The sequence below is a fragment of the Myxocyprinus asiaticus genome, chromosome 6, assembly GCF_019703515.2.
Source record: "Myxocyprinus asiaticus isolate MX2 ecotype Aquarium Trade chromosome 6, UBuf_Myxa_2, whole genome shotgun sequence".
NCBI classification, from domain to species: domain Eukaryota; kingdom Metazoa; phylum Chordata; class Actinopteri; order Cypriniformes; family Catostomidae; genus Myxocyprinus; species Myxocyprinus asiaticus.
Window position 1 is genome coordinate 48,841,092 of NC_059349.1, and position 72,089 is coordinate 48,913,180.

General features: G+C 37.7%; 2 protein-coding genes across 3 annotated transcripts in view; both read right to left on the reverse strand.

Moving 5' to 3' along the window:
• Positions 1–2,016: 2,016 nt before the first annotated feature.
• LOC127443154 (G protein-activated inward rectifier potassium channel 3-like) lies at positions 2,017–30,055 on the reverse strand. Of its 2 annotated transcripts, XM_051701705.1 has the most exons (9): positions 29,656–30,055; positions 18,078–18,529; positions 17,539–17,752; positions 14,315–14,516; positions 13,225–13,417; positions 11,377–11,574; positions 11,151–11,281; positions 8,310–8,602; positions 2,017–7,044 (listed from the first exon to the last, which is right to left on the reverse strand). In XM_051701705.1, exons 2-8 carry the CDS (start codon positions 18,370–18,372, stop codon positions 8,327–8,329), a joined length of 1,509 nt encoding a protein of 502 aa, XP_051557665.1. In that variant the 5' UTR covers positions 18,373–18,529; positions 29,656–30,055; the 3' UTR covers positions 2,017–7,044; positions 8,310–8,326. The 2 variants fall into 2 exon arrangements, with proteins under 2 accessions (XP_051557665.1, XP_051557664.1); XM_051701704.1 differs by having other exon boundaries at positions 2,042–8,602.
• A 13,869-nt stretch (positions 30,056–43,924) lies between these two features.
• LOC127443178 (ubiquitin-conjugating enzyme E2 R2-like) overlaps positions 43,925–72,089 on the reverse strand; it is a 28,601-nt gene continuing 436 nt past the window's right edge. The window contains exons 1-5 of the mRNA XM_051701759.1: positions 71,821–72,089; positions 67,434–67,520; positions 65,144–65,241; positions 59,037–59,171; positions 43,925–45,709 (exon numbers count right to left, since the gene is read on the reverse strand). The exon at positions 71,821–72,089 is cut by the window's right edge and continues 436 nt beyond it. Coding sequence (XP_051557719.1) covers positions 45,490–45,709; positions 59,037–59,171; positions 65,144–65,241; positions 67,434–67,520; positions 71,821–72,006 — 726 coding nt within the window. The 5' untranslated portion in view covers positions 72,007–72,089 and the 3' untranslated portion in view covers positions 43,925–45,489. The remainder of the gene's footprint in view (positions 45,710–59,036; positions 59,172–65,143; positions 65,242–67,433; positions 67,521–71,820) is intronic.

Here is a 72,089-nt window from a genome sequence, read left to right on the forward strand (position 1 = left end):
TGTCGATATAGGACTCGTTTTACTGTGGATATAGATACTTGTCTACCTGTTTCCTCCAGCATCTTCACAAGGTCCTTTGCTCTGGTTCTGGGATTGATTTGCTCTTTTTGCACCAAACCACATTCATCTCTAGGACACAGAATGCATCTCTTTCCTGAGCGGTATGATGGCTGCATGGTCCCATGGTGTTTATACTTGCGTACTATTGTTTGTACAGATGAACGTGGTACCTTTAGGCATTTGGAAATTGCTCCCAAGGATGAACCAGACTTGTGGAGGTCCACATTTTTGTTTTCTGAGGTCTTGGCTGATTTCTTTTGATTTTCCCATGATGTCAAGCAAAGAGGCACTGAGTTTAAAGGTAGGCCTTAAAATACATCCACCTCCAATTCAGCACACCTCCTATCAGAAGCTAATTGGCTAATTGTCTAAAGCATTGACATAATTTTCTGGAATTTTCTAAGCTGCTTAAAGGCACAGTTAACTTAGTGTTCGTAAACTTCTGACCCATTGAAATTGTGATATAGTCAATTAAAAGTGAAACAATCTGTTTGTAAACAATTGTTGGAAAAATTACTCGTGTCATGCACAAAGTAGATGTCCAAAATGACTTGCCAAAACTATAGTTTACTAATATTAAATCTGTGGAGTGGTTCAATAATGAGTTTTAACGACTTCAACCTAAGTGTGTAAACTTCTGACTTCAACTGTAAATAAAAGCAGCAAACAGTAAAAAGAAAAGTATGAGAGTAGCACTGCAGTTTGCATAATTTATTCATGTTGCAGTGCATGCTGGTAATCAGAATACGTGAGTGTGATGTGCGAAGTTCTCTTGATAATACTGATTTCAGATGAAGAGTTTTCCTAAGCTCAATAACTTGTCAAGGTCAGCCAACAAAAACATGGTTAATTGAGTTATCTCAACGAAATCATTCCAGGGCAGTTATTCAACAGTTCAGGCAGTTACTCTACATTTTAAGTTTTGATAACTAAAAGGCAAAATAACTTTTTACAGTGTTAAAACAAATATATAAATATAAAACGAAAAATATAAATATAAAAAATATTTTTTATGATATATTTTAATTATTATATTGATAAATGAAAAAAATAATAAATAGAAAACTATAGAAAATATACAAATAAAAAGGAATTTTTTATATTTATCTGGTTTGAATCTACCTGGCTGTACTGATTTTGGGGGTAATTCTATGTAATTCTCTGGAAACTTGGTACTCTTTAAACATGGTACAATTTGTAAAATGGAGCAGACAGCTACTACACTTACTGATAGATGAAAGCAGAAAAGCACAATAAAAATAGCAAAATATGTAATAAATCAACATATAAGAGGTGAGGTATTTGTAGAACTGTATTTTTGTCTTATTTTCCAGAAGCAAAATGACATATTTAGTTGTGTTTTCAGAGAAATCGAACATATTTAGTAATTTTTAGGCTTATAACAAGAACATTTTATAACTGTATACATTTTAAATATTGTCCAATGGAGTAAGGGGGAAAAAAACTTGATTAAAAATAAAAAAATATATATTTTTCTTGCCCCATCAACAAATAGTTTGTGTATGTGTGTGTTTTAGGCATAAATCTCACTTCATTTTGTTAGATTCCTCTGAAAATAAGACTAAATATCTTATGTCATTCTGCTTCTCGAGTAATTTTTCTTGTTTTAAGGATGTTTCGATATTTTTACCAGGAAAAAAGGACAAAAATACTCTGTATGAAAATTATTTTTTTGCAGTGCACAGTTCTAATGAGCTTTCTGTTCGAGTTCTCCATGCACAGATTCAGTGTGGGCCTTGTTGTAAGCCTTTCAAAGACAACCTTTCTGAGCTCTGGGGCTTAAAACAGATCTGTAGGTCTGTTACTATGTAGAATAGTGAAATGTTGGCTCTATGCACTCAGCCACACTATTATCACTGCCCTCTAGTGGCAATGCCAGGCGTTGCAAGTCGACTTAACTGGTTTGCAGAGCTGAACATACATGGATGCTTAATAACAGCACATCTAAACATAACACTTCTTTAGTTGGTTTTAAATAGGCAGTGTATTATATAATGACAGGAAAAACAAACTGACAGGGTGAAACACTGAAGCTAAAAGTACCAAATTCAGCTGTACAGAGTGAGTTAACAGAGAGAAATGACTAAAGAGTCAAGAAGGACAAAGAGTCAGAAGGGTCAGAGAAAAGTCAATACCTTAACATTTACCCATAATCCCACTGGGTTAAGAAGAGGACACATTAGTGCATGTGAAGTATCCGTGATTCCCATGACTTGGACACAGAAAGTGATAGGGTTTGTGAATTGTGAATATGAATATACAGTAGATTCAATCAACCCATTGTATGGAGATACACAATAAGACTCAGAGGTTGCATCTGAATTTGCATACAATCCATTTCATATAGTATGCACAGTTAGAATTAGAGCATCCCAAATCATAGTGCTTAGAAATAGTACGCATTTCCAGTGAAAGTATGCATGCATTTGGCGGTAATATTACTTATATTTTCCATAAATGAAAGAAATCTATTTGTTGTTGATCCTTTTTATTACAGTAACTTGGATTGAACAGCTTAAGAATTAAGAATACAATACAAAACAAGGTTGAGTGCAAAAAATGGGACACCGCTAAACATTTTGTTTTTGGAAATTAAAATAAGTTATTAATATGAACTTAAACATTACATAATAATTTTTGCATTTTAAGGTAATGAATTAGCTAGATGTTACCGCTTACATGCAAAATACAAATAAAATGTGACAAAGGGGTCTGTGCAATCAAGACGTAATTTAACGTTGTAGTAGTATGCCACTATCTCTCTACATACTCAAAAGTATGTACTTTCCCCTTCACAAGCATGTAGTAGAAGTATGCGAATTGGGATGCAGCCAGAATCAAACAAATTACATCGGAATACAGAATTAGAACAGAAGAGTTTTAAGATTTTTGTTGAGCAACTCTTACGATACTTATTTCACAATTTATCCAAAAGTGGTAAACATAATATACTAAAATATAATAGAATATATACTATATACAGTATTTATACTATACTACAGTCAATAAGCTACTGTCACTTTTCACTCGAAACATCAGAAAAACACATCGATACCGATGTTTACAATTGCAAGGAAAGTGAGCTCTTTTAAAAAGAACAAATAACTGCAATAAACATTCAACTGTACACAATTTCCATCGTATCCAGAATTACCAGACATTAGGTTATATATAGTTTTATTATTACTTATTATACAGGAAATAATAAAGCTTAAAAACACAGATTTTATAAATGTCAACAGCAGCAAAAGCAATAGGAGAAGACCTGCATGGATCCAGGTTTGTGCTTATCATGTGCTAAAGACATTAAAGTGAGCTACAAATCACATACAAGTCAGCACAAATTAGAACATTTCGGGAAAAACACAGAACTTTCTCAGTGCCTTTATAATTACTGTCGGAGCCAATTCAGTTGCAACTCACCCTGATGTAATCAAAGCTTTTGTTAATAAAATGTCACAAAAGTGCCCAGACTGACTGTTATAGGTTACCACACATAAATTACTCTACTTACGTAAGTCAACATAAACACACATTCGTTTGTTACCATTAAGGTGTTTCCTACATTAAATTCCGTAAGTGCAAATATGGTATTTTCAGCTGTTTTCAGCATAAGTTTATGTTAATACAACATGTACCATGTAACAGGCCCAAGATAAGTCTGATTTCTTCGACACATGATGAATAAGTGTTGATATGGGGATTACTGTTCCAGATTGTCCCAGAGGAAATCATAGTGTCTAAATTAAAAACTAAAAACTATATATATATATATATATATATATATATATATATATATATATATATACAGTATATATGTGAATCTTATCTACACCTTTGTGTTCAGCTCTTTTGGCATTAAACAGACGGCATCATATGACCAAAAATTCTCTCAAATTTCAAAACTAATCTATTCCTCTTTAAAACTATGCAAATTAAAACCGCAAAATGTTAAGTGAATTGTAGTGTTGTTTTATTGGACAAAAACGTGTATACACCCATGAGTTCAAGATGAGGAAACAATATTGTTCGTCTGTTTTCCAGGAAGAGAAAGGCTTTACATCAGGGACTAAAAACGGTTCAAGAAATGAAAATGGAAAACGAATGACATTTTTAGCAGAAAGTAACCAAAACCATAACAAAGTGATGTTCAATTGTTCCAGAGTGAAAACTTTATTTTTAAATGCTGGAAACCAGTTATAACCGGTTAATTTTGTTCCGATAATTTTTTCATGAAACTAAAGGCCAAAGGCTTTATCACGGTATATTTTTGGAAATACACAACTTCATGTTGCCTGAAAAAATGAAACGTGCTTTGAGCCTGAAGGAAAATGCTGCATCACACATTTCTTTGCCTTATTGTCCGTTGTGGATGTTGTATTCTGTGAAAGAAGACCTTTTTAACAACTATGTATAATTACTACATATACATGCACGGCTAATTCAGATACAAGGAAAACATTATTAGAGGTAAAAAGTACTTTTCTCAGTTGTTTCCAAGTCTTCACTGAATTATTGATAGATATGATGTATTAATACAGATTTGATGCTGCCGAGCTGTGACTCAGAAGCAGATCTTTAATTAAAATTGTACTTAACTCTATTGTGATAAATCGCTAACTTTTTGTTTATTTTGAGGCAAGTGGCTTATTTTGAGCTTGATTTTCCAGACCAGATTTCTTGCTTCTCTTGTGAGATATGGCAACGCTGCCATTGGTACTTCCCCCACGCCTTAGTGCAGAATACTGTCACGTTATGAACCATTCTTTGTTCTAACCGGTAACCATTTCAAAGGAGGCTGCGGAACTTTTGAACCGGAATGGAAAAAAATACAGTTTTTGCTCAGAATGAACTGAAATGAAAAACATTTCGTTTTTAGTCCCTGCTTTACATTTTAAATTTGTATCTGCTAAAACACCTGAAATTTGTATCTGCTAAAAGTTAATTTGGTCGACCTTTAGGAGTACACTAGCATAAAGATGGCCTCAAATCTAAAAGATATGGAGTAAAAGTTACAAATCTCACGTTTTAATTTCATGGGGTCTTGAATGTACACTTTACAATTTCTCTATCTCTCTCATTCTTTCCTGCTTTCTGACTTGGCATGTTATGCTTTTTTTTTTCTGAAAGTGAATGGCACTTTGCTCTGCTGCAACAATATGTGAGCAATTAGTTATTGTATTGTTGCTATGGACACATTATAATCAAATAAAACAAGAGGAAGGAAGAATAATAATGTGTCCTGTGTATTGAATAATTTATTTTGGCAACAGTTGATCAATCACTGGATTGTGTAAAATCTCCCTTATTTTAATTTTAATTCATTTGTTGTCTAATCATGTCTAGTGACATGCCACTTAAACTCTGAATATAAAGTGAATGACTTTCCCAGGCAAAACTCTGGACGGCGGTCAAATGAGCGTTCTAATTTTAACATTGCCTCGCTCTCAGCTAACGCTACACTCTGCTGTGATGTTGCTAACTGGAATGTAATGTCGCCATAGTAACACTTTCCACATCTTTTTCAGGTACATGTGAATCTAACCAATGGTACAGTAAACAACTTGCACAGACATGTTCTAAGCGATTATTTTAAAAATAGTACTGGTTTGTACCTCAGAACCGCACTGGCTGAACACTTATGAAAGAAAGGCAGTTGAAACGTTTAAAAGGATAGTTCACCCAAAATGTAAAATTCTCATCATTTACTCACTCTCATGTTGTTCCAAACCTGCATGACTTGTGCACAAGCTTCTCTCATAGCGCTCATGGACGCGCAACATACAAGATTTTCGCTGAAAATGACTTCAATTTTTGGGTTTATCACCAAAACATATTGCATGCCATCAGAAGATTATGACGCAAGAGTCGCATAGACCAACCCTTTATGGATATGTTAGAGAAAGCATATCCTTTGGCTAGTAAATCTTTGTTTTTACTTGCCAGACTTTTGACGACATGTGAGCGAAATGGAAATGAAACCTGAAAAAGACATTAAGCAAATCAAAAAGGGGCCTATTCACATATCTTTAGTATTCATATATATGACTTCACACAATATAGTATGCGGGATTGTACATTTTATTTTATATTTCACTTTTCATCATTTTAATCACATTCACATTCTATCAATTCATATGTCATGAAATTGCATTTCAATTGCATGATACCAGCTTTTTTCACAATTTGATTATTTCATACACATTTTTCAACAAAATATTCACAAGGTTGGAACCTAATAGTGAACATAGAATTACAAATATAATAATTATTTAATAATTATTTTACAAAAATAATAATTTAAGTGCTACTATATCAAAATGACTATGCAAAAAACACACACAAAAAAACGAAAAAAAAGACAGTTTTACCAAAACCCCTGCATAGATACTGCAAGAGACTATTTGTTAAATTCTTTAATATTTACAGTGTTTTCTGAAGTTAAAATACTTCATAATGTATGATTGTGCCTTTAAATAATTATGTATATACACATTTATTACACTTGCTACATAACACATTTTTTATTGTATTTTTTTTTTATGCACCTGTGCGATTTACATTGAGTTTACATTGATACTGTTGCCTATGTATAACAAGCGCTAAAATGGTACTGTCTCTTTAAGAGAACCAGCAGCTCCGCTAGCAAATGTTCTTAGTTGTTTTTCTCTCATCCGTGCAGTGTATGAATAGAACTAATGTTTATTTTTTACTTTTTGATCACCAACTGACTGTAATTAACAGAAAGGATAGACTATTAAAAGCATGAAATGAAAATGGGGTGCCTGCATCTCGTCTTTGGACACAAAATACACGGCATGAAGCAAAAGAAAACTTTTACTTGCATAATGTGAGCTGACTTGCTGGCACAAATATTTATTGTACAAGTTTTCAAATTCAAATCTACAAGCTCTTGAAAATGTTTTTACCTTCTAACAGGCGCATTACTGGTCTGTATCCATGCTGTAAAACAAAGCATGTTGTGAAAACAGTCAGTGGAAAGTTGAAAAGTTTAACCAAAATCAGATTTGACGTGGTTACATGCAATGTAAATGTAGATATGGCATACCATGGCTCAACTAACATGATGGTGACACCGCGATCCATGACACCTCAGGTACCACTGCAGCCAAATAAGGTACATTTCCTTCAGAGTGCGCGCTCACGAGACACAACATGCAGTAAAAGACGAGACTGAATCCAGCTTCTTAATCGCCAGCTATTTATTCAGTAAAAGGAATCTTGGTGCTTTGCCACTACACAGCTCAATTGGCGAGTTAAATCTGAGGGCTGATAGACTACTTTAATGATACTTTTGGGTCATTTTTTTTTTTTTTTTGCCTTAAAGTATGGCATTATCGACTAATATTTATTGAAAAGCTAGGACTTGATACATTAAATATCTAATGATTTTAATTCATTAAAATATCTAATTTTGTGTTTCATTGAAGAAAGTAAGTTGGGTTTGGAACAACATGAGGGTGAGTAAATGATAACAGAATTGTCATTTTTTGGTGAACTATCCCTTTAAGATTGATAGTTCACTTCTTTGATTGATACAAATACAAATCAGACATTGGCTCTGTTCCGAAACCTAATGAAATTATATACTGTATGCGTTCCCAAAGCAAAGCCTGTTCATAAAGTTAGGCAGATATATTATTCAGCCTACTAAGTGGACGTTTTCCATTTAGAGTACTAGGAAGTATTTTTGAAAGACTTATGATCGAAAATGTATTAGTGTGGACGTGGCTTAAGGTATTTTGTTATGGCCAGATTCTAAAGAGCATTACTTATAAGAGTTATTTTTAAGCTTAATATAGTATAGCAACACGCAAACATCAAATTTGTATTTGTGCGCTTCGTATGAGGAATGTTTTTTGTGTGGCGTGCAGAGTTGCTGCCTTCCAAATCAGTCATTTATGATGGTCCATTTCAGTTAGGATGATGCCTTAGTACTATACTGTAGAGTAACTGCCTATGTAGACAGCAGACAGCAAGGCAGCTCACTAAAGTTTGAAACAGAGCTTATGTTTGAATTCAAAGGCAGTGTTGTATGAAACATCTGAAGTTTAAATCTGACTGAAAACACAGCATGGTGACACAAGGAATTCCCCGTTGGGGAAAGTATTCTTTGCTAGGAATTAGCGACTATACACTGAAAAATCGCATGTTAAATCTAAGTTAAATTTACATGAATAGTGGACTCCTTCGAACATTTTCCGTACCTTTTCCTTGCATCCTTTCAAGCCTCAGACTCTGATTGGTCAGTTGTGACACTGCCGTTCTGCTCCCCTACAACCGATTGGTCCTGGGTATTTGTAACTCCGCCCACAATAAATGTTGGCCCGTCTCCCTCCCTTACAGATTCCAAATCAGTGGTCTTTTCCGTTTGCTCAGTCAGATTAGGCCCCTCCCATTTCTCTTCATCAAGGCGACTGGAGATTGACCAATAGAGATGAGCATCCAAACGAGCAGCAGCTAATTCCAGCTCTCTTGCAGAGCAGGAGGGCGTGTTCACCTTTAAAGGAAATGAATACTGATGACCTTATTATGCTCTGAATGATACTGTAGCAAAAATAAATAAATCCTGCAAAACATGATTGCATCTGTGCATTTACATACATTTAAGTATTTTTTGCATTTACACATGCATTTACTTCACAAAAAAATATTCCAAAAATGTAAATACTAAGTGTAAACTAGCATTGATTCTGTTCACCACCCCCGAACAACACCCTGATGTCATCAACACAAGATACAGGAAGTTTTCTCTTCCCACTTTGAATTGAAAACCCTATTTATTTATTTGACCCCATTATATTTCCTAATTTCAAACATAATTCAAAGTTTGAATTTCAAACAGAACATACACTGATGAGCCAAAACATTATGACGACTTGCCTAATATGCTTTTTGTCCTTTGCGTGCAAACAAAACAGCACCAAACTGCCAAAGCATGGACTCTACAAGACCCCTGAAGGTGTCCTGTGGTATCTGGCACCAAGACATTAGCAGCAGATCCTTCAAGTCATGTATGTTGCGAGGTGGAGCCGCCATGTTGGTCCAGCACATCCCACAGATGCTCAATTGGATTGAGATCTTGGGAATTTGGAGGCCAGGGCAACACCTTCATCATGTTCCTCAAACCATTCCCGAACAATGTGTGCAGTGTGGCAGGGTGCATTATCCTGCAGAAAGAGGCCACTGCCATCAGGGAATACCATCGCCATGTGGGTGTACCTAGTCTGAAACGATATTTAGGTAGGTGGCACGTGTCAAATTGACATCCACATGAACCACGGACCCAGGGTTTCCCAGCAGAACATTGCCCAGAGCATCACACTCCCTCCACCGGCTTGTCGTCTTCTCACAGTGCATCCTGGTGCCATCACTTCCCCAGGTAAATGGCGTACACATACACAGCCGTCCATGTTATGTAAAATAAAATGGGACTAATTTCTCCCATAACCATCAATAAAATGTCCTGTGACTTGAGCCACAGTAGACCTTCTGTCACTTCGGTCAAGACGGGATAGCCTTCGTTGCCCTCGCTGAGCATTGGGCGCACAACACCCTGTCGCCGGTTTGTGGTTTGTCCCTCCTCGGACTGCTGTTGGTAGATACTCATCACTGCTGATGAGCACCCCACAAGCCTTGACGTTTCAGAGATGCTCTGACCTAGTCATCTGGCCATAACAATTTGGCCCTCTTCAAAGTCGCTCAGGACTTTACTCCTGCCCATTTCTCCTACATTCAACACGTTGACTACGAGAACTGATTGTTCGCTTATCTAATCTACCCAGAACTTGACATGAGGCATTGTTAGGAGATGATCAATGTTATTAGCTTCACCTGTGAGTGGTCTCAGTTTTGGCTCACCAGTATATATATATATATATATATATATATATATATATATATATATATATATATATATATATATAAAGCAAGCACAACATCACTTCACAAATGATTTATAATGTATATGTAAATACAAACAAAACTAACTGAAAAATGGTTGAATGTACTGTACAGTAATGCTGCTTGGCTGGAGTATAAAAAACAGAAATATGACTGCACAAGTTTTACTCCAATTATGTACACTCATGACTCATCCAAAATCTACAAAAAATGCCGTGAGCAGCAAGAATCAGAGTCTTTGGTCGATCTAGCTCAAAGAATCCCCAGCAGTAAAGAGAGAAATCTATGATCTTGGTGAATAATAAAATCAACATTGGGCAGAACTTTATTAATGAATAAAAGCAACTGATCGTATTTATGTAAAAGTTTCAACCCAAATAATTCTCTTTTTAAATCTTTCGGCTAAACCTACAGTATATATGCTTATCGGTAGTGGCTCTTATTAATTTGGGTCAGTAAGCAACCAACTAGCAACCACAGGGCAACGCTCAGGTAACCATCCACAACACTGTTGCATTGAGGCATTTGAGTTTTGCACAGGCAATCACCAGTCATGTTTTCTTTTTTCTTTTGGGGAGGGGGGGGGAATTTTTCCCCTTTTTCACCCAATTTGGAATGCCCAATTCCCAGTGCGCTTTTAAGTCCTCGTGGTGGCGTAGTGATTCGCCTCATCTGGGTGGCGGAGGATGAATCCCAGTTGCCTCCGCGTCTGAGACCATCAACCCGTGCATCTTATCACGTGGCTTGTTGAGCACATTGCCACGGAGACGTAGCGCATGTGGAGGCTTCACACCATCAACCGCGGCATCCGTGCTCAACTCACCACGCGCCCCACCGAGAACGAACCACATTATAGAGACCACGAGGAGGTTATGCCATGTGACTCTACCCTCCCTAGCAACCGGGCCAATTTGGTTGCTTAGGAGACCTAGCTGGAGTCACTCAGCACGCCTTGGGATTCGAACTAGCGAGCTAGCTAACTCCAGGGGTGGTAGCCAGCATCTTTTACCACTGAGCTACCCGGGCCCCCCCAGTCATGTTTTCTTCTATCTTTGTCCCTCTCACACATCTGTTTATCATCTGCACCACTGCTTACCATAATCTTACATCTAATCTACCATAAATTCCCACTGTATGCCACAAACCTCAAATGTGTGGTGAAAAGCCCCATAGTCCACATCAAAGAATCCCTCGGCCAGTGACATCATCGGACTAAACCTGTGACCCCATAACAGCTCTTCAGCCAGGTACGAGCTCCTCGCCTGACAGGTCATACCTGCCCATCAAATACACCTGTTTATTATTAAATACTCAACAATGCATCACTCTTGGATGTTGCATGATATATTTTGAGTGTTTTTGTGTGTGTACCTGTAGCTTCCACCATCCCCTCCAGGATGACGACAACCTCAAAGTCCTCTTTCTCCAGCTGGGATTGGGACATGTCCCAGAATGGAGAGCGGACATCGATCTCATGAGAGATCACCAGTGGAGACACCAGGAACAAACGATCGTCCCCCGTCTCAAAGCCCACGCTGATATCTGTCTGATCCAGAGGAATAAACTCACCTATAAACAAAGAAAGAGACATAATGAGAGTGTAAGGAAGGTGAAACGTAAAATATAAACTAATCTTTAAGTTTATATCAGTTGTAAATAATTAAATATGGTATATATAAGAGTCAACATGAAATCAACATTTACCCCACTTACTTTAATTCATTAACTCTTATTTTTCTTACTAATGCTCCTAGTTGAATTGTGTACAACTCATCAGTGCATATTTTTCCAAAGAAAAAGGGGGTTTGTCTTCATAATCTTACATCAAAATCAAATAACTTGCTCCACCTCTGAAACTTTCTTTTTTATTTTTAAGTTTCTACAAATTGGTGCCATAGTCTGGCTCCATTTCTTGTATAGAATGCTCACTGTTCACGATTAAATCAATTCGGAAATATGTCATATTGGATTTTGAATACTGTTTCATGTTCACTTTTAACCTCATGCCACCCCACGTACATGTGTGGACGTTGTATTTTGGCTTCGCTATATTCAGTTCATAATCTTAATTCATTTAAACTGACTTAGTTCAGGAGACTCTGTGTTGTCAGTAAAGGGTTAAAATTTCAATGTATGGAGTCATGTGACAAAACAACATGGCGAAGATCACAGTGGAGTTTGTCTTTGGGAGAAACGCTAACAAAACTACATCGGGTAAGAATTCTAATCAAGTTTTTACACTGAGTCTCTAGTTTCATCTGATATGCCACTGTGGTGATGTGGGCATTGCCGAGAATGGGTTCATCCAAAAGTTGAAAAATATTGCTTTCAGAGGCATTATGTGGAGATAAAATAAATATATGGTGCATTTCAAACTGTTCTGAGACCAGTGCAGACAGACAGCACACTGGAGGTTAAGTCATTCACTAAATAGGGAGCAAGGGAGCATCCTATAGCTCTCTAAGCAGCTAAGTGCATTCACTCCTAAAATTCGACCAAAAGTTCAGTTTCAGGCTGCAGATGATGTTTGGATCACTCAACATGGGACAATGGTAATCAGTACATATATTCAGAATTTATAATGTATAATTGTATTTTAACATGGTTGGCAGTGATTGGACGATGCTGGCCATAACTTTGAATCGGAATTATTTATGCTCATTTCTGATGTAACGTCTCAACACGAATAACCAACATTCCTGGAAACATAATAAACAATTTTATTTAAATAAATCTGAATCTCTTTAACTTGGTATTATTTAAAATTTTACGACTTAGTTCCGTTGTTAACATATGTTGCCATCAATTTTTAAGAAAACTATTTGCTCTAGAATTATTAGTTTTTTTGCATGTTAATTAGGTGCTACCAGTTACAAATCAAAAAGGGAAATGGAAAATGCACACAGCAGTCAAGCTTGGATCTCAGGAGGTTAAAGAAGCAGAGAAGGTAACTGTTTTACCTAACAACTAATTGGAACTATCTGAAATAATGAATTGTGAACCAGTACTCTCTAGCACTGGATCATCAGGTTTGTTTCAATTCAATGGATAACAAAATGATTCACTGATTCGTTTGAAGCCTCACTCAAAAAACACATTGTCATCACAAGATGTAACCACCAGGTGGCGCCACATAGTCTATTACTAAGACCAGAAGGTGCTGATGTTGCAGATGAGACGGTTCAAGTATTTTATTGCCTGTGGTGCATGCTGTCTTACCCTCTTGCGTCTGTTTGGATTTGATAAGTTTGGCTCGCATGTTGGCGCCCACAATGTGGGAGGATCTCAGATCCCCGACGCGGAACATTAGACAGAGCTTGTCATCCCGCAGTGAGATAACAGCGTTACGAGAGAACACCAACGTCTCTGCACGCTTATTCGGCTGCGAGATCTTCACAAACATACATCCAACCTAGTAAGAGACAAAAAGAAAGAAACAAACTAGAATGTTACATTGTGGACTTTTTCACCTGTTTTATCATCCACCAGGTGAAAACAGTAAGTCCAATCTCTTACAAGAGTAATAGCATACAAGCCACCCGAGCAACTGGATTTGAGGTATCATTCATATCCATAGCACCGAAGTTTAATAGTTAAGGTTTGGGGTTTGTTCAAATCAGTAACCCAACTCAACTAATGTACTGTAAACCCAGAGGACATGGAACTTAGTGAGAGTGTGTTTTGAGTATTGAGTATTCTATTTGAGTATGTGACACAGACCCAGGGGGGCAACATTTAAACCAGGACAGAGATATAAATGAGCTCATCATTAACACAAAAACACATGAAAATAGGCCACACAAAAAATGAGAGATTGATAGGGGGGAATTAAATTACTAAATGTCACAGAATTAGCAAAGGAGAGAAAGAGACAGACACAGAGAAAGAGAGAGGGCACACATCTGTGGTCCAAATCGTATGACTCATTTGCTCTGGGTTATGGATGATATAACGCAACACTCAGCAGTTTGGAGCATAGATAAACGAACGAAAGCCATGCGTTATAAAAAACATTCCTTTTCCAAAACACATCATGCATGGAAGACATGCATATGTGCATGTGTATGTATGTGTATGCACTTAATCTATAGTTTAGGACAAAAATTGTCCCCAAAAGTGAGCTAAATCTAACAGAACATTCAGGGACATCCTTGTTTTGAAAAAAACTTTTCATAGATAAAGCAGCACATTTTTTAAAACAATAAAAAGGCACAAAACATTTCTTTTAGCTGTAGGGTTGGGGTTAGGGTTAGGTAAGTCAAAAAACAATAGAAGAATGATAGAAAAACACATGTGTGTGTGCACTAACCATGAAAGCATTGACCATAGATCCCAGTATAGCCTGCAGCAGAAGTAACATGGTTCCCACTGGACACTGGTCAGTGATGACACGGTGACCATAGCCAATGGTCGTCTCTGTTTCGATGGAGAAAAGGAACGCAGAGATAAATCCATTAACATTATTCACACATGGAGTCCACGTCTTATCTTCTAAATGATCCAGATCGCCCCTGCAATGAAAGAATTACAGAACGAAAGAGAGAGAGAGAGAGAGAGAGAGAGAAAGACAGAGTTAGAGAACATGCAACAGAGACAAACTTTTGTTTCATTTGCAGACTTGTCCTTGTCTTTTTATAAAACAGGTCCTATATTATATTGGCTCTGGCATCTTACTGTGCTAAAAACGTTTGTTCTCTAGTGTCCACCCACACAGATCAACTGTGGTTTCTATTTAGCGTGGACAAAATCTTTAGTGTTTCAACAACACTGCATGTAGATCTATGAATTTCTGTAGATGGGCATGTGGAAATTTCAGGGATGCACCGATATACATTTGGTTAGTGCCCATAACAGATAATTATTTGTATTTTTTGGCTCATGAACAATTATAATGGCCAATATAAAAAAAATATATATATATCTTTTTTGGGTGTTGTTTTAAAAACAGTGTCTACTATAAAACATAGTGTAATTTTCAGAACTCAATTTCAGAACTTAATTCCCAATGCAATAAAGGCATTTATTGAAACCAAGCTGCAAAAAGGGCTCGTTCTCTACTTTCGCGACAACACTATGTCACTAGGGGTACATTAATTCATGACCGTCGTTACAGTGAAAAAACACCCTTGGCTCCGCCCACTGGCGCTCAGTTTGTACTCCGTTCGAGCAAAGGACAAACAAAGCCTACTATGGCCTAACTATTCCTGAACACCAAAGGGGACCCATCTGGACTACTTTAAATTATTTTTGTTTATATTCATGCTCTAGACAGACATCTCTGACCGCTTGATACACTGTATATCTCGGGCCGCTTTAAAAAGACGCTGTGTCAAGTATCAACTCTGAGGAGGAGAAACCGTTATCTTTCATTCCTCTGCTCTGCCTTTTGTTGTTTTGAGCACAAACACATCATGGACGTGTTCTTTCGCCCATCTGTGCCATTTTTAATTGTTGGTGTTATGTAAGCATGCGCTAGATGAACATCTTTGATGGTTTTTATATGTTTCCAGCGATGTGATGCTGTATGTGTGTGCGTCTAGTTCACACCGTGCTTTGGACTATGTGTGTGCGTCATGTGGATGTATCTTCATTGTATTTCAGTGTGGATTTAATGTTTTTTTTTTATCATATCAGCATGGATTGCTTGTGAACCAGTCATAATACGATTCAAGCTTTGCAAAGCAACTATTATTGAAGGATGGGACAGTTAAAAACACTTGGACCTGATGCAAAACAGTAAGTAAACAGTTTCATTCATGAATATTTCAAATGCCATGGCTGTTTGTTATTTTATGGTGCTGAGTGTTAACTGTTGTGCTTGAGATGAACAGTTTAGTATATTAGGATGCAATATGTTGGATATGTGTTATGTGTAAACCCCGAAATGGAGTTTTATAATATGCTGATTTAGATTGAAATATGGCTGATTTTAAGGGGCTGCATGTTGTTAGCCAATCAGAACAGTGACCGTTTATATTGACGTTTTAAGGAGGCGCTTAGGCCAAAACCGAGCTTTTCAGTCCGAGGGCCAGAGAGGAAAATGATCATATATCATTCAATTATGACTGTTTTGGTGCAAAAAGGGTATGATAATAAAGGGTAAGATAATAAAACTATAAAAAAAAGAGCATTTCATGACCTCTTAATTTGTGAGTGATATATTATACGTCAAGTGAAATCAGGACTCAAAACAGTAGAGTGTACAGCCAATAACCGTTATGATGGCCTATATTAAAAGTCTATACTGCTTAGTTAGTGTGTTATTTTACAAACAGAATTTTACATGCTTGAAATTCAATCAGGCATCAAAAAAGTACATTGTACAGCATATAACCGATATGATGGCCAATATTTATTCCTCCGTGTTCCTTAATCTTTCATCCATGTTTTATCCTCGTTTCAATGCATATTTTGATAAAATAATCAAGTATCTAAATTGAGGCAAGGACATGGAGTGAAAAATGCGACTATATAGAAACGTATTTTGGTTGAACAATAATCTACATCTGAGATTTTATTTATTTTGGACTCTTATAGGCTCTGCGCCTTTGCCCGTCCCAGAAAGGAAAAATTAAGACTAAATCATTCCATTAATCTATTTTAAAAACTATCGGCCGATTAATCGGTTATCGGCCCTTTTCACCACCTTACGGGTATCGGCAAAATCCATTATCGGTCGACCTCTAGTTTAGTAAGCGTGTTATTTCTAAAACAACTGATAACCGATATGATGGCCAATGTCAAAATACCATACTGTTTATAAGCGTGTTATTTCTAAAACAGAGTCTCCAATTAAGCTTCAAACTAGAACTGTACATGATTCAAATTAAATCAGGCATCAAAACAGTATAATGTACAACCGATTACTGATATGATTGCCAATATTACAAGTCTGTACTGTTAATATAATATTTTAAGAACAGTGTCCACAATTAAGCTTCAAACTAGAAATGTACTTGCTTAAAATTAAATCAGGCATCACACATTATAATGTACAGTAGAAAAGATATATAACTGTTTAATACTTTCATAACCTGACAGAATAATATCTGGAAACCTAAGCCCTGATATTATCTCCTTCCAATTTCAGCCAAAACTGACCCTTAATTTAATACAAATTTCAAAAAGCACTAATATTGACCAAAACCAATATGGTCACCGATATATCATGAATTCTGCATTTTTAACATCTGTAGTGAAAAATTCTACACAGTTTGCATTATGTATTTTTTTAGGCTTTGAAAGTTTAAAGTGTAGGCTTATTTTGCTACAGTTTGTCCCCAGAAGTTAACTAAATCAGAGCTAAACAAGTGAGCCATCTCCCTTGAGGGACACCTGGGGAAGTGTTTATTTGGAAAAATAACATATACTAGAATTTCTTATTCTTAAAATGGGGTAGTTTAGGGTTTGGCGAGGGTTAGTCTGAAGACATTATAATTAGTGTTATATAAAAGCAATAGTAGTCTATAAAAGACAAACAGTATGTCCTCATTTAGACTGCCAAGTAAACATAAGTGTCTGCATTATTCGTACCTGCAGTATGCAATGAGGTACCATATTGCTCCAAAGAACAGCCAGGTCACCGCATATGCCATGACAAAGACGAAGAGAGAGCAGCGCCAGTTTAGATCCACCAGGGTGGTAAAAATATCCGTCAGGTAACGATATGTCTTACGCATGTTACCATGCTGCACGTTACAACGTCCGTTTTTCTCCACATAACGCTGCCTCTTACGCTTGTTGCGTGCTGGAGAGAGACATTGAGAAAATTTAGAGCAGTACGACTAAAAATGGCCACCAAAAGCGTGGACACACTTTTTTAATTTCATACATACAGACACACAAATGAAGATAAAAACCAAACACTGTCACCAAGCAGCTAACTGCAATCCATATAATTATTATTTTTTAAATGAAAAAATTAAAAGTCTAAATTAACAAGTTGCAGAACACTGACATCTTGTTCCAGTCTGAAAAGGCTTTAGATTATGATTGTGAATGTGATGAGGACACTATCTTTAACAACTACCAATTGCACTTTGACAGCAAGATCTAGAATGATGGATTCTTACCCCATCCAAATCTGCCCCTCTCTTGCCCCGCCCCCTGAACTTTCTTCCGGGGCTGATTAGCTTGTGCCTCCCTTGCAGCCAATTTGTCTTGGAAAGACATGTTGTTATTGGTTGTCGACTTTGGAGGTGGAGCCGTCTCTGTGGTTACCATGTTCCCCAGCTCCTCGGATGTGTTCTGTGCTGTTGGAGCTGGAGCATCTTTTTGAGCCTCCTCCACTTGCTCCTCCCCTTTCTCTGGGACCGGGACAGACAGGGATTCGGGACATGTGGAGAAGCCAGTGTTGTCCAGTGCCATCTGTGAGTATATTTGTCTGTGAGTGTGTGTGTGTTAGTGTGTGTGTGTGTTAGGAAGGAGTTATAAGTGTATCTGTACGTGTGTGTGTGAGTGTTTAAATTGTCTCACAGTGCCGTATTCTCAGTTGCAGAGTTTCATCTGCGCATTTGTAAGATTTCTGCAAGAAAAGAGACACAGGAGACAATCTATAACACTGATAAAACCAAGAACAACCAATTAATTACTTTTCCAAAGGGCTGAAAGTTTTATAACATTCTTTCATAACATTTTCAAGGATTTCTAAGTAATTTACTGCAGAACCCTGCAGAGCTTTGCACTGCATCCACCAAGCAGGAAACAACTTTATTCCACTGTTGATTTTTGCTTCGCATTCATTTGACATTGGCTCAACCTGGGCTTTTCGTCTTTATGCATTAAGCATCTAATTAACTGCCTGAAATGTACTTAAGTAGATTATACTGATGACATTCAATTCTATGTATTAAAAAAAAAAAAAAAAAATCCATTGATTGACATTGAAAAACATTGAAGGTCTGTTTAATACGCACCCAAATATCCATTCTTTATCAGAGGGGCTCTTACCAAAACAGAAAACCAAACAACATGCTATTATATACACTTGTGGCCAAAAGTTTGGAATAATGTACAGATTTTGCTCTTATGGAAAGAAATTGGTACTTTTATTTACCAAAGTGGCATTCAGCTGATCACAATGTATAGTCAGGACATTAATAACGTGAAAAATTACTATTACAATTTGAAAACATTTTTTAGACTTAAACTACTTCAGAGAGTTCTCATCAAAAAATCCTCCACGTGCAGCAATGACAGCTTTGCTGATCCTTGGCATTCTAGCTGTCAGTTTGTCCAGATACTCAGGTGACATTTCACCCCACGCTTCCTGTAGCACTTGCCATAGATGTGGCTGCCTTGTCAGGCACTTCTCACGCACCTTACAGTCTAGCTGATCCCACAAAAGCTCAATGGGGTTAAGATCCATAACACTCTTTTCCAATTATCTGTTGTACAATGTCTGTGTTTCTTTGCCCACTCTAACATTTTCTTTTTGTTTTTCTGTTTCAAAAGTGGCTTTTTCTTTGCAATTCTTCCCATAAGGCCTGCACCCCTGAGTCTTCTCTTTACTGTTGTACATGAAACTGGTTTCTAGAGAAGCTGTTTCTTTTTTTTTTTTTTGCCATTTTTGACCTAATATTGACCTTAAGACATGCCAGTCTATTGCATACTAAGGCAACTCAAAAACAAACACAAAGACAATGTTAAGCTTCATTTAACGAACCAAATAGCTTTCAGCTGTGTTTGATATAATGGCAAGTGATTTTCTAGTTCCAAATTAGCTATTTAGCATGATTACTCAAGGATAAAGTGTTGGAGTGATGGCTGCTAGAAATGGGGCCTGTCTAGATTTGATCAAAAATGACTTTTTTCAAATAGTGATGGTGCTGTTTTTTTACATCAGTAATTGTCTTGACTATACTTTGTGATCAGTTGAATGCAACTTTGGTGAATTAAAGTACCAACTTCCTTCCGAAACAGCAAAATCTGTACATTATTCCAAACTTTTGGCCGCCAGTGTATGTATAGCTGAATTGACTTGCAGTTAACAAATTTCTGGGCTTAATAGCTACATTGAAAACCCTAATAAGTTGACTTTACTCGACTGAGTAAACTCGTTCCCTCAACTGAATTGACTAATGACATCTCCAAAACTTGTGTAAATAAGTTCACTTAACTTGGTGTTCTTATAGAATTAACATAACTATTTAATTAAAGTAACTAGAATTTAAATATTGTTTTATCTACTTAATAATTTTAATTGAGTCGGACTAAATCATACTGACTTAAATCATAAAATAACACAGCTCAAATAAAGAAGATTATAACTGATTCTAGGTGAATCATAAATTAACTTAATAAGTAAATTCTTGTCCACATGCACAAGGATAACTGGGCTATAAACATATGCTCTTAGATTTTGAGGCTGGCTTGCAGGTGTTTGTTTTTTAAATGGTATTGCATTGTCCTTACACTACTGTAACCAGTCCTGCTCAACCTGCTCCAAGCAGGATTTGAACCTGCATCTCCGGCATGGGAGATGGGTGCACTAACAAGGAGGCTAAAGGCTATAGCATCAGTCGCTAGTGCGCCTCTTGAGGCAAGGGGAATGAGGTTTACACACACTGCACAGCACGTACCTTATATGAATATGCATTTTGCTTATATGCGTTTTTGGATATGAGTTTTTGCTTTTGCTTGGCCTTCCGCTTGCTTCAGAGGACCAAGCACTAGCAAATTACATAGTCTGAATGCACGTGCACAGGAACAGTTTTATAGTTTTTCATTTTATAGTTTTTTGACAATAAAATGTCCCAAGCTTTTCTCCATTCTGACAAAATGAACTTCTGTCCAAGCTTCTTTTTATGACATAGGTATGTACAAAAAAACGTAAGAGCATGGTAAAATATACGTCTGAAATTTACATTTAGAATCAGAATCAGAATCAGCTTTATTGCCATGTATGCTTACACATACAAGGAATTTGTCTTGGTGACAGGAGCTTCCAGTGCACAACAATACAAAACAGCAACAAGACATAGATAATAATAAAAAATAATAAAAAATATAATATAAAATTGAAATTGAATAGAAAATAAAGTATATATAGAATACACAGTAAGACAATATATATATATATTTATATATATATACACACACACATACATACACATTCATATATACACATACAACATACACACATTTCATATTCATGAGAGGGCACATTGTAATATAATACAATGTGTTCATGTAAAGGCACATATAATATATACAATGTCATTCTAAAATTACCATTAAAAAGACAAAACTTGAGCTGATTTTATTTCTATCCCTTTTTCTCTATCCCTTTCTTGTACATCATTCAAAGATTTAATATGACAATAAAATAAAATAATAAATATTGTCAGTAGGGATGAAGCAGTTCACTATTTGGCTTTGAAAGGCAGTGTTTTATGTTACTGCTGAACAACAAACACATTTGACCTGTAATATTTTCATTAATATTTTCATTAATTTCAGATGGCAAAGGCTCTGAAGAACGTAACAGTGAGGGAGAAATACCTTAAAGTATCGCTATGGAAGGTAATACTTACTAAAGTTCAGCACTATTTTACATTGAGTGGAAAGTTTTCATTCATATTATACATTTTAAAAACTATCGGCCGATTAATCGCCTATCAGTTTATTTCCCCACCTTAGTTACCGGTATCGACAAAACCCACTATCGGTCGACCTCTAGTTTAGAATAAGTTAAAGGTGCTGTCAGCATTTTCAGCCATTCTACTTCCACGGGACTGAGCCGTTGGATTAGCCACGCCCACTCTTTCCAAAACCTTGCACTCCAAAGATAACGAATGGGCTTTATTAAGAGCAGAAACGGTTGTTAAAAACAACAGCTGCAAAATAGCGCCCTCAACTGACAACCGTTATGAACAATATGACATAAAAATGCATATTACCTCAATAATTCGCAGCAACTACAAAACTATGAAGACGCGCAAAATGATTCATAGATGAAAAGCGTCAGTGTCCGCAGACCGCGGACTCATTTTTGTGTGCTGTTTACAGAGTCTAGAGCTGTCACAGAGACCGATGAGATATCTCAGGACATTTATTTAATTAATATCTTTCAGGGAGTAGGAAACATTTTTGCACACCTTTTCATGAAAAAAAAAAAAAAATCGCTTACAGCACCTTTAAGCTATTTCAACAGTATCTGTATTCCAAAGACATTACCTTCGACTTGTCCAACAAACAAACAAAAAACATTTATAGTAATGCATTTGCAATGAATGTCTATTGGGCAAGGCATTTATTTTAGTTCAAAGCAGAAATATGAAGCTTGTATTTTTGTTGTATTTATATTCATTCTTAATTAGTAATTAATTAATTAATTCTTCCTTTCAAAAATGCTTGTTATTTGAGCAGTGAAGTTAAATTGTCCTTTTAGTCCTGGGACTACTTTTCTACATGGATGAACATCTGGTTACATGTTACCAATGTGTTTCCTCTAGGTGGATTTTCTGTGTGAAAACAGTCTTTCTTGTCACCGAGGTCCGGACCTCTTTACAGTTTTTTATATTCAAAAATACAGTTTACAGCTATATGAAAAAACAACGGTTGAAAATTCTCCTTTGATTGTCTACATGTATAATTCAGTTTAGACAGTTGGCTAGATCGTTTAGTGTCCGCTGTCTTTGAGAGAGTTGTGAGCTAGGGCACGGGCGCAGCCTCTCCCTCCTAATACTTTGCATCGACAGCACTTAAACTGACAGTAATCAGATGTCACACAGGTCACAAACTAATTATCATAATAGACCGGTCTCAATTCACCCATTTATGTCAAAAATACTAGAAAAGGTAGTGTCCTCCCAACTATGCTGATTTTTATAGAAAAATTTTATATATGAAGAAACTCAGTTATGATTTAGGCCCCATCATAGTACAGAGACTGCACTTATCATGAGTCACAAATTACTTGCTCTTGTCTTAGTGCTGCCTTGTATACCATAGATCACGAAATTCTCTTGGATGGGCTTGAGAATTATGTTGGCATTTATGGACAGGCATTAGATTGGTTTAGGTCCTATTTATCCGACTGCTACTACTTTGACTGTGTAAACGAGGAATTGTCAGATCAAACTAAAGTTAAGTATGGAGTGCCACAGGGGTCAGCTTTCGGGCCTCTGCTTTTCTCCTTATGCATCCCCTGGGAGACAATTTTAGGAACTGTTAAATTAGTTTTCACTCTTATGCCGACGATGCCCCACTTTATACCGAGTTCTCCAAGTTAACAGAGTGTATCAATGATATCAAAGATTGGATGGCTACAAATTTTCTTCTACTCAATTTCCAACAAAAACCTCTAAAAATAAGCCACTAAAATATAATTTGACACTTGATGGATGTACTGTTACATCTTCTGCAGTGAAGAACTTAGGTGTTATATTTGATAGCAATTTGTCCTTTGAAAATCACAGGACCTTCATCAAGAAAAAAATGCAGGGGTTGAACTTTCTTTTTTCATATGGAATTGATTGAAATGTGAGAAGTGGGCATCACAAGTTGTTACATTTTGGTAAAAGTTTATGAAGACAAATTTTGATATAACTTCTGAATAACATGCACTGAAGAAAAAAAAATAGCATTCATTTTGATTTTGTGTTGGTGTAAGGCCGATGCCAAGATGTCTGATAGCCCAACACACATCAATTCATGGAATAACAAAGAACTTTCGACTTCAGACAACATCTGAACTTTCTCACAAAAGCTGAATCTACACCTGAATATCACCACGTGTGATAAATTGCAAATCGCCTTTGCATTGTTTTACAAAGCTGAAATCTTCACCTGAATATCACCACAGTGTGATAAATTCATCTGGTACGCAATGTTTTCTGTCTGGATATTCAAGGAAGGTTGGCAAGAAACTTGGGGAGTCTGTAGTCAGATATCCCACGCTTATCGCTGCGTGTCATTTTCTATTGCCAGGTATGTTTCTTTGACTTGTCTTTTATTTTAGGAATGTTTGTTTATTCTGATCATGTGTGAAATTGGCTTTGATTGATTTTGTAACTTTTAAATCCTACCTGGCAAATAAATTGTTACTTTTTGATTTATGCTATATTCCTCCAAAATCATTTATCATCGGTAGATTTGAGGGACGCCTTTTGTTACCGCAAACTTATGTCCAGGATAATGATCATTACTGGAGCTTATGAATAGGAGAAAACCACGTAAGACTACCAGTCACTGCTTATCACCATCTTAGCAAGTTGTATGAAACGTGACTAAATAAAACTATCATCTGGTTATGAGCAAGCAGTAGGCGGCCGAACCAGATGATATTAATAAACCCTCCAACTGCTGACTATGAACGGAACTGGCGATTTTGTGTCCGTGAGATCTATATAATTAATCGGCCGGCATATGACTCTGAGCGACAATCGGGACCCGAATGAAAGGATAATGAAAGTTAGGACAATTCAGAGTAAACAATAACTTAAAAAGATTAAATTAAAAGAATTATCAGAAATCAGTTAGAGCTTAAATCTAAATTAGAGGTTCAACTTAAAATTGGAGTCAGATAAAATTAATAACGGAGTCAATTGATAAAGTGCAAATTAATAATAAGTGTTTTTGCTTCAGCGCTCAGAAAAGACAGAACAATGCAGAAACCTTCAGCCATTTTATTGGAATCCGACATCGGACCAATAGTTTAGCCCCATTTACATTGGCTTTACCTTGTATTTAACCTGGAACATTCCCTTTAAATAAGCAACCCAATAAACAAACTGAAAATCCTTCAAAAGCAAATGCATCCTATATCATTATCGGAGTAGAAAAACACATTTAAACCTGTCGACAGTGTGACATGATCGCCACTTCTTGCGTCCATTTCACATCAATTCAACATCCTGCTTCAATTTCACATTTCAAATCACAGTTGATTCTTCAATAAACCAAAACGGGCATATTTCACAGCAGCATCCATATCCACAGTAACAAACATCTGTCTGACCACGGCTGATTTGTACTGCAGTGTTTACACAGTTAATGTAAGGGTGTGAAGTCCACTAAGGCGCTATATTAAGCTCTGATAGTCTGCCAATAGTAATCGCGCCTACTCAAAGATTGATCATGATCTTTCTTCTTGGTCTGGGCCACATTTAGACTCATAAATCTTTCATGGATTGAGTGGATATTCCTATGTGAGGATATTCCTACTAAAAAGACCAGCTTAACCAGCATGCAATTTCCATACTGGTCTGGGCTGGTTTCTGCTGGCTAGTGCTGGTTTGTGGTGGACCAGCATAGCCATGCTTTTCACCAGTAACACCTAGCTGGTGAAGCAGGTTGAGCAGCATGGTCTTTCTGATGAAGCTAGGGAAGCCTGAAGGGGACACCAGCACATCATAATCCCATGCTGGGGGATCAGCACCCAAAACACAACATAAACTGGTGACCAGCAACGCTGGTCTTTTCAGCAGGGATGTGCTCATGTGATGTTACAGTGCTGGAATAGAGTGGATATCTCAGACTACCATGTTTCAGTGTTTAGAATTTGCAGGATTCATCTGGTGCACACCAAAATACAAACATGCACACACAAACACAAAGAAATCAATCCTACTAGAATTAAGCTGAATGGAACCGTTTAATATAGCTGAAAATGTGTTTGTGTGTGTATATGGGAGGAGGGGGGCAGGTTGTGCCTACAGTGTGGGTACCAAATGACCCCAAAATGATAGTGGGCTGAAATCAGCCACATACAACAGTCCACATGAGGAAAGCAACATACCGCATAATGTTTTAATTAAAATATAAGAAAGCATACAGGTTTCTGTGAGGATTGGGTTTATGAGTTCTGAATAAAAACAACAGAAGTCAATGGAAAGTTCCATGACCCACCAAACAAACATAACTGTAAACAAACATAAATGAATTACCTGTTGTCAAGTTTCTGCCTTGCTAAGCCTACATAGCAAATAATGTGTACAGTTGATAAACAAATATGTAACTAAAATGGAGAAAGAGAGAATTTCTGTGTATTTGTGTTTGTCTCTATGATTCTGTGTGTTTGTGTGTGTGGGTTGTTTACAGTCCTGATGGAAAGTGGGTTTGTCATGTTTTCTTATTTTGGTCTAATTTTAGTGTCAGATACAGACACCAAACTGAAATTACATACGTACATTTTCCACAGGCACATCTTTCGCATACACAACCAGTGCCTGTATGTATCTGGGAGACCACATTATCACTGCCTGGTGTCTATACTATTACAGTCTCACTGGAATATAAATGGCTGCAAAAACGTCTCGTTTACTTTGCGTAACGTTGGTTTCCTGAAAAGTGGGAATGATATCCTGCATCAGAAGCTGATGCTATGGTAGAACCCATCAAGGGGCGGGACTTTGAAACCCTATACCATGATGCAACTTGACTGGCTGGTGAAACTTTGTGCACCGCCTATGCTGACATCATATTGAGCATATGCGGAAGCCCAGCTTCACATCGCCAGGATTTTCCAACTGATGGGAAAGAGAGTGTATCTCTTGTCCTGTGACAGCGAAAAATCAGTAACTGCGGCACATCTATGCAGCATCTCGTTCCCTCCTTTCGGGGAACCAAAGTTATGCAAAGTAACCAAGACATTCCCTTTCAAGTAGGTAACTTTGACGTGTGTCAGAAGCTAATGCTACGGAAGCTGTATACACTATATGGCCAAAAGTTTGTGGACACCCCCTTCTAATTAACAAATTTGGTTACTCCATTAAATCCAGTAAAGAAAAATCTTAATGTTTCTTTATGTAATGGCTTGGGCTGTGTGTGCTTCCAAATTTGTGGCAACTGTTTGGGGATAGCCCTTTTCTGTTCCAGCATGATAATGCCCCTGTGAACAAAGTGAGGTCCATAAAGAAATGGTTTACTGTGTCTGGCGTGGAAGAAATTGACTGGCCTGCACAAAGCCCAGACCTGAACCCCACTGATCACTTTTGGGGTGAACTGGAACAGCACTGTAAGTCAGGCCCCATCGACCAACATCAGTTCCTGACCTCACTGATAGCCTTGTGTCTGAATGAGAGCAAATCCCTGCAGCCATGTTACTACAAACAGTATAGTGGAAAGCCTTCCCAAAATTGGAAGCTTTTATTACAACAAACATGGAAATTGATGCCTAAGGTTTTGAAATCAAATGTTCATCAAGCACATATGGTGTCCACAAACTTTTGTCCATATAGTGTACCATAACACTGTAGCACTGATATGAAATTTCCTACTAGCCATATAGGGTAGTCAAAAGCCTTGTTTTAGCCACATCTTCATATTGAGAAATTGAAAGGGAGGTGGAAACAATAAACCAATGGCTCGATGCCAAGACAGAGACACTAGCCATTCTGGGTAGTGGAGCAATATCTCAACACATATTCCCCGTTAGTGGGAAGGAGGGATCGCCTGGCCAAGGGCTTTGGCACAGTGATCCTAGCCAACAGGGTAGTGAAACACTGGCTTTGGCACAGTGACACTAGCCAACAAGGTAGTGAAACATTGTACACATGCTCTCATTCACCACAGTGTGAACAGAGAGACCATAGTTTAACACCAGTACTAACCGATTAGATACATGCAGGCAGGGGCAGCGCTGGCCAAATTGATGCCCTATGTAGAGCTCCACATTCCACGGGTGGGGGGTTGTGAGCGGTGCAAATGCAAGGCGATCATCTGTGTTCCGAGATTGCTATTGAGTCCTTGAATAACATTTAACGCACAAGGAAGGGCAGCCGGTGGAGTTTCTGGTGCCCCCCAAGGGTAAGATGCTGTCCCCCTAGGGAGTTGGTGCCCTACACAGACTGCCTAAGATGCGTATAGGGAGCGGCAGTACTGCATGCAGGTTATAAAACCTGGCAACGGTGTTAGGGTAAGCCCAACCTACAGCCAGACATATGTCTTCTAGAGGCTTGTCCTTTGCCCATGCCCAGGAGGAGGCCATACTCCTTGTAGAATGGGCTTTTCTGCCCATGGGACATTGTATGCCTTGTGAGTCATATGCGAGCGCAATAGCATGCACAACCCAGTGGGACATTCTTTGCTTGTAAAAACACAGTAAAAACAGACATCGTAATGACCTGTGTCACGCTACAAACTCGTTCCCAGCTCGCAACAACTGGAAAACCAAGGGGCTGTTTAGGTGACACCTAAAACCTCTGTGTTGTTACATGGTAGTCTTCTGGCATGGCGGCAACAACAGTAAAAGCTGGGCTGGCCATCCAGTGTTACTGTGACGATATCACACATCTTGTTTCCAGCTCACAACGGCATGGAAAGTGAGAAGTAGATTTCTGACAATTTTAGCTTGGGGTGTCATTCCATTGACACCAGGCCGCCCATATACCTGCCAATTTTATGGGCAGAGATCTTGGTCACCAGAGTGCCAATTCGTGGCATGGCACTTTTAATAAGCACCGCAAAGTTGATTGCACTAGAGACTTGAACTCTAAATTAATAGAAAGAACGTCTAGTCGAACGTGCAATTCCGGAAGGGGCAGCACCGAAGCTTGAAGGCACGGTGAACACCTTTCACCTTTTTTCAATGGCAGGGCTCTCTCTGGCTTAAACCTTCTCAAGCTTCATAACAGAGTGGACTGAATGCGTTAGTGGGTAATGTGTGCCGACAGGGCAACCGAGTCTAATTTTATTCTTATGAAACTCACGACCCACATGCTCTTTTATCCAGTTGACCCTGTTCTTAAGCTTATGTGAAAACCCAGTGAGAGCCCAGCGAGCATTCCTTTCATCTCCACCGAACGCGATCGCATCATGTGCGCCGATTGTGAGGCACCGATCGTCACGTTCAGGCACAGCCCACACTATATACAGCGCTTCTACTGAACAGGGAAACTGCTATTGTAAAATCTCTGCGCTCTATATCCTCTCCTCTTGGGTCTTACTCATTTGGCCCCCGAGAAGCACGAGAGATGTCTATGCTGCCCTGAAAAAGGACAATTCTGATGATTTGAAGCTGGGCTTCCGCTTATATGCTCACAATGAAGTCAGCATAGGCGGACCATTAAGCTTTACCAACCAATCAAATTGGCGTGATGATATATGGTTTCAAAGTCCCACCCAGACAGGTTCTCCCAGTGTCAGCTTCTGACGCAGCATCAAAGTTACCTTCTTGAAAGGGAACACAAGGTTATTTTTATTTAATGTTTTTTAAAGACCATTAAACATGCTACTACTTTTGTTTATGCACAACAATTACTACTACATTTTTATTAAATAATTTTGTAGTACATGCAACAATAATAAAAAATAAAAAAGTAGGCTGTATAAAAACTAATACACTGAAATATTTGCAATTATAAATTTAAAATACTTTCATCCATATTTTAATTTACATTTATTTTTATCATTAAATTATTATCTAATGTAAAATATGTAATGCATGTTATTTTTTATATATTTATTGTTGTTGTTTGTTATTATTATATTATTACACATTACATTTTCCAGCTCCCATCCATACTTAAAATATTTGCTAGTATAATCATCGCCACAAACAGGCACATAAAGCAGCAACCAAAATTGGAAGGGCCGCAAATAAGCATTTCACTCATGCATATTTACTGATGTCTTATTTAAAAACATACCGCTTCGGTCAACAAATACACATTAACCATGAAAGAGAACTGTACAACTAACCCTTACCTGCCAATGACGCGTTAACTTAAGTATTATCTCGAACAGCGTTATAAACACTTAAGATTTTGACAGAAGTCCGGTTTTATTAGTCCAAATTGTTTCATATTGGGCTCTTCGATCAGATCCATACTGGTGATGACGATGTTGATCTACAGAGGGTGGAAAGAGCGACGCAGCATCACTTCAGCATCATTTCACCTCCAAACAAAAGAGCTAGCCAGCCAATCCACGCAGAGCACAGACAGGAAAAGAACTTGTAAAATATTAATCGAAACGCAATCTCGGGATGCATATGGTGGCAATTTAATCCTCTTTCGACTGCGGAGAGCCTTCTGGTTAAAATGGAGGCGATCGGACTGTCAGGAAGGATGAGAGATTGGAAAGCAAAGCGAAGCGGGTTCGGCGTGATTCACCGGCTCTGCGCAGGTGTTTGAGAGAGAGAGAGAGAGAGAGAGAGAGAGAGAGAGCGTGGAGAATTGGGTAATAATTAGAGGTGGGATGGAGAAAGAGAGAGAGATGGGAGAGAAAGAAGGGGGTGGGGATAAGGTCAGTGGCACATCAAAATATCTCTGTCACAGGAAATTAACCCTTGTGTGACTTTAGGGACTTTTTGTTTTTATTATTATTATTTTTTTTATTTCTTTCGATCATTTTCGTGTTAATGCCAACAGCATACATTTTTGCCAAAGGTGTGTATTTTTGGGGGAATTTTTATATTTCAACCTCAGTTCCTATAATACATCTATAATACACTGCGTACACAAAATAGTTACACTCAGGACTTTAAGAACAACAATGTCCCCATTGAAACCCATTAAAACTGCAATATTTGATCCCAGTGCCATTAAAGCATAAAATCATGAATTCTATGATATTGTGCTTTCATTCCAGAGCCCTGGCTTAAAAATTTACATTTGTAATATTTTCCATAAGATGGCGCCATTTTTCTCATGTTTAGCCTATGGAGCAAACACATGCTTTTTTCCTATTTTCTGTTTGCTGTATTATAGAGCACTGCAGGCCAGCTGAATAAATGACGCAGCTAAAAATGTGTGGGTGTGTTGGTATGAATGTCAGAGTGTGTTTTGTATGTGTGTATTGAGAAATGTGTGTGGGTGTGTGTGTGTAAAAAACAACAGTGGCATTATGTAAACAAACTGGTATTTAAAGGGTTAAAATCCTGAAAATGAATGAATATTTGGTAGTTATGATCAGGACTGATGTTGGTTAAAAAAATTAACTAATTGAAAGTGGAAAATAATATAAATATATTATATTATTATGGCAGTTTGTTGATGTGGGCCACCAAAATGTCTTACACATTTTTTCCCCATTTAGGCTACTTTAGATAGTTTATTTAAACATATTTAAATAAATAATTATTAATAATTAATAATTTAATTTAACAATCTAAAAATATATTTATGTAATTTATATAATATATTTCAAGTAAAAAAAATATCAGGATTGAAATAAATGTAAATAATTGATTATATAATATACAATTATTTTATTTTGTATCAATAATTTAATAAAAAATGTCAAACGAGACGCTTTTTCAAGATAAAATTGATTGAAAAAGAGGGTGGTCTAATTTGAATGCAGGATTTTATCCTGTATTTCTCAAGTATTTTCAATGTAATCCTCTTATCATTGCTTGTTAGTTAAATTGTACTTTAAATGCAATTTTATTAGGTTTAATCTGCCAGCCAAGCCTAATTATATTGCAATGGTGTTTACGATGAAATGGTAATTTGTTTACTAGAGCCAGTTGGAACACACACACACACACACTACAGGGAACAGATACTAAATTAGTTCATTTAAAAAATCACTTAATTTTTTTGTGTTTGTTTTACATTATCTTCATCTTGTGCAATTTATTTTAATTTAGGCTACTGACATTTATGTATGGAGTCTATCTGTATGTAACACACATTATAGACATAGAAAATACACAAGGCTACACTCAATTCTCATAGTCTTTTATCACTTTTAAACCCAATATATATACTGTGTGTATATATATATATATATATATATATATATATATACACATATACTGTATGTGTGTGTGTGTGTGTGTACTGTATATTGCTTTTAGTTATCTATTTACAGTATTGGTGATTCACTTTAGAAGGGAAAATCTAATCCTGCCCTCTGCTGGCAAAAAGTGTGGCACATTCTAAACATGATCAGCAAAAAGCACAGAAAAATTAGATGATGTGTTATAAGTCTTCGGAATGTATTATCCAAGATGAGAGATTGTAGAAATAGTATGCTGTGAAGTTAACAATCTGACCCTCTGTGTGACACAGCAGAAATATTAGTCTGCCACTTGAAGGAACACCTTATACAGGGACAGGGCCATAGCTAGTGGAAAAAAACACACGAGTCACTGAAAAAAGAAAAATCTTATATCTTCTGTAAGAAAACTCTATATCTTCCTGCCCTGGGGCACTAAGGAGTCTTAATCAGGCCCTGATGATCTTCATGACACTATCTGAAATGTTTAAAAACAGTAGCACACAACATTAGTAGGCCTACACTATCTGTAGTACAGACTACAATATGAAATATATCAAATATGCTAACACTGGCCATGATGAAGGCTGTGCTATTTCATCCATTTTAGTAGCTAATGTTTCACAATGTCATTTGATTCTCTGGCTGCGTTCCACTTCAAAATTGTATCCCCTTCCCTTGCTAACTTCCCTCTGTCTCATTGACAACATTATTCAGCATGGGAAAGTTTCCGGTGCTGCGCCGGATGTTAGTGTGCCCCCTGAAGCAAAATGCGGATGTGACCGTGCATGCATAGAGAGTGTTTTCCATTCATAAGTGATCATCCCTATGCCCTATTCCCTTCGAAGACTTTACCATACACTGTGAGAGCTTTGGAGGGCTGAAAGGTGTGGGGCTCAATAATAACATTTATTCAGAACTCACCTTTTGTCATTTTTATTGGAAATTCAATTTGAAGTGATCTGACAGCATGGCTATCATGACTGTTCTCCCTTTGAAGGTTAATTTATCCCATTTGGAACACAGGAAGATTCTATGCTACTGCATACTTTTCAGTATATATACTGCACTTTTACAAAAAAGAGTATGCAACAATAGGCTAAATGTTTTAAACTGTAGTAGGCCAATGTTACATTGTTGTCACTATGCTGCATGTTCAATTCAGCAAGTGGTGTCCAGTTATCATCTTGGAAATAAATATGGTTATTTTGTATTAAATTCAGATCAAATAATGAGGGGGGGGGGGGTGCAAGAGTTAAAAAAATGCAGTTTATTTGAATTTTGATTCATCTGTAACTCTAGAAATGACCACATGCACTGAAGGTCAAGTCGAGCACTTTGCATTATGGAATAAAGTATCCAATGTGGTGTGCTCTGGTTGTATACTGCACATTTGGTCAAACATTAAGGTATACAGAAAATTTGCTTACTGCAAAAAGTATTGACCAATTCCATTGTTTACAAACACTGCAGCGCATACGCAGTTAGTGGTGGCAGAAAGCTGGCAAACTGTTGTGTAAGATTTGACAGACTAGACAATTAGCTCTAGCTAGCTCCTCTATGTATTGCTAAAAGATAATATAGAATAAAATTAGCCTTTACGTTCAAAGCTAGCTAGGTTTGTGTACACTTTTGCCAGTAACACAGCTAGTTATAATCACTGATTAAACAAAAGATGACACAAAGTCATCATAAACACAGAAATATTCTTAGCTATAGGCCTACTATTATTTAAATGATATGAGTTAATAACATACCTATGTTTAAATGTTCGCTGCAATCATTGAGTTAGAAATCATCTCCTCAGTCCAGTAAGCTCTGTTGACCGTATTCGATAAAAGCGAAGCCCTCGGTTTTTGTCATTGCGATTTTTTTCACCCAACAGCACAGCACGACATTTTATTTTCCTTAAGCAGACAATGATAAGGTAACAGCTAACATTTTGAGGACTGTTGTTCAGCTAACTACAGGTCTGTTTTACTATTCGCACCGGTGCAACGCTAGTCTTTTTGCCACCACTTCCCACTGTGACGTAGGCAGTGACGTTGCCAAAGTATTGGTCTATATGTAACGGTAGCCAGCTGGTAGGTAGCTGTGCAGTATGTAAACCTCACTCCCCTGGCCTCAAGAGGCGCACTAGCAACTGATGCTAGAGGCTGTAACCTTTAGCCTCCTTGTTAACATGCCCGCCTCCCATGCCGGAGACCCGGTTCGAATCCCACTCAGAGCGGGTCGAGCAGGACAGTGGTGCCGTGACCAGGATGGGAGTGAGGTTTAGGGGGGTGAGTGTAATGGTAGCCAGCTGGTAGGTAACTGTGCATTGTGTAAACCTCTCTCCCCTGGCCTCAAGAGGCGCACTAGCGACTGATGCTAGGGGTGTAGCCTTTAGCCTCCTCGTTAACGCACCTGCCTCCCATGCCAGAGACGCCAGTTCGAATACTGCTCGGAGCAGGTCAAGCAGGACCAGTAACATAAATGTACTTCACACTGCAAAAGTAGTACAAGTAGAATGGTAGGATGCCATTCTGGACAAACCCTTACTCTTTAAGTGAAAAATAAATAAATGATAATGTCACCAAAATGTCTTAAATCAATCAAAGTTTAGGCTTCGTTTACTTTTTCATGAGTATATTGTCTGATTTGCATCATTGTAAGTGGTTGTGTATCTTTATGTTTAGTGTGTTTGAGTACTGGAGTTTCTAACTGGTAGTTTTGAAACATCCTGATTAAATCAGGTGCATGTTTTCTTTGGTGGATCATTTACAAGTTGATTGAGTTTTTCTATGGTTTGATTAAGCTAAATATATCTGCGAGTTAACCATCTGGATGGTCTTGTTAGGCCATCTGGTTGTGTCTGAGAATAAACAGTTACTGGCTGAGCTGGGAATGGACATCGCTAATGAAGATCTTACAAAGGTTTGTCTTTCAACACTGTCATGTCACATATTTCACTCTATTTAAATGCAGTCTATTTTTGGTCTGCTTGAACCTTGATGTCTTACTCAGCATCGATGTTGACAGCACCATAACAGTGGGCTGGATCAGCACCCTTCTATATAGGGGAGCCTACAAGCTTAGCATAAAATAGCATAACGCAGCAGTCCCATAGACATTCTATGGGCGGTACACTGGCGAGGAGACAAGATGCCATTTTTTATTGGATGTCTATGAAAGAGATGCTTCAGTGTTCTGAATAAACTGATTTTGTGAGTTAACAGTTTATCGCTTAATGAATTGACCGCCTGTCCACTAATCTTCCAAATGTTTTTCACTAAACAATCCTTTTGGAATGAGCTGTGTGAGGAGTTTACTGCAATAAAATTGCTGTTTTATCCACCTTATTCCTGGTGGTCTTACTGGGGAAACAGATGTGGGATGAACTTCCGCTGGAAGTCGTTCTGTAGCATTCGCTAATGTAGGCAGCGGTCATTTAGACCCCTTTTACAGCTGGTATTAGGATGTGATTCGGATGATCCAATGACAAGTGATCAGCTCCATATACAGGTGTAAATGGGGTGCAAAACTTTATGTGATTGAATCACAAAACACATACGGAGGTAGTCAAAAACGCATTTGAAATGCTGTAAACACCGTCCGTGATGCAGCGAAGCGTCACTATTTATCTGTCAATCAACCGCTGCGCTAAATCAAGAGTTTAAACAGGTGACACATGGCTTTAAAATTAAATAAATGTCCAATCGGGAAAAATTGAAAAAGGGCTTACATATACATGTACGGGATCTTTATATATCATCTTCAGTGTCTTCGTGTGCACTTACAGTAGACGAAATTTGAGCTGTACCTGGTGCGCCATTTTTCCAAGCTTATGTCTTTTGTAACATTTTTCCAGTTAATTAATTTATGATATAGTGATGCTATATGTCACAAGTGCTCAGAGGAGATGCATTTGAGCGACCAACAGAGATGTGTCTCACTTGACCACATGAGATCGGATCACCCGAGATTCATCTTAATACTGTGATGATGTGCATTAATTACAATACCTGTTGTTGTCTATAAACAGAAATGTTGAGATGCGAGTCAAAAAGTGAGTCATTTTATTTTTAATCGTTGAACGAAACAAATACCAGCTATAAACAAGGTCTTAGTGAGTACTGTATTATGTTTTTCTCAAGTCGTTTCGGCTAGAACGTTACGATGTCCTTACAGAGCTCAGGGATAACGTGCGGTTCGTGGCTCTACATACATCCTGAGGCCACTTCTTTAAATTATCCTCCCAAACCTCTATTCAAGACGGAACGGTTATCCATATATTGTCCTTATTAAGCTCCCTCAGACTGTGCTCAAACATCTAGAAGTATGAATGAATGATCAACAGCACAACGAAAAAGTGAATGAACGTACGATGCAACTGCAACTGTGTTTACTTCTTAGAGGAAGTACTTCCCACATTTCGTGCAAAGCATCACGGGGCGTAGGAATAAGGTGGTTAAGAGAAGACACGGACAATTTTGCGACAGTTAGGTGTCAGTTTACGGCTTTCCTCATTCATTTGTATGGAATCTGCAAACGGTGACTTACTGTCGTAGCACAGTAGTTGACCATTAAGCTCTCTCCAATGTTAAAAATGCAGAGGTTGTTATTAAATCTGTATAGAAGATCTCTGGTTTAATCTTCCCACTGACCTGGAACAAATGATCAGATACTGGAAAAGCTCTTCTGTCCAGAAGTACACAATATTTACATATTATTTACATTTTACAATGCACTGTATTATTAGAGATGGTTATTTGTGTTTTAAGTATTGTTTTTACATTGAAAGTTAGCAGTTTTAAAGTCTCTCTTGCAGATGTATATAGATCAGGCCTCTGTTATAGGGATAGTTCACCCCCTTAATTTCAAGTCATATCCAGTTCCTTTTTAAGACAAGAAAACATAATTATAGGCTTGAACAGTTGGGTTCAGCGGTTTGTTTGAATTTCACATTGTAAAATATACGCATAGGTAAGAAAAGATGCACTCTTTGCTAATGTCACTCATTCAACTGTATCAAAATGCAATTGCAAGTCAATGTAAATATGAAATAATTACAGATAACTCTTTCCCGACATATATACATAATGCAGTTTTTCCTGCTGTCTTTCGATTTTATTTTGTCTTGCTCATTATTTTACATTCTTGAGCTTCAATGGTAATGAAATTCCACCAAATGACTTCATTTAAAATGACTTTTTCCATCTAGTCTTCCATCACTTGATATTTTATTAGATGGTCATTAAGTGTCCTATTCGGGTTAAAAAAAATAATATAACTGCTAATGAACATGTCTGGGTTTGTCATACGCTTGTAGCTCAGGGAGTGTTATACACATGCAGGTCAGTCAACGAGCATCGGTTGTTTAGACCAGTGTCTGATATGGGATACATGGAAGTAAACATGGCTGACTGTGAATAATGCATTTCTACAATGGCATCTGAAACTGAAAACTATTGATTTTAAATGATGCTGCATCCAAGCCAATAGGTGTCAGTTACTGAGTGCACCTATGAAATGTAACTTTAAATGTAACTATAAAAGTAACTGAGGTAATTAAAAGTGATTGATGATCTGCATACATAATGTATGGCTCCATTTTAGGTTCTGAAGACCCAACTGTGCAAATGTGTGACTGCGCCAAAAAGAGTTTGATAATGTAAGGCATAAAAGACTCTTATGAAGGCTACATTCCCAACCTCCTTGGCATTATTCCATATGCAGGCATCAATCTTGCCATTTATGGGGTACTTGCACACACACACACACACACACTAGAAGCCAGTGACAGTACCTATAATTAAATATCTTGTAATGGAATTTGATTGCCATTTTATCCTTGTGTAATCGACTCCACTGGGCTCTTGTTCCATATCTCTGCTGGTCACCGTATTGATTCTCTGTAATGTAGTACACCTCTATAATGCTGTGTCACTGAATCATAGAGGAATATATAAGAATGTGTTTGAGATATTATTAATGATGATGCCCACTTGAAGAGACACCATTGCTGTTTATCACTGTCATAAACAGTGGCGCACTTCACCCATCACAAAAATCACATTAAAATCTACTTAAAGTCTCATCAAATGCTCGACGTGGGATTACAAATGGTACAATGAGCCTATAAATTGCAGTCTGATTTTAATTGTTATTAATGACACAATATAGTCTAATACACCACATATAAGATTACACCTGTTGGTATATTTTTATAAACATAATGCTGTCACTCTGTCTCTCTTATGTCTCTGCATCATTTTAACTGATCCCCATACATTTTAAAAAGTTTTGTGATCATTTTGAAAAGTCTCCATTTTCAGTGACTTTCCAGTGTGAATGAGAGCCATAAACATAGCAAAATTAATGCGTTGTGAAACGAAAACATATTAGTGTGGATGTCTCCAACAGACTCTTAGGCTACATCCACACTAATCTGTTTTAAAGGTGCACTCACTAATGTTTTTAATATGACATTTTGGACTTACACTGACACCTAGTGGTGTGGATGAAGCATCATTCAAACGCAATAGTTTTCAGCTACCGGTGTCATTGTAGAAATTCACTAATCAGAGTTAGCCATAATAAATGTAATCCATGACTGAAAGCATCCAATAACAATGCAGTTAATGAGAATAAGTGAGTAGTATTTGGCTGGTCATGTGATTCTAACATGGCACCCTCTATGTGTGAACCCTCTCCATGTAGATTAAAACAGCCTTTATAAGGTTACTGATATGACTACTGATATACTGAGTCTTTATCTCATGATTTTATAAATATATTTCAAAATTACAGTTTCTTTAGAAGTAAAACTTTTAAAATGAGTAAAAAATTACAGAGTGCACCTTTAAGGCAACATCCACACTAATACGTTTTCATCTGACAACACAATGTCGCTACATTTAAAGCTCTCATCCACACTGGAATGGCACTGAAAACTGAGAGCATAAATTGGAAAACGATGAAGTGATGAAACCGAAAATGGAGTTTCAAATTTGAATGGATTAGTGCATAAGTTTGAAACCTCCTTTTTCAGTTTCCTAACATAATTGTTCAGCAAAGTATGCAGTTATGTAGAGCGTTATCGAGTCTACATTTTTGGTGGAGTCCAGTGTGGATGAAAGATGTTAACATAGTGAAATCAATGCGTTTTCAAACAAATTTTTTTTTTAAGATAATTTTAATGGGTCATTTTAAATATTATATATAAAAGGCTTTTTTTTTCTCAATATTTGTAGGCCTAAATGAAGCATTTAGACTTCTGTTTGATTTATCATTAACAATTACAGAACATTATACAATTTTTAGCAACCCACTGTTATAAATGTCACATTTTGATTTGTCATTATATACAGGTGCATCTCAATAAATTAGAATGTCTTGGAAAAGTTCATTTATTTCAGAAATTCAACTCAAATTGTGAAACTCGTGTATTAAATAAATTCAATGCACACAGACTGAAGTAGTTTAAGTCTTTGGTTCTTTTAATTGTGACGATTTTGGCTCACATTTAACAAAAACCCACCAATTCACTATCTCAAAAAATTAGAATACATCATAAGACCAATAAAAAAAACATTTTTAGTGAATTGTTGGCCTTCTGGAAAGTATGATCATTTACTGTATATGTACTCAATACTTGGTAGGGGCTCCTTTTGCTTTAATTACTGCCTCAATTCGGCTTGGCATGGAGGTGATCAGTTTGTGGCACTGCTGAGGTGGTATGGAAGCCCAGGTTTCTTTGACAGTGGCCTTCAGCTCATCTGCATTTTTTGGTCTCTTGTTTCTCATTTTCCTCTTGACAATACCCCATAGATTCTCTATGGGGTTCAGGTCTGGTGAGTTTGCTGGCCAGTCAAGCACACCAACACCATGGACATTTAACCAACTTTTGGTGCTTTTGGCAGTGTGGGCAGGTGCCAAATCCTGCTGGAAAATGAAATCAGCATCTTTAAAAAGCTGGTCAGCAGAAGGAAGCATGAAGTGCTCCAAAATTTCTTGGTAAACAGGTGCAGTGACTTTGGTTTTCAAAAAACACAATGGACCAACACCAGCAGATGACATTGCACCCCAAATCATCACAGACTGTGGAAACTTAACACTGGACTTCAAGCAACTTGGGCTATGAGCTTCTCCACCCATCCTCCAGACTCTAGGACCTTGGTTTCCAAATGAAATACAAAACTTGCTCTCATCTGAAAAGAGGACTTTGAACCACTGGGCAACAGTCCAGTTCTTCTTCTCTTTAGCCCAGATAAGACGCCTCTGACGTTGTCTGTGGTTCAGGAGTGGCTTAACAAGAGGAATACGACCACTGTAGCCAAATTCCTTGACACGTCTGTGTGTGGTGGCTCTTGATGCCTTGACCCCAGCCTCAGTCCATTCCTTGTGAAGTTCACCCAAATTCTTGAATCGATTTTGCTTGACAATCATAAGGCTGCGGTTCTCTCGGTTGGTTGTGCATCTTTTTCTTCCACACTTTTTCCTTCCACTCAACTTTCTGTTTACATGCTTGGATACAGCACTCTGTGAACAGCCAGCTTCTTTGGCAATGAATGTTTGTGGCTTACCCTCCTTGTGAAGGGTGTCAATGATTGTCTTCTGGACAACTGTCAGATCAGCAGTCTTCCCCATGATTGTGTAGCCTAGTGAACCAAACTGAGAGACCATTTTGAAGGCTCAGGAAAACTTTGCAGGTGTTTTGAGTTGATTAGCTGATTGGCATGTCACCATATTCTAATTTGTTGAGATAGTGAATTGGTGGGTTTTTGTTAAATGTGAGCCAAAATCGTCACAATTAAAAGAACCAAAGACTTAAACTACTTCAGTCTGTGTGCATTGAATTTATTTAATACACGAGTTTTACAATTTGAGTTGAATTACTGAAATAAATGAACTTTTCCACGACATTCTAATTTATTGAGATGCACCTGTATGTTTTTCTCTGTTTAAACGAGTGCTGCCTGTGACTACCTGAGTGCTAAATGGGACTGTGTTGTTCAGCATTTGTGAGCAGAAGGAGAACAAGTTCCTCTTCTACGCAACTATGTTATAATTAATATATATGTATATATATTTATACTTACCGATTACTTTATTAGGAACACTATGGTCCTAATAAAATGCCCAATGTGGTCTTCTGCTGTTGTAGCCCATCCGCCTCAAGGTTCGACATGTTGTGCATTGTGAGATGCTATTCTGCTCACTGCAATTGTACAGAGTGGTTATCAGAGTTACTGGAGCCTTTCTGTCAGCTCGTACCAGTCTGGCCATTCTCTGTTGACCTCTCTCATCAACAAGGCAGAACTGCCAGTCATTGGATGTTTTTAGTTTCTGGCACCAGGCAACTCTAGAGACTGTTGTGCATGAAAATCCCAGCAGATCAGCAGTTACAGAAATACTCAAACCAGCCCATCTGGCACTAACAATCATGTCACGGTCAAAATCACTGAGATCACATTTATTGCCAATTTTGATGGTTGATGTGAAAATGAACTGAAGCTCCTAACCCGTATCTGCTTGATTTTATGCATTGCACTGCTGCCACACATTTGGCTAATTAGACAATTGCATGAATAAGCAGGTGTACAGGTGTACCTAATAAAGTGCTCAGTGAGTGTATATTTGTTATATAATAGTTTTGTTCCTCTTCAAAGCTTATGATATGCATTATTTTCATGGTATTCATGCTAAATAAATAATAAAATAACTAGTTTAAAAACAATCTTTCGAATCAGTATTTTGTGAGAATGGAACCTCGATACAACATCAGTATTGTATGTATAAGTACTTTAGGATCAATCCACCAGTCCCTATTTCTCACTACGCCAGAGACTGCTGGCATGCAGAACTATTTTCAGTATGTGCCGGCAGATAGCCAGCTATCCCCTAGCACTGGAGCGCACCCATATGCAGGCACAAGGCAGGCTCTGTGTTCCCTGAGAGAATCCCCTTTCAGGCACTGAGAGACAGTCTGTACGTCTAAATGGAGGACAAATCTGCCACCGTACAGCAAGTGTGCGTCTGCAGGCTTTACACTGCTGTCACTTGAGCAGATATTAAATGAATGGAGTTTTAGAGAGGCACTGAGTTGGCAGACACTAGATGTTTAGATGTGTGATTCTAAGCAACTTACAGTTCTTGTTTTCCATTTGATTGATTGTAGAAGGGCATTAGTAGAACAGTTATCATGTTTATTAATTATATATTTTAAGAATACATTTACAATATTACTACATTTTAATTAAAGGAACAGTTCACCTAAAAATATAACTTTTGTCATTACATTATGTATGTATGACTTTCTTCCGTAGAAGAAAAATTGAGAAGTTTAGCATAATGTCCTGGGTGGTCAAGTATGGAATCTTGGTGTCATTTTGGAGGCAGACCTTAGTTTCAGTAGTCACATCAAAGCAATAACCAAATCAGTCTACTATCCTCTAATATAATATAGTGAGAATTAGATGTTTTTATCGTCAAGACTTAGAGAAACTTGTTCATGCATTCATCACCAGTAGGGTCGACTACTGCAATGGACTCCTCACCAGCCTTACCAAAAAGACCATTAGACACATGCAGCTCATTCAGAATACTGCTGCCAGGATTCTCACCAGAACAAAAAAGACTGAGCATATCACTCCAGTACTTAAAGGGGACCTATTATGCAAAATTCACATTTACATTGTGTTTGAACATAAATGTGAGTCGGCAGTGTGTGTACACAATCACCTTACAATGTTAGAAGTCCACCCACTCCTCTTTCTTATATTTCTATTCATCAAAAACAGTGTCTCAAAATGACTGGTTTTCGTATCCGCTCTAACGTGACGTCACTTTAGAGCAGGCCACACCCACGACTGGTGACGGACTCCACCCTATTATCATAGATCCTCCCGAGTGATCGACACACAGTCTGCCATTTTTTTCCGTGCTGGAGCAGCTACAGTGAGAAGAATAATGTCTCAACTTCGTAAGCGTCATAAGTGTTCTGTTGTTGGCTGTAAAAGTGAACATAAGAGTCTTCATGTACTCCCAGCAGAGCCACTGAAGACGCCGTGGACAAGTTATGTTTTTGAAGGAAATGTGCCCCAAAACATACCAAAATTCGTGTATGTTTGTGCAAATCATTTTACACCAGACTGCTTTGTGAATGAGGGTCAATATAAAGCAGGATTTTCAAAGAATTTGACTCAAGCATGGATCAGTACCAACTGTTCGTGTTCCAGCTTTATATCCTGAAGATGTATGTATCGCACTTTATATTTTGTGAATGTTTGCAAATTGCCTTTCCGGATGTGCTTGTTAGCTGATTCCACGGCTAATGCAGCTAAAGTTACCATTGTCTCTGATTGTATTCATGGAGACCAGAGCTATGTCGTTATAGCTTGTTTGCACATGACGTCACTGCGTTGCTGTGGCGTGAAATGCAGATGGAGGGCAGGAAGTGATTTTCTACATAAGAAGCACTATCACAAACTCAAAATGCCTATGTTTAGCATCGTTTACGGTTGCTCATGCATATATGGCGGAACTCCGGTATTTACGGTGTCAGTCATATTGGTTCTGATTTGTTGTTGCTATAATATCCGAAGCAGGAGCTGTAAAGGCACAGCCCTCTTCCGGAAAGGGGGCGGGGAGCAGTAGCTCATTTGCATTTAAAGAGACATTTAGGTATTTTTCTAATTTTCCATGACTGGAAAACTGCATTGTAAAATTCCATGTTTTCCAGGACACGTGGGAACCCTGTTATTTTTTGTTTTTGATCAACAATTGATGGTAAAGAACAAAGGATATTAAAAGAGATTATTCAAATGACAAATGGATTGCGTGGATCTCGTCTTTGGACACACATTACTCGGAACAAGTCCAATCAAACTTTAACGCCAAACATGCAGTGAAAGGATGCTGAACTTCTTTGCTAATGTACTACTCAATCACTGACGAGTGAAATCTGAACATTTACAAGCCAGTGGAGAATCGCATCTATTTTTAGTTGCAAAACACGTTGGTCTTATATGCGAGTGATTTATAAACATTGTAGAAAGGTGCGCTTATAGTGAAAGATCGATCTTGGGATTTAAGAATTGATATTGAGAACATTTAAATGAAGATCACGATGCATCAGAAATTTTTACCCAGTCCTACTAAAAGACAATGTCAGGACAATTTGCTTTAAAACGGAGCACAACAGAGAACCAAGAGTGTAAAGTAACCCTGTTGCAATACTGCTTTTAAAGAAAAGAAATGACAACTATTCTAATAAAGATCTTTATTCAGTTTTAAATAGGCCAACAAACCGTAAAAATACATACAGTTCAATAAAATGACAAATCAGCCGAATATCCTTGTGTGCATCTCAGCCTCATGGGATACGGTTGTAAATTGTCCACAAAACAATTTTGAAAAGATGGATGACTTGCAGGTGTGAAGAAAAATATTTTTTTGTTGTTAGAATTTTCATTTTCCGATTTGCTTATCCTGAGAGTCTGTCGGTATGAGCCAGCCTTCTCCAGCCTCCAGGCAGCGAAAAGGACAGTTTCAAATATGACATCACATTGCAGGATGTGCCATAATTTTACTGAGCAATAATGCAAAAGAAACAGCACAAAAATCATTCAATAGTCCACAAGTCACCCTACATCCCAGATGAAAGAATGAATGCTTTAGTGATGACAAAGAATAAACATACATCCTCTATGTATAAAAACAAGCAAACCACACAACAGATTAAATAAGATTCACTTGAGAGGACAACACAGGAATATCAGCAATGCAAAAAAAGAAAAAGAAAAAATTAACTCAGCACAACAGAAAAGACTAAACATCCACTCACCAACCCATCCAATTAACTCTGATTATATCCATTTTCTGGTAAGGTCCTATATGAACTAAGAAATACATAATTACAATAATTTAAAGTGACACTATAAGTTAAATAATGTGTGGCGTTTAAGCACATTGCAGAATTAGGCCTCAACATTGAAATATCTTTTCCCTCAATTTTTATAATGCCAAAAGTTTTCATTTCAACGTGCCATACTCGCATTTTTAATCAGGGCTTCCTCAAATGTAACTTCCAAATACTCAAGGGGGAAAACAAAATATTATATTTAGAAAACCTTGACCCCAAACTCCATTAGCTTTATATTGCTTGACTGTTCAGACCTGCTGAAGGCCAAAAAAAAAAAAAGTGAATGTGGGAGATCCAAGTGATTAAAAGCAATACCAAAGATCACAGACAGATTCTTTTAATTAATCACTCGAACCTTAAAATGTACAGTTCACACAAAAATGTCAATTTTGACATTTAATCACCCTCATATTTTTACAAACCCATACGACTTTGTCCCATGGAAAACAAAAGGAGTCTTTAGGAAGAATGTTCAACTTCAGTCTCCATTCACTTTCACTGTATGAAAAAACTATGCAATGAAACTGAATGGTGACTAAGGCTGAAAGCCAGACAAAAAGTAGTAAGGCGTACAGGTTTGGAACAACATGAGGGTGAGTAAATGACAGAATTTTCATTTTTGGGAGCACTGTCAAGCTCATTCTTATTCTTTTTAGAAAGAGACGTTCACAGAGCTGTCTGAAAGCATAAAGCCAAAAAAGAAGAAGCGATTGGAGAGAAGCAGAAGGCCAGCACAATCATGACACGGAGCAAACATAATGCTGATAAAACAAAAACAAACTTTAAAATCAACATATTAGTCCTTTAGGAAAAAAAAATGGCCATCTGAGTGAATGTAAATGCAGGGCGAATACCTTAACATTTCAACTTTTAAAGTGATGCTGATGAAGACGACAATGGGAATGTCATCATGATTCCTCATTTCCTGAGTCATCCTCGTCATAGCAACAGTCCTCATCATCCTCATCCTCATCCTCCAAGTCCTCATCGTCATAGTAATCATCGTATAACAGATCGGACCCCTCGTCTGGCGCAGGGGCACGTGTGCGCACGCAGTACTCAGCCAGAGTGGTGGGAACTTTAACGCCGTCCCGTTCTGCCTCTGCTTTAGTTGCCAGGACCTGCTTCCTGAAACACAAACATAAAGTTGTGTTGAGCTAAATACTTCCATAAGCTAATTTTCAGAATAATAATGGATAATAATTATCAATATAATATTCTAATATATAGAGGCACAAAAAAGTATGTGAAACCTTTGGAATTACCTGCATTCAAATATATGATTGTCTTACAATCTGATTGGATCTTCATCTAAATTACAATAATAAACACAATCTGTTTTAACTAATAACACAAATTATTGTATTGTTCTTGTACATATTGAATACATCATTCAAACAGGCTTCTTATGTCAACAAAAGCAAATTAGACTCAGGAGTTGGCAAAACTGGCATCCAATTAATGAAATGAGATTTGAGGTGTGGGTTACTGCTACTTTGACTTATATAAAACACTCAAACATTGAGTTTGCTATTCACAAGAAGCATTTGATGACGTGGAACATGCCTTTCAAAAAAAGAGATTTCAGAAGACCTACGATCAAGAATTGATGCTTTGCATAAAGCTAGAAAGGGTTACAAGAAGTTATTTCAAAGAGCTTAGATATTCATCTGTCCACATCAGACAAACTGTCTATAAATGGAGACAACTTAGTACTGTGGCTACTCTCCCTAGAAGTGGCCGTCTAACCAAGATGACTCAAAGGGCACACCGCAGAATGCTCAATGAGATAAAGAACCCTGGAGTGACAGCTAGAGACTTGAAGGAATCATTGGGACCGGTTAACATGTTCATGAGTCTACTATATGGAAAACATTAAACAGACATGGTGTCCATGGCAGTACACTACGAAGGAAGCCAGTGCTTTCCAACAAAAACATTGCTGTGCACCTTAAGTTTGCCAAAGACCACCTTGACACTCCACAACACTACTGGGAAAATGTTTTGTGGACTGACGAAACTAAGGTTGAATTGTTTGGGAAGAATACAAAAGCACTACTTATGGCGTAAAATGGGCACCGCATACCAACATGAAAACATCATCCCACTGGTGAAGTCTGGTGAAGGGAGCATTATGATTTGGGTCTGCTTTGCTGATTTGGGGCCTGGACTGCTTGCCATCATCAAGGGAGAAATGAATTCCCAAGTTTATCAAGATATCCTACAGGATAATTTCACGGTAGCTGTGCACCAGCTGAAGCTCGGTAGACGTTGGGTGATGCAGCAGGACAATGACCCTAAGCATCAAAGTAAATCCACTACAGAAAGGTTTCAAAGAAAGAAAATCCACCTTTTGGAGTGACCCAGTCAGTGCCGAATGACCTCAAGAGAGCCATTCACTCCAGATATTCTAAGAATATGGCTGAGCTGAAGCAATTCTGTAAGGAAGAATGGTCCAAAATTCCTTCTGAATGTTGTGCAGGTCTAATCCGCAGCTACCGGAAACATTTGGTTGAGGTTACTGATGCCAAAGGAGGATCGACCAATTACTAAATACAAGGGTTCACTTACTATTTTCCACAGCACTGTGAATGTTTAATGGGATGTGTTCAATAAAGATATTAAAGATTATAATTTTTTGTGTGTTATCTTAAGCATTTTGTGTTTGTCTATACTTGTGACATTGATGAAGATGAGATCACATTTTATGACCAATTAAAAAACCAGCCAAATCCAAAAGGGTTAACATACTTTTTCTTGCCACTGTGTATGTATGTGTATACACACACACACACACACACACACACACACACACACACACGCTGGGCGGATTACTTGTGAACTGTAATCAAGTACTGATTACAAATTACATGACCAAAAATGCAATCAGACATGTAATTTCATAGATTACATTATTATAATCAGATTACATTTGGATTACTTTCAACCTAATTCTATTTCATTAATCAACCTAATTATATTTTATGTCACATGCAATTGAGTAAGATAATAGTTTTAACAAAAGTACAAAGAGGAAGAAAATGTATTTCATTATTACAAACAAAAAGAGCCTCACAAAAACAGCTCCTTATGACATTTTAAAAAGTGCATTAAACATTAATGAAATAAACAAAGTCTAACAGCAATGACAGGGCATAGTCAAAGTTTAGAAATTCAAAACACTGAGACATCAAGTTAATTTTAAGTGCATAAAACAATAGCAGCGTTTCGAACATTAATGACCATAAAATCAACATAAAATGACATTGCCTAGGTCAAAGCTTCATCTAAAAACACAGAAAAACTTTTAACCCTTAATGCTTACTGTTAGTCCATCGCCTGTTCCAAAGCTGAGGTGCAAGATATTATCTTTAAAAAAGCACGAATATTCTAAAAGAGCAGAATATTTTAAAACAGCAGTTCTACCGAGTCACACAAGGACAACTGTGTCAAGTTTTGTCAAGTATCATGCAGTGGACTCCACTGCATCAACAGCAACAGTAGAGCGAAGGGCTTTGTTCCATATTGCTGCACATTTTGCAGTTGAACTATTTTGTACCCTGCAGGAAGAACCCTTAGAGACAGCATCCACTAGATCATTTGACGCAATTAAGTTCAAAGTGTGAGCTGCACACCATTGGTGAGGTAGTAAGAAATATATATTTTTAAACATATTTAGTTCATTTTAAGTGCATAAAATAATAGAAACATTACATGAACAAACAGTAACGAACCTGAAATCAACAGCAACGACATTGCTAGGTCAAAGCTAACAGCTTAAAACTGTGACACTTAATTTTAACCCTTACTATTAATCACCTATTCCTTAGCGGAGGTGCATATCTTACTGTTGTAATGTAAAAGGAGCACATGCACAAAATGTTCTTCTGTGAGACTACTGTGCTTCGGGGTAAGAATATGATGATATTATATATGAAAATGATCAATAAATTATTAACAATTTCCTGCCATTGCCTCATTTATGTAATCATGTATCTATAAAAAAGTAACTATAGTCCGATTAAGAGTATTTAAAAATTGTAATTTAATCCAAAAATGACACTGGAAATTCAAGATTGCAGCAGGCAGGTCAGGCTAATCAGGTGTGCTGGCTGCACTTTTAACCTACAGTTTTATTTTAACCTTCTCAGACACAGCTCCATCTTTTTAAAGGAATGTATATTTCTATGACAAGCTACCTGCATCTACAACCTTACATTACAATCAGGGCATTAAGCATTATGGAAAAAAAGCCCTGATTAATACATTCATCTACCCATGCAGATACCAAAAAAAAAAAAAAATCTTACAAAGATAAACATCAAACAAGCCGCTATTTCATCATTACACTGTTTGCGCTCCTCTCCGAAGATGTCCATCAGTGTCCCGGTCCAAACTCAAACATCATGGAAAGAGCAACGCAGACTAATGCAAGTCAGCGTGAACAGACAACTGCATTTAATAGTCAAGTTCAACATTTAGGCATAGTGGAGTTTAGAGACTTTGCTAGTATGGATCTAATACACCACGTCCCTGCCTACCTCTGCCATCCGAATGCTGAAGAGAAATCATTGAATGTCCTATCAACACCCAGCCAAGTGGATGTCTCGGGGCCCTCTGGAGCAGGCTGCAGCGGACGGGGGAATCAGGAGCAGATGGTGGCTGTGACGGGGAGCGAGATTGGAGGACAGATGGTGGCTGTGGCAGAGAGGGAGAGCCGGGAGCGGATGGCGACTGCTGCTGTGGATGAGTTAGTACAATGGAGGTTGGCGCCTACAGTGAACAGGAAGAGCCACGGGTGTGTGCTGTGGAACTCAGCAAGCATGGTGGTGCCTGAGGATTTGGATATCTGTCCTGGAATTGCTCGTTTACCTAAGACGCCAGATGCACAGAGGATCGTCTTGCCTACGGCTTTGCCCCGACTAAGTAAATCTCTGCCATCGACTGTGTTAAACCCGGCGAAGAGTGAGTACTCTTTAATAAACACAGAACATGAAACTAATAACTGTTCATCAAAACATGAACACAGAGCTCAAAATCTATTCAGCGAACATACCAAGGGACAGTGGAGATGCTCCTGACTGTGTGGTTGTACCTGTAAACCCGGTCTTCAAACATTGCAGACTGAAGTTTTTTAAAACTGTAAATAATTCTAGAATTATTTGGGATCAACAAGCAAAACCCAGGGGACTCTTAGGGGGGAATTTTAATAATCGAAGTATAATTTCTAAAACTGAGCAAGTTAAACATCTCTTTTGTGACTCCAATTTAGATTTTTTGTGTCTTTCAGAATCATGGTTACATAAAAACTCACCATCTGCAGCATTAGATATACCTGGATATAAATTTAGATGGGATAGATCTGAGAGAAGAGGTGGACTAATGGTCTACATGAAAGATCATATTCAATGCAGCCAGATTCAATTGTTTACTGTTGACTTGGAGTGTATTGGACTATGCATTACACACTCATCTCACGTCATTTGTTCTTGTTGTGCTATAATCGCCCGCCTTCCTCTAACAATAGTTTTTATGAATTTAAAAAGCTACTTAATGTGATTTTACAAAAGAAATTATACTTTTGGGCGACCTCAACATAAACTAGGAAGACAAATAGGAACTCTTTGAAAAAAATGACAGATAATGTGGATCTAACACAACAAATTAAAGGACCTAGAATAACAGCATCCTTTCAAACACAGATTGATTTAATTTTTAGCAATAGGCCAGAAAGAGTAGAGAAAACATACAACCTTATCACTGGATTATCTGACCATAATTTGATATTAACCAGAAAGCTCTCAAATAAAAGATTTAAGATGATAAATAAACCTCTGAGTACCTTAAAATTCCTAAAAGTGAACTTGGGGAATTTTCAAACAGCAATAAACCAAACAAATTGGAATTAATTCATATTTGGGATGGATGTAGAGGAAGACAGCAGTATATTTACTAGCATAATTCAGAGTAAAGCCCAACATTTTATAAAGATGTTACCAGGAAAGAAACGTCAAATGAACTCTCTCTACCCTGGTTGAACACAGATTTACTGAAACTGATGAAGGCGAGGGATCATGTGCTAAAAAAACTTCTAAAGTCTAAATTGCACATCAATAAACAGAAATTTACAATGCTACGCAATAAGATTACTAAAGAATTGAGAAAAAAAAAAAAAGGCCAAAGCAAATTTTTTGTAAGTATTATTTGTAAGGCTGGAGTAACAAACAAATTTGGGAGCATATTAAGAAGCTAATCGGTGTCAATCATAATGGTTAATCAAAACTGCTACAATTAAAACTGAATGGTAGCACATCTCAAAATCCAGTAGAAATTGCTGAAGCCTTTAACAGCTAATTTATCGACTCTATTACTTTACTGATACTTTATATTTTATTGCTGAAATTGCACAGAGTTTTACAACTATAAATGACAGAGTACTAGTGGATGCCTCCAAACCCCTGTTCAGTCTAAATAACATCTCGGAGCATGATTTAATAAGGATAATTAACTGACTTAATACCTCCAAAGTCAAAGATTGCTATGGTACGGACTCTATAATGCTCAACTCTTTGAAAGAGTCCTTGGTTTCACCCATCACAAATATCATTAACCTTTCAATCTCTCAAGGGGTTTTTCTAGATACATGGAAAACTGTTATTTTAACGCCAATCTTTCAGTCAGGTGACCCCCAGCTTATCAGTAACTATCGGCCTATTAGCATTCTGCCTGTTGTATCCAAGGTGGTGGAGAAGTGGGTGTCAGAGCAGATAGTTTCTTATTTGAATAACAGTTTTTACCTTGCATCCCATAAAATTTGGATTTAGAGCTCACCACTCCACAATTTTTTTTTTTTTTTGTGTGTGTGGAAAAGATTACATCAATGATGGATAAAGGTGGTACTGTAGGGGCGGTTTTTCTTGACCTCAGAAAAGCTTGACACAGTAAACCATAGAATACTTATAAATACACTATCTTTAATTCACTTAAATGGATAGAATCACATTTAAATGGAACACAATATGTGAAGGTTCATAATCATAAATCCACTGTTCTTAACACCACTACCAGTGTCCCACAAGGATCTACACACAGGCCACTTTTATTTAGTTTTTACATTAATGATCTGCCTTCCGTTTGTCCTGATGCAGAGATCCAGTTATATGCGGATGATACAGTAATTTATGCACAAGGATGCACAAAGGAGCAAGCTGCTTCTAAACTTATTATATTAAAACATGACTAAATCGATCATGTCTCAAGCTAAATGTAACCAAAACTGTTGGTATGTTTTTTTCAAAATGGCCATGCACTACTCCAGAGCCAGACATAATGATATCAGGCCAAAAGTTGCAAGTTGTGACTGAGTTTAAATACCTGGGTGTCTAAATTGATTCTAATCTTTCCTTTAAAACTCATGTAAAAAAAAAAGTATGCCAAAGAGATGAGTTTGAATTAAAGTAATTTTAGATTTATCAGAAAATCACTGAGCTATGAAACAGCTATGATATATATGAACGCTATGATCATTCCACATATTGTCTGACAATCTGGGCACAGGCCAACAAATCGACAATGAAGCCACTTGAAATTCTATATAAACGTACCCTCAAAGTTCTAGATCAGAAGCCTAACAGCTTTCACAGCTGTCAAATTTTAAATAAACAGACTTCCCCATTTAAGACATCATGCAAAGAACAAGCACACAGGTTACTAGAGGTACTGCAAGAGACTGCATCATTCCTATTCGAAGAAGTGCTTTCAGTCAGTCAGCATTCTCTGTAACAGCATCTAAAGAATGGAATTTAATACCAATGCATATTAGAGAAAAAATACTTACCGCTCTTTCACTGAACAGCTGAAACTGTGGCTTGTTAACAACCAAATATGTGAACATTAGAATGCTAGCTGTCTACTGACCTTTTCTGCTACCTTTCTGTTGTTTGTTCTGTCTGCTCGACATTGATATTTGTCTTTTGTTTTTATGTAGTGTTGCTACTTATTCATGGATGTGTTGCATTGTTTGTTTGGAGGGTGTGCATTGTACTGATTTTGGTATTAGATTGTATTTATTATCTGTATGTGATAATTATGATAAGTTATTTTATTTTAATTTTAGGTTGCCTTTTTAAGAACTGGCCAAGGAAAACAGATGAAAATTAGCATATACGGCTAATTCTGGCTCATTTACAGTCATTTGTCTGTTGATTGAGTGCTGTCCTTGTCAAATAAATAAAATAAAAATAATAACAAAATTACAAGTACTTGATTTTTGTAATCTGATCATGTAATCCATTACTACCCAGCACTCTGTGTGTGTGTATATTATTTATATATATATATATATATATATATATATATTATATATATATATATATATATAAAAATAATAATTTGTTGCGAAACTGTAGCATAAACATGAAATTTGAGTGAATTAATATTAAAACAAGCAGTTTGAAACTATAACAAAAACTTTTACGCATTACATGTTAGCATGAAACTAGTGTGGCAAAAATTGCTTACCAACACTGTTTTTACAAATAATATACAATCTTTCAACTCATCATTTTGACCAGTTGAAACCAGTTGTTTTGTTTGACCAACCAAAAAAACAAAGATAAATCTGGTTACTTGATATACACATTATTTAGCTACATGGAGCAAACTCCCCCACAAGTGCTTTAACAAAAATACAAGTTTCAAATTTCTGCTTTTAAACTAGAGATGAGTACAAGTAACAGATTAATCGAGTACTCATTCAGCTTTAAATATTTTTCTAGTAAGAACACTACTCGAATATTGCAATTAGATTTTTCTATGTGCCTTTGCCTTTCGTGGTATGCAAACTGCTTCTCATGTAAATCTTGCCGTTACAACTTGCCGATGCATGTTGTTGTTAAAGGAATAGTTCACCAAAAATAGATAATTCTGTTATAATTTAAAGTGATTGTATCACTTTAGAAGACTATGTGTGAGCGCAAATGTTTTTTGTTTTGTTTGTTTTTGGGTAATTTTTTTTAATCTAGAGGCTGTTTATGCACAGTGCTCATTTTTAATAAGAAAAACAGGTTCAAAAGGTAGAAGGTTGAACTTAAAATTAATTTAAATTTTTTTATTTTCTCCCCTTTTCTCCCCAATTTGGAATGCCCAATTTCCAATGCGCTCCAAGTCCTCGTGGTGGCGTAGTGACTCGCCTCAAGCCGGGTGGCGGAGGACGAATCTCAGTTGCTTCCACGTCTGAGACCATCAATCCGAGCATCTTATCACATGGCTTGTTGAGCACATTAACATGGAGACATAGCGTGTGTGGAGGCTTCATGCCTTTCCCCGCGGCATCCACGCACAACTCATCACTCGACCTACCGAGAGCGAAAACCACATTATGGTGACCACGAGGAGGTTACCCCATGTGACTCTACCCTCCCTAGCAACTGGGCCAATTTGGTTGCTTGGGAGACCTTGCTGGAGTCACTCGGCATGCCCTGGATTCGAACCTGCAACTCCAGGGGTGGTAGTCAGTGTCTTTACTCGCTGAGCTACCCAGGCCACCTTTTGCACATCCTTAATTTGAACCATCCAGAACGCTTACCCCATACACTTCGATTAGTAAGTTACAGTAAACACATCGTCATAATCAACAGTGTGCCACATGACATTAAGTTAAGCTTAGAATATTCTTTTAAGCTTCCTTTTCATGCAGTTAAAATCTACCATGATAACATTTCTATGCAAACATGTCTCTATAATATAAGCTATCATTTCCCTTTCTATAACATCTAGACTTTTCTCTCTCAGGCAGTGGGACATATTGATATTTTGTGTCATTATTTCTTCATATGAGTTGTTGCTCTGGGGTTTTCGCAAGCTCAGGCAGAGAAAAACAATTTATGTCCTAAAGGGGAATCTGATGATGCAAGCATTCAAATTTTCTAAACTCGGATGGTTGAAAACACAAGCAAATTTCAACATGCAATGATGACGAGACACACATTGCCAAGATGAGATAACCAGATGTTTTAGTGACTCATTCAACCACAGGAGGGCACTGTTAATCCAGAAAATAAATCAAAAACTCTCAAAAGCTTTCTTCATCAGATTAAGTCCCCCACATGCCCTCTGATTGTGCCATCAAAATGCTAACATTAAGCTCCAAAAACACTTTTTACAAGGCTAAACCTTAAAGGGGCCACATATTACACTTCAGTAGTAGTAAATGCTCTTACACCAAGTTTAGTTCCCAATCGATTCATTCACTCGACATTGCATTGAACGCTATGGGGAAAACCCCGTTTGAGCTCCGTCCCTTTAGGCATGCATTTGCCCTATAAGCGGGCCCTCAAACATAATTTCTTCAGAATTTCTTCCTTCAAAACCAACAGTCTCGTCTTGACTACGACAGATCATCTCATCTTGATCAGCCCACTCTTCGCTGTCGACGGAAACCCTTCAGCGGACGGGATTCCCTACAGACGAATCAGGACATTCTACGCCTGAGTCCAGCGCCTGCAGCGAAGATTAACCCGCCTCCTCTAGTGCTCCGACGAAGAAGTCTCTCCGCCTCGCCGCCGGATCGCTTCCTGCAGCATCCAGGCAAGAGTTGTATCCTTTCAATATATGTAATATAATTCCGTCCAAGTGATGTACAACACACATAAGAGCTGCTTGTGTGTACGCGTCTTTTTAAAGATGTCGTATCGCAAGGGTTCCTGTAAGTGACACATCACTGCCTGGGCCTCACCCTGCCAAAGCAGCTGTAATGGGGACAGGCTGCCCTCACTGTGAGGACATGAGTCTCAAGACGCTACGCTCTAGGGTCACCCTCGTTCTGAGGGACGATTCTGCCTCCCGTGCCCTCCTGACTGCTTCCTCTGTGTCGAGGGACCACAGCAGGGCAGCGAGGTAGAGATGGAAGAACGAGAGGAGGATCTTGCACTGGCGCAAGCCCCTCAAGCCCCTCGATCTTCCCACGCAGTGTCTTCACCAGTGCAGTATGCACGTGACGACCACCGGCCCTCTATGAATGAGCACGGTGTTGTCATATTCGGCGGGTCTGATGATGATGATGCTGTGTCCCTCGCAGCATTGGTGAATGGTCCATGGAGGATGTTGCAGCCCCTCCCCCCAGTGAGGGTGAAGAGCGTGCACTGGCCATTGATACGAGTTACTCCGCATCATTGTGCGGGCGTTCGAGGAGCTCGGCCTTGAATGGTCACCTCCAGCCGAGCCATAAAATTCTCATCTGAATGAATGATTCCTGCACACTGTCCGCTGTCAAAAGACCGTGGTTCAGAAAGCAGTGTCGTCTTCCCTGAGGTTCAAACGGAGCTTACTGAGACCTGGCAGACGCCCAGATCGGTAGGGCTGCCATCCTCAGGCATATTTTAGCGTCTTTGTACTGTGACACAATTAGCGCTGTCAATCGCCAGCGGGAAGAATCCCCCTGGAAGCATAATGTTTATAGGAATCTAGAGCGCCTGCCCTTTTCTATTATGTTTCGACTCGCCCTTCCCTGCTATTCTCGCTGGGAACGAGTCGGTTTTTATTGAAAAACTTCCTTGCATTGCTTGAATAGCGCACATGCCTCGTAGCAGCTGCCGACGCGCGATGAAGGCTGAAAAGCTCTTTCTTCCTCCAACCAAACTCACTCGCCGTGATAACCGTGGGTGATTGGTGTCTATTGTTAGCTCGCTCGAGCCTTTACAGTATTAGCGCTGTGCACGGATGCGTGACGCGCTCTGAGTGAGAAGCTGCCATCTGATAAGCGGTAGCTATCTGTGCCCATTATCCGCACCCACTCGTGCATTTCGCAATCGTGTGGCGCGCTTCTGGGCATCCCAGAGAAAAATCAAACTACAGTCCACACAAAATGCTCCCGACTTATAAACGGCAGCTCCCCTCAACACACGCGTTCGCATGGCGCGTGTTAGAGCATTTCCCAGTGTGTAAAAAAAAAAAACGGTAGTGAACGGTTATACAATCAGGTTTGCGATGCGGCTGCCTCGCTTCAACAGCGTTCTATCCTCATTCTGTGCTCCAAGGTAGTAAATCTCCTTGTGAGAGAGGCAATAGGGGTCATTCCACGTATTGTGCACAGAGAGAATGTCACAGTCGTTATTTTTGCATCAAATCGCAGAAAGACAGTGGTCCCCGGCCTATCTGCATCTGTGACATTTGAATTGAGATGCAGGTCTTACTCCGTCAACGCTTAAGGTCTATGTAGTGACCATATCGGCATTTCACGCCCCAGAGGCTGGTTGCTCTATAGGCAGACATGATCTGATCATAAAATTCTTCAGGGGAGCGAGGTGCTTAGTCGCCAGTTTAGACTGTCAGATCAGCTCTTCGTTTTTTATGGAGGACGCAAAAAAGGCATGTCCGTCTCCAAACAATGGCTCTCTCTCACTGGATCGTTGATGCGATCGTCCTCACTTATGAGTCACAGGCCATTAGATGCCCTACTGGCGTAAAGGCACATTCAACTAGAGGCATGCCTTCCTGATGGGCATGGACAAAAGGTATATCCCTATAGGAAGTATGCTTTGCAGCAGGATGGTCTTCGCAGAACACATTTGCGAGGTTTTATAACCTAGACGTGGCGTCCATCACTTTGCGAGTCCTCTCTGTCTAGAGAGCTACTATTCCTTCACCCAGCGGGTGAGCCCGAGCTCCTTATTCGGGCGGGCTACCTGTTATAATTTTAATACAGCCGCCTGGGTAGGCTGCTATCCAATTAACACACACTAGAAGTCAAAAGCACTTCCAATAGAATAAAACCTCCCTCCATACCTCTGTTTATGAAGGGGGTTAATTATTGTGTGTATTATATAACTCACCATGTGGGGTTATTCATTTTCATACACACTTGAAGACATTTAAGTCACCGCCATAGGGCCGTGACCACATATACACATTCTTCTAAGTGTTTCTACCCTGGTACATCTAGGGTATGACGCTACGTAGTGTGGCGTGATGGGACGTAGTGCGGCATGATGATAGCGTTCAAATGCAATGTTGAGTGAACTGAATCGATAGGAAACATCTGCAGTTACTCACACAACCTCAGTTCCCTGAGATGAAGGGAACGAGACATTGCAAAACTTGGCCGCATTATTACATCTTGTCCCTCAGTCAGAAATTCTGAAGAAATTATGTTTGAGCGCCTGCTTATATGAGGAAAATGCACACCTAAAGGGGCAGAGCTCAAACATCATTGCCAATCACAAGATTGCCGTTATGATACAAGGGCTTCAACTAGGTTGTGGAAAAGGGATTTTCCCCATAGCATTCAAATGCAATGTCTCGATCCCTTCATCTCAGGGAACTGAGGTTACGCGAGTAACATTTTTCCTGATTTTTCACCCTTTCTCTGACCCTCAGAATTTAACGGGCTGTTTTTGCTACTGTACCTTTAAGACTTCTATATGTAAATGATCTCTGCTATAACTGGCTAACCTCTATACATGTGATGCGTATAGCAACACCCCAACCAAGTTGATAAATACTGGAAAGGTGAAGATATGTAAATGTGGGTGGTCAAATGATATGTTCATTCTTGCGACGTCACCCATCACGATGTTTACATGCACAGTTATAATCAAGCTATAGCAGGTTTTTGCGTAGTCGATCTACAGTCTCCACCTGTCTGTCCAAGAACATCACACAATGCATAATTGAATATTTGAAGAAAGGACGTCAGCTGAGAAAGTGCAATTATACACGTGACACTCTGTCTTTTGGAGCGTGTTTGAGCACATCACCGAGGCCAATTGTGGTAATATTAACATGCATACATGCTGAATGATGATTTCTGATTGGGCCAGTTTAAAGGTACTACAAGTGATTTTTTTCATGGAAAGGTATGCAAAAAAATGTTCCTTCTCCCTGCAAGATATTAATGAAATAAGTGAGATATCTCACCGGTCTCTGTAACAGCACTAGACTCTGTAAACAGCTACCAAAAATGTGTTCGCAGGCTCTAACGCTTTCTGCCTGTCAATCATTTTGCGCGTTTTCATAGTATTGTAGTTACAGCAAAGTAATTGAGGTTTAATGACATTTTTATCCCTTTTTGTTCATAAAAGTTGTCAGCTGAGGGCGCTATTTTGCTGCTGTTGTTTTTGACAACCGCTTCTGCTGTGTGTAGGTCTTAATAAAGCACATTTGGTATCTTTGGAGTGCAGGGTTTTGGAAAGAAGGGGCGTGGCTAATCCAATGGCTCATTTTATGGAAATTCCAGAATGGCTAAAATCACTTGCAGCACCTTTAACAGTTAGTTTTAATAAATGCTCTCGTGGACTGGGGACGGAGTTTTGCATGATGAGCATTACAGTCTGATGTCTACATAGCGCATCAAAATTTTATTTCAAAAGAGCAAGAAATTTTTTTCTCCATTATATGAACACTTTAACAGAGTACACAATAACATTGTGTCATTGATGTATTTAAAATCATTAGTTACCTAATGATCTCTGCATATTCCCGGTCTTTTCCTTTACTGTCTCTCCATTTCCGGTACATGACGGAGGCATCCACATTAGCTGGTGAAAACGTGTTGGGTTCATTGAGGAGAGAGATGACACTCAACAGGATAGTTCTGAAACACACACACACACAATGTTATAATGCCATTACCATTAAGATGGTTTTCCCAGAGCTACTTTGTGTTGTGTTTTACAAAAGATAAGAGATTTAATGCAAGAGGATCAGTCCATCTATTGTTTAACAGCTACACCAGCAAGACTCACTGGTACACTCACTTGCACACTGGGGATGCACAATATATCTACAACCATACTGGTAATGGCCATAACAGGTGATTTATTTTTTTATTTTTTTTAATCGGTTATATTGGTCTGATCAGGCTAATTTTGGAAACGGATCAGGATTTTTTTTTTTTAAATTTTTTAATTCAAATCAATAAATTATTTTCTATGCCAGGTAAGTAAACAGTTATCCATATTTTACTGTAAATTTAAAGTTTTTTTCATGCCAGAATTCACTTAAAGGTGCACTCAGTAACTTTTGTCTTTGTGTCACCTTGGACTTACACTGACACCTAGCGGCTTGGATTCAACATCATTTAAAATTAATAGTTTTCAGTTTAAGATGCCATTGCAAAAATTTACTATTCAGTCAGCCATGATTACTTTAATCAATGAGTGAAAGTGTCAAATAACAGGACGGTTACTGAGATTAAGCGAGTAGTATTCGGCTGGTCATGCGATTCTAACATGGCAGCCTCCATGTGCGGACCCTCTCCATGTAGAATAAAACAGCTTTTATACGGTTAATGATATGACTGGAGTCTTCATTATATTGCGAGTGGTCATGATTTCCTACATATTGCAAAATTACAATTCAGGAGTGCATCTTTAAAGCTGAAGTGTGTAACTTTTTCAGTGTTAAAATACTTTCTCCTATTTCAGCTTAATATGCTGAGACAATAAGCAAGCCATTTATAGGTTAATTTTTCTGACAACCGTAAACACCGTCTTGGTGGCGCTATGAAAATGAGACAACACGAACTCGACCAATGGCATGTTTTGGAGGCAGGTCTATCTGTTTGATCAACAGCAGTTGGAGGGCATATTTAGAAAGCGGTTTTGAAAATCATGTTTATTTTTGCTATTCCATTTGGTGGCGAAGAAATTACACCTTTCAGTTTTAATGTGAATGGTCTGTTGTTTAAAAAAATAAAAAATAAAAAAAGACAAAACAGAAAAGATTATAAAATCTGCCAAAATATTGACGGAATCATCTTTTCAGGGATTGGCCAAAATTAATTTCAATGCATCCCTAATCTGCACATTAATTTGACCAACCCTCATTGATTTCAATGTGTTACAATCCAACAAAATGTTACACTGGTGGCCAAAAGTTTGGAATAATGTACAGGTTTTGCTGTTTCAGAAGGAAATTGGTTCTTTAATTCACCAAAGTGGCATTCAACTGATCACAAAGTATAGTCAGGACATTACTGATGTAAAAAAACAGCACCATCACTATTTGAAAAAAGTCATTTTTGATCAAATCTAGACAGGCCCCATTTCCAGCAGCCATTACTCCAACACCTTATCCTTGAGTAATCATGTTAAATTGCTAATTTGGAACTAGAAAATCACTTGCCATTATATCAAACAGATTTGAAAGCTATTTGGTTCGTTAAATGAAGCTTAACATTGTCTTTGTCTTTGTTTTTGAGTTGCCACAGCATGAAATAGACTGGCATGTCTTAAGGTCAATATTAGGTCAAAAATGGCAAAAAAAAGAAACAGCTTTTTCTAGAAACTCATCAGTCAATCATTGTTTTGAGGAATGAAGGCTATACAATGCTTGAAATTGCCAAAAAAAACTGAAGATTTCATACAAAGGTGTACACTACAGTCTTCAAAGACAAAGGACATCTGGCTCTAACAAGGACAGAAAGAGATGTGGAAGACCAGATTTACAACTAAACAAGAGGATAAGTACATCAGAGTCTCTAGTTTGAGAAATAGACGCCTCACATGTCCTCAGCTGACAGCTTCATTGAATTCTACTCGCTCAACACCAGTTTCATGTACAACAGTAAAGAGAAGACTCAGGGGTGCAGGTCTTATGGGAAGAATTGCAAAGAAAAAGACACTTGAAACAGAAAAACAAAAAGAAAAGGTTAGAGTGGGCAAAGAAACACAGACATTGGACAACAGATAATTGAAAAAGAGTGTTATGGATCTTAACCCCATTGAGCTTTTGTGGGATCAGCTAGACTGTAAGGTGTGTGAGAAGTGCCCAAGACAGTCACATCTATGGCAAGTGCTACAGGAAGTGTGGGGTGAAATGTCACCTGAGTATCTGGACAAACTGACAGCTAGAATGCCAAGGATCTGGAAAGCTGTCATTGCTGCACGTGGAGGATTTTTTGATGAGAATTCTTTGTGGTTTAAGAGGTTCTGAACATTTAAAAAAAAAAATTGTAATAGTAACTTTTCATGTTATTAATGTCCTGACTATACATTGAGATCAGCTGAATGCCACTTTGATGAATAAAAGTACAAATTTCTTTCAATAAGAGCAAAATCTGTACATTATTCCAAACTTTTGGCTGCCAGTGTATATCACAAAAAACAACAGGCAACAGTTCAGCAAGGAAATACTGTATGTGTTGACACTGTAAATCATGCATTATTCAGTCTTGGGTTAAAATATGCTCATCTCTGCATGTTCAGCAAACTATTTGCATATTCAGAAATTATTAACATGAGCTTCTTGGAAGACACAAACTCATCGCCTGAAGCCTCAAAGCCCACTGAAACAGGACACCAGACTAATTGGAACAGAGTTCAGACACAGGGGAGGAAAAACACAAATTCACTGAGATCTCCACTGAGATGCTTTCCATGAAAGCATGCAACTGGAAACCCCTCAACAACAGAACCAGCCTGGTTACTCTTCCATTAAACAGAACATTAGAATTCTGTTAGGGGAAAATAAATAAATTACTCTTTGTGACAGCTACTGGTGAAAATGTAGTCTATTGATCCCTGAAGGGCAATACATTTGCACAATGCACACAAAGCATAAGCACCTATGAGAAATGTCACAATTATGTACATGGACAAAGTTAGATTTTCTCTAAACTATTATGTTTGAGTGTGCATACTACTGTATGACTGAAATTAAGGCTAGGGTATCCTTTGATTTTCAATGTGACATTACATCTCGCGCAAGGTCGAGCACTTTAGCCTTTTTGGACTGTAAGCCCGTACGGACGTGTTCGACGCATATGCCTACCACTGCTTTGTAATACTCTTTAGAGGTCAACCGGTAGTGGATTTGGCTGATACTATAACTAAGGTGGTGGAAAAGGCAAATAGCCGATATTTTTTTTTTGTCGATTTATTGAATGTAACAAAAAAAAAAAAATCTTAGTTTTTCCTTACTGTGAAAAGCACAGGCATAGATGCTACAAGAGCTCAAATGAATAAAATCCCAGATGCAACCAAAATCCCAATTATAACCAGAAAAAAAGATTAGTGCATAACGTAGTTAAGGAACAAACTGACTATAAACAAGCCTAAAATACACTCATTTCGAAAATGTTTCCAGCTCACACAAACACATTAAGGAAACAAAACATGCACTCTTACAAACATCTACAATGTATTACAATAAAAACACTATAAACATCGTCATATAGGCTAATAAATCATGTATGAGCAATAATCCATCAAAAGTAGATCATCTTTCATCAAGAGTAGATCAGTGATCGCTTGTCACAATTGTCAGGTATTCCAGTATTATATAAAAAAAAACAATTCAAATATATTTTTGTTACATCTTATTAATGATCATGCATTAATCCATAAATGGTGACACATTAATCCATACTATTGCCAACTATCTTCTTTGATTTTTTCTGATAATCGATAGTTCCAAAAGCAACTATTGGCACAGATTAATCAGTCAAATTGATATAATACTAATATTCGTAATAACAATAGTACAGTCAACAGCAGGTGCTGACGCATGAGCTGAACACAGGCAAAATGAACCACTTTAAAAATGGGTTAGTTGTCACTCAAATGCATCCTCTTTATACATGAGATTAATCACTATATCCACAACTAGGGATATCGATATATCGATTACTGATTGGCACGTTATTTTATTGATATATTTTTGATGCATCAATATTTTAAAATTAGCCGACATTTAAATTAGAAGCCCAATTTGTGTGCATTCTAATTCACTCAGTTGGCCTCTGTTTAGAAGTCTGGAGTAATAGTGTTGGGAGACCACGAGAGGGCTATGTAACATGCATCTCACACACGCACAGAGGACAAGCTGAAGCAGCGCAGTAGATGGCAGTCCAAAGTCACGAAGGATTTGTACTTCAAGCATGAACAAAATAACGCTGATTTTGCAGGTTAGTATATGAAACTGGTGAAATAGTGCAAACGGAACGATTAGAAATGGCGATGTTTATGCAATTTCTCTGAATGCAACCTTGAATAGGTCTTTCATTCAAGCTGTCATACCACAAAACAACATACTTATAACTGAAAATACATTGTGTAGGCTCTATGAAAGATACATGTTCACAATAGATCATCCAGTGATGGCTAGAGTACATAATCTTTGTCCTTTGATAATAATTTGGGTCGAATTTAATGGAAAACTATGCGAGTTGCAATCCGTGGCACTTCAGATTGTTGATGCTGAGCACTGGGGGTGTGTGTGTGCGTACTTTTGTAGAAAATAAATAATTGCTTTGAATTTTAGAGCTCACCATGTCGTCTGGCAGACGCTTCTGGTGTGCGGTCCCCTTTAATTTACCCTGCCGCTCGTAGTTTACCAAAGTTGTGTTGAGAAATATGTCTGAAGAGATAAAAGACTATTGTGCAACAAGCAGCCCTATTTATATCTGAAAACAATCCAGATATATTTCGATAATCATCGGGAAAATCTACCAATTAACGATATGTGAAAAAGGAATTGATCCCAAGCCTATCCACAACATATATGTACTATTACAAAATACATCTACACAGACAAAGAAGCGAATGAACAACTGAACTTAGTTACGTGCAAGTCAATGTGCGTAACTTGTGTCGTGAACACATTGCTTCGGCAAAAAAAATAAAATAAATGCTACATGCAATGCAATATTGGTTTTTTTTGTGCATCTTTTAGATGTTTGATATGTTTAAATTAATATTTATCCATTTTTCTACATGTTTGAATATTTTTATAAAGTTTTGGTTTAACGTTTAACACGCTTTTTTGTTATTTTGCACATTGTCATCAACTAAAATGTTATTTTCATTTACTTAAATTGTATGCCATTTTAGTCAGAGTACAACTGATAAAATTAATAATGACATGACGAAATACTGACTAAATTTAAGGGAATTGTTTGTCAAAAGACTAAAACAAAAAAAGTGTGTAAACATTATGACTGGATACAATGCAGAGCTAGTCGCTGGATTTGCAAGGTCCATGGCATCGACTGATACTTAGTTGCAAGTAAACAATATATCTATTCAGTGTGTTCTGATGAACCAATTTTTTTTTCTTTTTCTTGTGCTTAAGAGATTTTTTATAAGGTTCTAAAGAAAGAAACTGAAAAACTGAGATACTCAAACTATAGAACCATTTATTTAATCTTGTGGATGCTTCATGTTTTGTTCACAGCTCATACTGAATGTAAAAGGCCAGTTTATGTAATGTGACTCATTCTGATTTTTTAAAACAGCTGTTAAATAAAAAGCTGAAAGCTTGAAGAAAATGAAAAAAGAAAGAAATTGAAGGACAAGATGCATCGAGAATTGTTTTATAATCGAATTTTTGAAGATTCACACCTCTGAGCGCAGCTGTATTTTTGTTTTGCAATTAAAGTTATATACGATTTTGGAATTACCTGCTCCTGAATGTATCGCAACAAAACCGACTGTGGTTGGACGCTTTTCGACCAGAGTGTATCTTCTGGTCTAAATGGGCTGTTCTGGCCCAAACTAAGCTTAAAAGTGGACCAGACTTTCTGCTGCTAGTCTAAAGTCTGGGAACAGTGAGATTACTTCATACCTGAGATTCTGTGTTGGGTTCCACCTCTCTGAGGGCAGTTCTCCGCTCTGTGGATCATCTACTGGAGGATGAAGAATGGAGATACACACGTCCCCGTTCTGTGAAAGCACACAAACAGATTCATCAATCATAGTAACGTGTTGTTTCATGCAAAGCAACCTTTCAAGCAAAACAATGTTCTCATTAAACCATGTTGCCCCCATGCCATCAGACAAGGTGAAAACAACCTGTCAACACTGAAGGATGGCCTCGACGGAATGCAAAAAAACATGCAAGGACTGTGGACACCCTTCTGAATGTGCTGCATTTATATCCAATAGAGAGGAAACAAACTGGCACATAATTCACCTTCAATGTGTCACAGAGCCATATTTCATTTTCTGATCACACATTTCAACTCTTTCTAGCAAACCACACACATGACCTGTGCTCTAGATTGTAAAACTAATCAAAACTTAGGGGAGATGAAAGACTACAAATCTATTTGCCATTTTTTGATATAAGAAAAAAATTTATGTATATACTCTGTGTGTGTGTAATATATATATTTACATACATATACACACACACACACACACACACACACTCACACACACTTTTCGGGTAAGGTTTTCCACTAGATGTTGGAACTTGTCTGTAGTGATTTGCGCCCATTCCATAAAATTATGTTCATAACAGTGGCGAATTCTCAGGGCCAGCAATGCCTTCTCTGCTGGCCAAACATGCCTAATAAATATATTTTTCATCCTTTTATTTTCATTCACTTTTAGCCTATGTATTTTCAATAGATTTCCACTCCTAACTCCTCTAAAAATGAATAGGGAAAAACTCAAAGTTTATCCAATCAAAATGCATTCCTTGATGCTTTCAAGCGAAGCATGACGGCTGTTTCACAAATCGCATGCCGAAGCAGCGCTCAAGTCTGAGCTCCTCCCAGTCAGGATGTCAGAATTTCTACAGAATCCCTCAAAAGTGCAAGTGAACAGGCATCTAAAGTCAGATTGTCAGATTCATCAGCCAATCAGATTGATTTATTTGTTCTTGGTGGGTGTGGTCTTTAGGATATGTCCCATTTGAGGCCTTCTAGCTGGCCTTGAGGGATGCAATCACACTTTCATTGATGTACATAATTCAAAAGTGAAGAGTAAGATCTAGCAGACGAGCTGTCATCACTGCTGTTATCGCCATTGAAAAACACATCCTTATGGATTTAAAAACCTGAGATGTTCTGCATGACCGTGTGATTGCTTAATTTATTAAATAGGCTGATTTTCACTTCAAATAAATTGGTAAGTGCTTTTTGCATTGTTATAGCAAGATCAGGAGTTATCTTAGTGTAAATTAAGCTGCTTGAGCATTCAGTGTCGGTTCAAGTTTTGAAAAGTAATCGTGTACCCTGAAGAAACAAAATTTATTGCAAGCAACATTTAAATTGCAAATATTATTAGATAGCTTTTTCCAGGTATTACAGACCTCCTTGGTAGATTCATATGAAAAAGCATGATTTTTGAATGTCAGTTCGGGAGATGTTCATTTTACGAAATAATCATGCAGCAGTTCAATTTAGGCTTGCTTGAGCATTCAGTGTCGATTCAAGTTTTGGCTTTCGTGAGTGGACATGTTTTTAAAATGTCAAATGGTATTATTAGTTGGCTGCAACGTAATGTATGATGTCCATAGGCATACAGTGTCTTCATTATGAAACAGTGTTTTCTTAATGGCATGAATTGCACTGAAGGCCTAGACTTAAAATGCACAGGATGCCACTGGTACATAAAATATTTCACATTTTAAAGACATTTTGAATATTTACAAAACATTTACCATCAACCTCACACCAATAATAATATTTTATGGTAGCAACCATCCACAGATCAATCCCATTCATGTTAAACTTTAACCCACAACCTCTGTTTCAACTGCCCCCTGTTTTAATTGCCCCAGAATTCCCCTTTGGATTTGTGAAACTGCGTTTGATATCAATACCCGTTTATCATTTCAAATCATCATATGACCTAATATTTTCCTGGCCACAAACAGGTCTGAACTGCAGGTTGGTGAACCACACCCATCTGTCTATGCTGGCAAGTGTTACAGATTTCTTGCTCATTTTCAAGAGTTCAAATAATATGTTGATTTTTATATCAAACCATTCAGAGGTAACAGACAAGACAGGAAGTGTCTGTGTTTGTTGGGTGCATTAGCTTAGGGCTTAACAGAACAAGAAATAAGAAAGTCCATCACAACAGAAAAGCCACATCCTTCAGTACAGTGAGACTGGCTAAAATACCTCATAGATGTTAGGGTGCCACATCTTGGTGAGGAATCTGAAAGTGGGCGGGGAATACGGGTAATCGATCGGGAACTTAATGCGAGCCTGCAACACAAAAGCAAACAAACAGAACAATTAGAAAGTGAGGCGTCAACTATCAGCTCCACACATTTTTTTGTTTATTTTGAATTTTAGGCTGAGCATGGCTGGGAAATATTTGAAATAATTACAATATATTTGCTGGCCATAAAAAAAATAACCATGAATATCACTTTGATATTGTTCTTTTAATTAGACCATTAAAGTTGAAGACTGTAACTTGTTTGCTGTTAAATACTCTATAATTTCCCAGCTTATTATGCAGAGACAACTTAAGTAAACCATTCATGGGTTGATTTCCTCAAACTGTAAACACAGTGTCTCTTTGGCGCTGTAAAAATTGCTGTATGTTTTGAGCGGACCGTCCAGTCAGACACAGAAACATTAGCTTTACCAATGGCGTAGGTGTCTGAAAAAGCTGTTTAAAAACAATGTTTATTATTGCAATTCTGTTTGGCGTGGCTTGTGTTGCACCCTCTTTAACCCTCTAATGCCTTAAGGAACTGCACTCTCCTTTTGTCCTTAGGATAATTTTTTTTACCCATTTAAAAAAAAAAAAAAAATATATATATATATATATATATATATATATATATATATATTTTTTTTTTTTTTATGGAGTAACAATTTAAGATTTTTTTATCATTTAAAAAAAATTAAATGCCTCAATTTACATTTATTTCAGTCTTGTCTGACCATTTTATAATCTCACCTATTTTACAACCATTTCTGATTTATTCTGCTTGTAAAAAAAATCAACAGTGTATATTTAAGAGTTACAATTTTAATACATGCCTATTTCACAAAATAATTGCTATTGCCTTTTCCAGCAGTCAAGAGAGACCACATTGCACATCTATTGCAACAAATCCATTTCTTCCCACTAATGCCAAACAGTTTGTTGCCGTTTCTGATAGAACTATTACAGGACCATCCTAAAGCCCTTTCTGCCATCTAAAGTTTTGGGAGAAAACAACATCCAATAGGTCTTTTACCATTGCGGACCCTTCAGCTCCATTGTAAGCCCATCATATAATTTTTTTTTAGTACATTTATTTACTAACATATTACCTGTTCAACACTAAAAAACACTGTGTGTGTGCGGACATGTGTATGTGCGCACAAACCCCGAATGAGAGGAAAGCATGCAATTTGTGGGAGATTCATTATTTTATTCTGTTTGTTTTGGTGGTCTTGGCAATGTGCATTTCCTGTCCTGCATGCTAACAATTTACAGCCACCCATACCGAAAACATTACAAATGAAACTTTTAACTTGAATAATCATGTTGTTGACCTGGCCGCCAAAACCCAACCCAGCCAAACTCTCCAAGTTCACAACTACTTACATCACAGTGCTGTCAACCAGTACAACACAAAGAGATTCCTTATATACAACAGCTTTGGAGGATTCTGTCTCCAGGGTGAGCCCAGGACAGCTGCTCTTAATAGGATTGGAGACGCATCACATTGCAGGAGAACAGTGCAGATGGGACGAAGGAGAAAATCTGAGTGAAAACTCACAAACGGACACCAGGCTGGGAAACCAGGAGGTGGGACAAATCATCTTTTGGCATGAAAACAACTAGGTTAAACTGCCGTTACGCAAGAGAGGTGACCTGCATCTCAATCCAATACAAGCCTAATTATTTTCAAATCTCGTGGCAAATATTAAGCAACTGCCCTTGAAACATGATGCTATTGTAGGAAGGAGACATGAATGAAGTAGGAATTACTCTGCATGAAAGAAATAGTTTACTCACATTACTCACCCTCATGATGCTCCAAACCCATAAACATTTTTTCGTGGAACACAAAAAGAGAATGTATAGGCCGCTCTTATCCATGGAATTAAAGTTAATGGGGATGGACAATATTAAACTCCAAACATAAAAAAAAAAAAAAAAAAAGCATCATAAAAGTAATCCAATCTGCAATTCACCTCTCATAATTGCATCGCCTTTGATGCGCAAAGGCCTTTAGCAATGCAGACTTCAAAAAGTAAAGCTTTATTAAAACATTTACACACAAATAAGTTTAATAGGTCTACTAACAATGTCTAACAGTGTATGTTCATGCACCACAAGAGATTTGTGTTATTGTTGTCATCTCTTCTGAAAATCATGGAAATTCCCACCACAGCATACACAACTTTATTAGGGGCAAAAATTGGTGTTGTGTAAATGACACCATAATTGTTGTACAGTAGTAATTTTTGATAAATTGACAGAAATCATTTATGGTAAAATACATAAAATCTGTGTGTGATTTTGAAAAATGTGACATAATATAAGAAAAATTTAAGATTTGAAAAATCTTGGAGGTCCACAATTTGTATTCTGAGGTCTTGGCTGATTTCTTTTGATTTTCCCATGAGGTCAAGCAAAGAGGCACTGAGTTTGAAGGTAGGCCTTAAAATACATCCACAGGTACACCTTCAGTTCAGTACACCTCCTATCGGAAGCTAATTGGCTAACTGTCTAAAGGTTCGACATCATTTTCTGGAATTTTCCAAGCTGCTTAAAGGCACAGTTAACTTAGTGTATGTAAACTTCTGACCCACTGGAATTGTGATATAGTCAATTAAAAGTGAAACAATCTGTCTGTAAACAATTGTTGGAAAAACTACTCATCAAGTAAATGTCCTAAACTACTTGCCAAAACTATAGTTTGCTAATATTAAATCTGTGGAGTGGTTAAAAAATGAGTTTTAATGACTTCAACCTAAGTGTATGTAAACTTCTGACTTCAACAGTATATATAAATGGCTTCTTAAGACTTGCATAACACACAAGTCATATGGACTACTTTCACGCTGCTTTTTTGTGAGATTTGGAGATTGTCAGCATCTGTCCCCTTTCACTTACATTGTATGGAAAAGACCTGCATCAACAGTCAGCCAAACTTCTCCTTTTGTGTTCCATAGAAGAAAGTCATTCTGTTTTGTATCTATCAAAACAACTCTTCCAAATAAGTCAGGTGGCACAATATTCATCATAATGTTACACAGTGGCTCGGCTAGTTTCAGCTTCTTGTCTGATTAACAGATCTTGAAAGTGCCAACCAAATTCTTAGAGCTGTTTAACATTTCTATTCCCCTGAACAGGCAAATTGTGTGAATCATTTCCTCCTCCAAAAAAAGACAACCAAGTCACTGTAATGCAAATACACACACTTCACTGGTTTATCCTGAAACAGGGGCGAGAGTCAAGTTCTGGCATTAATCAGGTCTCAAAACGAGCTCACATCCTGACACACCAGTGCAAAGTGACGCTACTGTATCTGCCAAACCCAGTGTGTGAGAGCTCTGTGTAAACAAATGCAAGAAAAGTCACTGACCTACTTCAAAATCTCTACACAACAGTGTATGCTCTTCCTTTATTATTCAACCAACTTGAAGTAAACTGAATAATTCAATTAAGTGTCTGACTTCATTGAGGCCATTAATTATAACCCATTTGGACTGGTGTGAAGTCTATTCTTCAGGAAATGGTTAAACTGCTCTTGTGGAATGGGACGAGAATTAATTACAATTGTTGTCATTACATTATTATCATGATTAATGATTCATAATAAAGGTTAGTGGTGCAAGTCAAAGTACACAAATATAAGACAGCATTCAGATTAAATGTGATGTCTTTCAACAGCTGATAGTAAATGTGGCTTCTAATAATTAAAAAGGTCATGAATTATGAATATGGAAGTTAAGTCTAACCACTAACCAGACTTGACAGATCTACTCAGCAGAATTGGATATATCCCAAACAGTTAGTGATAACGACATTTATAGGCCAATAGGGTGTAAAAATTAGTCACTCATGAGAATAAGTCATGAGAAAAGCTTACAACAAGCTTAAAGTCTTTAAGTGTGAGATTCAGATTAAAAGCTGTATCAAGACTATATGTTTAGATTGTTCAGTTATTATGGTTTTTAAATGTAACACTGTTAATGTTATGTATAAAACCATGTAAATTGCTTTACCCTCCATTCACCATCATCACAATGAGGAACAAAGAAACCAAACAAATGAGTCCTCATTTCAACCCATTATTCCCAAACAAAGACCCCCAAAATCATCACATCAACCTCGGATGGAAAAACATGGTTTAAAATGATTAAATCAGGCTTTAAATCAAAGATTTAAGTTATGAAAATAGATCTAAAGAAAACACTCACACATACACATAAAGAGATGCACTTACCCAGTGCTGGATCCAGCTCTAAATATAGACCATCAGCCATCTGTACCTAAAAATAATAGACATTTACCCCCTGATAATCCTTCCAAACCACCCTCACCCCTTACCTTGAAATACCCCCCTTCATAATGAGTGTTTGGAGGTCCAAAAATCGCCACTTCCCAGTTGTAGAGATCCGCTTCATCCACTAAAGTGATCTTGAAGCCTTCCACTGGTTCCTCCTGTAGACTCTTCATCTCCAACATTAAAGCTTTCTGCGAACTGGCAACCTGAGCACTGCTCTGCTGGGCCATTTCTGATGTTCTTCTACCCAGATACACTAAACAAAGTAGGTTTTGTAGTTAAATAAGACCGAAAAGTTAACCAGATGTGACGT

Coding starts and splice junctions, on each gene's coding strand:
- LOC127443154 (XM_051701705.1), bottom strand. CDS start 18,372: ATGGCACTGGACAACACTGGCTTCTCCACATGTCCCGAATCCCTGTCT. Junction 11,282..11,376: donor GGGGATGGTGGAAGCTACAG/GTACACACACAA, acceptor TTTGATGGGCAG/GTATGACCTGTCAGGCGAGG. Junction 8,603..11,150: donor CTTTTCACCACACATTTGAG/GTTTGTGGCATA, acceptor TTTCCTTTAAAG/GTGAACACGCCCTCCTGCTC.